General features: G+C 56.7%; 1 protein-coding gene across 1 annotated transcript; it reads right to left on the reverse strand.

The window, feature by feature from the left end:
• Positions 1 to 8,764: 8,764 nt before the first annotated feature.
• On the reverse strand, positions 8,765 to 56,181 carry LOC136605006 (autophagy-related protein 13-like). The gene is made up of 9 exons (XM_066588941.1): positions 56,105 to 56,181; positions 54,367 to 54,457; positions 19,573 to 19,683; positions 16,867 to 16,994; positions 16,666 to 16,783; positions 15,142 to 15,219; positions 14,909 to 15,016; positions 12,471 to 12,596; positions 8,765 to 9,862 (listed from the first exon to the last, which is right to left on the reverse strand). Exons 1-9 carry the CDS (start codon positions 56,179 to 56,181, stop codon positions 9,785 to 9,787), a joined length of 915 nt encoding a protein of 304 aa, XP_066445038.1. The 3' UTR covers positions 8,765 to 9,784.
• Between the last annotated feature and the right edge of the window lie 14,866 nt (positions 56,182 to 71,047).

The following is a 71,047-nucleotide window of genomic DNA, read 5'->3' on the forward strand; positions in this document are numbered from 1 at the left end:
GTGCCCTTTCGAAAAGGCGCCCGCAGACCCCAGTGCCGGGGCGGCTGCAGGCTGGCTCTGTGCCCTTTCGAAAAGGCGCCCGCAGACCCCAGTGCCGGGGCGGCTGCAGGCTGGCTCTGTGCCCTTTCGAAAAGGCGCCCGCAGACCCCAGTGCCGGGGCGGCTGCAGGCTGGCTCTGTGCCCTTTCGAAAAGGCGCCCGCAGACCCCAGTGCCGGGCGGCTGCAGGCTGGCTCTGTGCCCTTTCGAAAAGGCGCCCGCAGCCCCCAGTGCCGGGCGGCTGCAGGCTGGCTCTGTGCCCTTTCGAAAAGGCGCCCGCAGACCCCAGTGCCGGGGCGGCTGCAGGCTGGCTCTGTGCCCTTTCGAAAAGGCGCCCGCAGACCCCAGTGCCGGGCGGCTGCAGGCTGGCTCTGTGCCCTTTCGAAAAGGCGCCCGCAGACCCCAGTGCCGGGCGGCTGCAGGCTGGCTCTGTGCCCTTTCGAAAAGGCGCCCGCAGACCCCAGTGCCGGGCGGCTGCAGGCTGGCTCTGTGCCCTTTCGAAAAGGCGCCCGCAGACCCCAGTGCCGGGCGGCTGCAGGCTGGCTCTGTGCCCTTTCGAAAAGGCGCCCGCAGACCCCAGTGCCGGGCGGCTGCAGGCTGGCTCTGTGCCCTTTCGAAAAGGCGCCCGCAGACCCCAGTGCCGGGCGGCTGCAGGCTGGCTCTGTGCCCTTTCGAAAAGGCGCCCGCAGACCCCAGTGCCGGGCGGCTGCAGGCTGGCTCTGTGCCCTTTCGAAAAGGCGCCCGCAGACCCCAGTGCCGGGCGGCTGCAGGCTGGCTCTGTGCCCTTTCGAAAAGGCGCCCGCAGACCCCAGTGCCGGGCGGCTGCAGGCTGGCTCTGTGCCCTTTCGAAAAGGCGCCCGCAGACCCCAGTGCCGGGCGGCTGCAGGCTGGCTCTGTGCCCTTTCGAAAAGGCGCCCGCAGCCCCCAGTGCCGGGCGGCTGCAGGCTGGCTCTGTGCCCTTTCGAAAAGGCGCCCGCAGCCCCCAGTGCCGGGCGGCTGCAGGCTGGCTCTGTGCCCTTTCGAAAAGGCGCCCGCAGCCCCCAGTGCCGGGCGGCTGCAGGCTGGCTCTGTGCCCTTTCGAAAAGGCGCCCGCAGCCCCCAGTGCCGGGCGGCTGCAGGCTGGCTCTGTGCCCTTTCGAAAAGGCGCCCGCAGCCCCCAGTGCCGGGCGGCTGCAGGCTGGCTCTGTGCCCTTTCGAGAAGGCGCCCGCAGCCCCCAGTGCCGGGCGGCTGCAGGCTGGCTCTGGCCCTTTCGCGAAGGCGCCCGCAGCCCCCCGGCCGGGCGGCTGCAGGCTGGCTCTTGCCCTTTCGAGAAGGCGCCCGCAGCCCCCCGGCCGGGCAGCTGCAGGCTGGCTCTGCCCTTTGGAAAGGCGCCCACAGCCCCCAGTGCCGGGCGGCTGCAGGCTGGCTCTGCCCTTTCGAAAAGGCGCCCGCAGCCCCCCGGCCGGGCTGCTTCAGGCTGGCTCTGCCTTTTCGAAAGCCTTTTAAAAAGGCGCCCGCAGCACCCCGGCCAGGCTGCTGCAGGCTGGCTCTGCCTTTTCGAAAGCCTTTTAAAAAGGCTCCCGCAGCACCCCGGCCGGGCTGCTGCAGGCTGGCTCTGCCCTTTCGAAAAGGCGCCCGCAGCACCCCGGCCGGGCGCTGCAGGCTGGCTCTTCCCTTTCGAAAAGGCGCCCGCAGCCCCCTGGCGGGGCGGCTGCAGGCTGGCTCTTCCCTTTCGAAAAGGCGCCCGCAGCCCCCAGTGCCGGGCGGCTGCAGGCTGGCTCTGCCCTTTCGAAAAGGCACCCGCAGCACCCCGGCCGGGCTGCTGCAGGCTGGCTCTGCCTTTTCGAAAAGGCACCAGCAGCACCCCGGCCGGGCTGCTGCAGGCTGGCTCTGCCTTTTCGAAAAGGCGCCGGGCTGCTGCAGGCTCGCTCTGCCTTTTGGCACCCGCAGCCCGCAGCACCCCGGCCGGGCTGCTGCAGGCTGGCTCTGCCTTTTAAAAAGGCACCCGCAGCACCCCGGAAGGGCTGCTGCAGGCTGGCTCTGCCTTTTGGCACCCGCAGCACCCCACCGGCTGCTGCAGGCTACCTGTCTTTTGGCACCCGCAGTACCCCACCGGCTGCTGCAGGCTACCTGCCTTTTGGCACCCGCAGTACCCCACCGGCTGCTTTTGGCACCCGCACCCCCCTTACCTTCAGGCTATGCAGGCTGCCTGCCTTTTGGCACCCGCAGCACCCACCGGCTGCTGCAGGCTACCTGCCTTTTGGCACCCGCAGTACCCCACCGGCTGCTTTTGGCACCCGCACCCCCCTTACCTTCAGGCTATGAGCTACTTACCTGGAACCATCCTCGCCAGGCTGTCCTGCTGAACTGACACAAGATGCATCTGGTTTAGAATTTAAACATTCTGGGCCCATTATGAGGTCATGTAGTGTTTATGATGTCATAAGGCCTGTGACATCATTATGAGGTAATGTGTTTATGATGTCATAAGCCCTGTGACATCATGTGACTTGTGATGTCATCATACATTCTACTGCTGTTTTTTTTTTTCTCTACGAGTTGCTAACATAATATATATAAGGCCAGTAAAGGCTTTTTTAACCTACCATATGGTTCACTTCCTGGCCCTAATAGCTCACAATCTAATGTACAGTACATGTCCTGATCCTGAGAGCTCACAATCTAATATACAGTACATGTCCCGATCCTGAGAGCTCACAATCTAATATACGGTACATTTCCTGATCCTGAGAGCTTAGTATCTAATATACAGTACATGTGCCAATCCTGAGAGCCTACAATCTAAAACACTGTACGTGTCCTGATGCTAAGAGCGTACAATCTAATATACAGTACGTGTCTGCAGGCTACAGTCTACCTGCCCTGGCACCCACAGCACCCCGGTTGCAGGCTACCTACCTTGGCACCCACAGCACCCCGGTTGCAGGCTACCTGCCTTGGCACCCACAGCAGCCCGGTTGCAGGCTACCTGCCTTGGCACCCACAGCACCCCGGCTGCAGGCTACCTGCCTTGGCACCCACAGCACCACAGCTGCAGGCTACTTGCCCTGGCACCCACAGCACCCCGGCGGCAGGCTACTTGCCCTGGCACCCACAGCACCCCGGCTGCAGGCTACCTGCCCTGGCACCCACAGCACCTAGGCTGCAGGCCACCTGCCCTGGCACCCACAGCACCCCGGCTGAAGGCTACCTGCCCTGGCACCCACAGCACTCCGGGTGCAGGCTACGTGCACTGGCACCCACAGCACCTAGGCTGCAGGCCACCTGCCCTGGCACCCACAGCACTCCGGGTGCAGGCTACCTCCCTGTCTACTGTACCCTGTCTGTCTACTATAGCTTTATAGGAAACCCCTGTGAGTCCGGATTCACACAGGGCGCATTTTGTTCTTTTTGGAGAGACAGAACACATGGCGCCCAGATGCGCACATTCTCCATAAAATCCGGTCAAAGATCAGTTCTTTAAAATATTTCCTTTCAAAGTTTTTTTCCTGAAAATCGCAGCAAGTAACACGTCCTACAGGTGTCTGTGCTGAGATGTGGGGGGAGAAAATGGTGCAGTACTGAACTTCACCACTTGTCCCCCGGCTACACGATGTGTGAACACGGCCTCAGCGCTGAGTGAGGAGCTACTTACCTGGAACCGTCCTCGCCAGGCTGTCCTGCTGAGTTGACACAAGAAGCTTCTGCTTTAGAACTTTCACATTCTGGTCCATTATGATGTCATGTCCTATCTAAGATGTCATAAGCCCTGTAACATCATGTGACTCGTGATGTCATCATACATTCTACTGCTGTTTTTTTTTTCTCTACGAGTTGGTAACCTAATATATATATAAGGCCAGCAAAGGCTTTTTTAACCTACCATATGGTTCACTGCCTGGCCCTAATAGCTCACAATCTAATATACAGTACATGTCCCGATCCTGAGAGCCTACAATCTAATATACAGTACATGTCCCGATCCTGAGAGCTCACAATCTAATATACAGTATGTGTCCTGATCCTGAGAGCCTACAATCTAATATACAGTACGTGTCTGCAGGCTACAGGCTACCTGCCCTGGCACCCACAGCACCCCAGTTGCAGGCTACCTGCCCCGGCACCCACAGCACTACGGCTGCAGGCTACCTGCCTTGGCACCCACAGCACCCATAACTTAGTTTAAGGTGCTGTTCGGAGGTGACGGGTTCCCTTTAAAGTGGTTTTCCACTTGTGAAGGAAATATACAATACTTCCATATATAAAAGGGGTATGCGCCATTTTATGGGTATAAATCACGCAGCCGTTACTTTCTTATCATGTCCCCCATTTCTGATGTTTCCCCACCTCACTATTTTCCAAGATGGCTGCCGCATCCCTGCTGATATATAGCTTGAGACAACATCTATCCCAGTGAATCAGGCCGGTGGTAACGTTTGGTTTTGCTGGATGCGAGATGGTGCGACGGCGGCAGAGGCGGCACATCGTTACAAAAAATATGCTACAAGAAAGGGAATTACGTTTCTCTGTTTCAAACGAGGTTAATGCGGACGTGAACAAGCTCTTACTGAACAGACACGTTTCTAAAGTTTTGCGCACATCGTGGTTTAATGGCCAAAGCTTTTTGTTGGTCGATTACATTTTTTTTTCATAAATTTTTTTTTTATTATTAGTTTTTTTTTCTATTAGGGTTAAATTGTACAAAATTATTAAACTGGGTATGTTTACGAAGACTGGTTGTAATAATGTGCCTGCCGATGTTAGATGGGTAAAGTTTAGGTGGCATGCATCTTAATAAATTTCTCGCATGTCCAGCCGTCTTGTGCTGCAAGAGGCCACACTGCTGCGCCCTGCCCATTATTCAGAAAAGCTGTAGAGGCTGCACATACGGTAGCTGCAAAAAGTAATGTTTTGTGAAAAAACCTCACGTGCACCAAAATTTGACGTTTTTGACACCAGAGTACTAGCGTCAGTAAATCACCCCAGTATGTTTAAAAATGTCTAAATATACATAAATATTTTTGGTAATTTTACTAATTTTCATGGCAGAAGCCACGTGGCAGAGCTGTGGATTTCGGCAGAAGCTATGCACATGTATACCTGCAGATGGAGCCCTTTTAAATGGGTAAATCTGCTTCTGGAACTCCTGACGTGGATCTAGCGTGAAGTCTGGGTCAGGAAGTGACATTATTTTTTTTATTTAGCATGTGGCTTTATGCATGGAAAAGAAATCACACGTTTAGACTGAAAGTAACGGGACGTGGATCTGTTCTGTCCGCAAAATTGGACACAAACAAACATTGCACAGCCTATGGCCGTTGTCTGATTTTCACGGTTCTCTTAAAATTGAATGGAGTATTCTCAACTGTGTTTGTTGTACGCTAAGTCCTTGTCTGGTGTTCCTGCCTGTTACCATCCAGGGCGAGACAGGTTTCCCTAGGTTCCAGTGTGGAGCCGTCCTTATATACATAAATATCCAACATTTACAATAGGTGATGTCACAGCTCACCTCCTACCACCTCCCTGCACAGTCACAGAGCATGCCCACAGATCTCCCCCACAGACGTCAATAGGAGATGATCACAGCTCACCTCCTGCCTGCATAAGTCACAGAGCATATGTACAACACTCTCCCATAGAAGTCTATAAATTATGTCACAGCTCACCTCCTGGCACAGATCACAAAGCATGTCCACACAGCAAGTCTACAAGTGATGGTCACAGCTCACCTCTTCCCCGTATAGGTCACATGACACAGCTCAGTATAGGCAAGAACGTGTGTATCTGGGTAAAGAACTGGCTCAGAGATAGAAAGCAGAGGATGGTAATAAGCGGTTCATACTCTGATTGGACCACTGTTGCTAGTGGGGGGCCACAGGTTCAGTATTAGTCCCCACTCTGTTCAATATATTTATCAATGACCTGATAGAGGGGCTGCACAGTAAAATATCAATATTTGCAGATGACACAAAATTATACAATATAATCAATGCAATGTTTGTACGGCTACAAACAGACCTAGATAAGCTGGGGGCTTGGGTGGAAAAATGGCAAATTAAGTTCAATGTGGATAAATGTAAGGTTATGCACATGGGCAGGAGAAACGGATGTCACCAATATACACTAAATGGGGTACTGCTAGGGAAAAGGGATTTAATAATCTTTATATAGCACCAACATATTCCGCAGCGCTCACAATAACAGGAGGATACAGAATGACAAAAGTACAAAAACCATGGTTACGTGTAGTAATCAGTTGATGGAGACAGTAGGGGTGAGGGTCCTGCTCCAATGAGCTTACATGTTACAAATAAGGGGGTGATACAGAAGGTAAAGGGGCTGGAGATGTGCGCGGTATGGTGGAGTGGAGAGTGAGGGGTGCTATACACAGACAATGGTCAGACTCGAGCTGTGTGGTGGCAGAATCGGTGTGACTGCAGGGGGAGTTGATGGCAGATGGTAGGGATTGCAGTCAGTAGGACAGGCAGCATATAATCAGGTGGAGTACAGAGGGCTTTGGTTTAGGGGATGCGGTACGCCTCGCTGAAGAGGTACATTTTTAGAGCACGCCTGAAGTTTTGTGTCAGGAATTGCCCGGATAGTTTGGGGTAGCGCGTTGCAGAGAACAGGTGCTGCTCTGGAGAAGTCTTGGAAGCGAGAATGAGAGGTTCGAATTAAAGGGGCACTCAGTCTGATTTTATTAGCAGAGCGGAGAGCCCGGGCTGGGTGGTGGATTGAGATGAGGGAAGCAATGTATGGCAGCTCGGTGCTGTGGAGAGCTTTATGGGTGAGGATGGCAAGTTTAAACCAAGCCCTGGGGCATCCCAACAGTGAGGGGAAAAGTAAAGGAGGTAGAGTCAGCGGAGATGAAAAATAAATTTTTCTCACCTTTGCATCAGGTTGTGCTTGCTTTCATCTTATGTTTGTTTCATATCCTTTTTTCAGCAGGCAATCCTTTCTACCCTATGCCACTCCATCCCAGTAGCTCTTCGTTTCATAGACAGACGTAAAATAGGAGCTTGGGTTTATGAAAGTAAAAAATCCTCTGCTTCATTGAATAGTGCTCGTTACAAGAAGGCTACTACTCAGCAAAGGAGACACTAAAGAGGCGGTTAGACAGGTAGGAGGAGAACCAGGAGAGAGCAGTGTCCTTTAGGCCGATGGAGCAAAGCATACTGAGGAGGAGTTTGTGGTCAACAGTGTCAAACGCTGCGGAGAGATCGAGTAGGATCAGTAGGGAGTAGTCACCCTTCAATTCTATGGGAAAAGACCTGTGGGTATTAGTTGACTGTAGACTTGACTGGAGCAATCAATGCCAGTCAGCTGCTGGAAAAGCAAATAAAGTTTTGGGGTGCATCAAAAGAGGTAGAGGGGCGAGAACATTATTCTTCCACTATATAAGGCACTTGTCAGGCCCCACATGGAATACTGTGTACAGTTCTGGACACTGGTGCTCAGGAAAGATGTTGCAGTGCTTGAGGGGTAAGAAGGGCAACTAAATTAATAAACAGAATGGGAGGACTGGAATACCCAGAGAGGCTCAAAACTGGGATCATTCACACTGAAAAAAAAATTGGGCGGTTAAGGCCCAATGCACACGGACGGAGTTTTGCTATGGAATTCGCCGCCACACACCGCTCGCGAGTTCTGCAGCAATGTCCGTCCGTAGCATGCAACGTAAAATGATTCTTCCAAGCACACGAGCGCAAATTCCTTTTGATTTCCGCTCACGAGGAAGAATCGCAGCATACTCTATTTTTGTGTGAGACTTGCACTGACAGTTTCCATTGCAGTCAATGTAAGCAGTCCTTCCCATGGGGATTTCAGAATGTCAATTTCCAAATCGCTGTGGATCCGCGTAATTGACAGGGATTATTCTGACTGCCATTATGGAGTAGGGAAAGAATTTTTCCCCCAAATGGACTAAAATTGGCTTCTGCCTTATTGCATTTTTTTTGCCTTTCTCTGGATCAACAAGGCAGGGGTGGGGGTGGAAACAGGCTGAACTAGGTGGACGTTGTCTTCTTTCAGCTGATCATACTATGTTACTACGAGTCCTGGAGGACATACATGCTCGGTCCCTTTCCCCACAGCCAGGTCTCTGCATAGTGATTCTCCGTTCACTGCAGGGCAGCCAGTAGAAATAGTTTTCTGCCATGGCAGTAGAGATGAGAAGACTGATTTTGCAGTGAAGTAAAAAGTCAGCTGCCAGAAGGGTAAGGAGACTGATTGTGTCCAAACCACTCATCCCAAGTGGGTTCTTGCTCAGTGAAGCACGCATGTTTAGTGAATGTACAGCGAGGTGTACGTTGCTGTCAGAACCTAAGGCTTATCTTCCAAAAAAAAAAAAACATTAGACTGTTGAAATTTAACTGCTTGACCCTTATCTGTCCCGACATCTGCTGTGAGGGGGACAGTCAGGAGGCCCCATACATGCTATACATCTAATGTTTATGGCCACCTTAAAGGGCCGCTCCGGTGAAAAATACATTTTTCTATCTCTGTCCCCCACACTTTTATTGCCTATCACACTCTGGCGGTCTCTAATGTATATTGCAGTCACTTGCATGCAGTGCAGCCTCCTGTCTGATACTTATCAGGCACCATTTTGATGCTGAGATTTCTTCCTGTTCATGTTCTCTATGCGCTGCTGACATTCAAAGAAAGGTGATCTACTAAATATTAAATTTAATACACCACAAGTGCAACCGACATGAATGATGTACAGAACCAACAAACTGCACAGATCTTGGAAATACATATATTTATTTTATAATACATATAATTATGACATCTTTCATTATTACAGTGCTGGATTTCCTCCTTCTGGATGCAAAGGACGTATTGGGAGGGGATGGGGTAGCAGCATTAAACCCTTCGAAGATTTCTACTAACATTAAAACATCAAAATGTGTGTGTGACGAAGCCCACAGAGTAATGCATCTCCCGCAGACACACCTAATCTACGGAGTACCTGAGCGCCTCCTATTATGCTGATCTGAAGCGTTTTGCTTTGTGCCAACACTTATTAGTGTTATAATGTACAATGTCTTACATTTGCTGAGTGGCAGATAAATCAGAATGCGAAGGAGAGTGAGGAGAAAAAGTCGGAGGGGTCTGCAGATAGATGCCAGTGACCGTGCTGCTGTAATTACATTTTTCACCACTCGGGGCAGTGGTGAGTGAGTTAAAAAGCACAAGGGCTGGAGATGTTAAGAAACAATATGACTTCCATGAACATTTGTGATTGTATTACACAACGTCAGCCATAGCTGACCCTGTGTAAAATAAGGAAACCCCTTCATACTGACATACCTGAGACGGAGACAGGCAAGACGCGCTGGGGTTCCCATATAATGGTAGTGCTGATCTTACAAGCGCACTTTGCCCACATGGGGCATTTAAGGTGCAGTGCAGCCTGGCAGTCTCTGTCCTGGACCACAGCATTATATTTACAGTAATGCGAAGATACAAGTGTTGTAGAGTTATTCTCAACATCTCGCTTTCTCATCCTTCCTCTGGTCGTCTTGTTCATTTCTTAACAGTGACCCAGAAATGGTCAAGTCTCCCTGAAGAAACCAGTTCCCTGGTGGTAGGATTACCACATTCCTCAATCTGCGAGTCCTGTACAGTTATAGCAGCTGTGCTACAAGAATGCCTTACAGAAGTCCACAAAGTGCTTCCGGAAATAAGAATTACAAGTAGGGGCACAACAAAAAATGGCCTGAGTTTGAAGAGCAGGGCTGAGCAACTGGAGACACTCCAGCTTACTGCAGGGAATCCACAAAGGCATCAAACTCCTCCATGTTTTTTTCATGCATGGCCAACTTTTCCGGCAGCGAATCCTATGGAGAGGAGACAGAGGGTGAATTTAGTGCAGTAGGCAATGACCATATATTAAAGTTTGTGTTGTGCTGGTGACAGAATTCATCTACATTGATGGAAAATGCTGAAGAAAAAGTGCTCAGAAATGTGTGACCCTCTAGGCAAAAGCCAAATAAATTCAGCTTTTACCTGGAGTCAATGTAAAGTAAACGCAGAACGTCAGAAGAAGTAAGTAATGATTTTTATTCTTTGCTCCACTGTATTCCCGGCGTATAAGGTGACAGTTGTGGGGTCGTCTTATACGCCCCGTCGGCTTATACGCCGGTATATATTTTTAGTGTATCACATTTCTGGATGAATTGCAGGGAAGGGGTTATATATTTAACCCCTTCCCGACAATTCATCCTGCGATCGCCGGCAGCCCATTGCTTTCAGTGGAACCTGCTGTATTGCTGGCTCCATTGAATTCAATGGGCAAACATCGTTCTTCTCTGCTACAGCTGTTACAGCTGTGGCAGAGAAGAAGGATTTATCTTCTATATGTTCTCAATGGGGTCGGCGCTGCTGCCGCCGGCCCCATTGAGCGCATATAGAGAAGATTTATGGCCTTAAGAAGGACCGTTGGGGTTCTTGAAACCTAAAATACTCCTAACACTCTCCCTATAGCAGCTCCAACACGATAGCACTTTCCCTGAACTAATGTCAGAATGCATCCGTAGCGAGCCGCGGGAGGGGCAGATTTCAATACTCGGGTGACACCTAATCTCGCCAGCCACTCACTGCAGGGGGGTGGTATAGGGCTTAAACGTTGCAAGGGGAAGTTGTAATGCCTTCCCTGTCTTTCTATTGGCCAGAAAAGCGCGCAAATTTCTCAGGGAAGAAAGTGAAAGTAACTCGAACACCGCGTGGTACTCGTTATGAGTAACGAGCATCTCGAACACCCTAATACTCGAACGAGTATCAAGCTCGGACGAGTACGTTCGCTCATCTCTAATAGTTAAGGGAACACTTACCACAACCATAACTGCATCGGCAAACAGCGGCAAAAGCAAGCACTGTTTTCCCGCCGCAGTTTGTGGTGCGGTCTTTACAGTATCCAAACCGTACCTGTGTGAATACACCCATAAACATCACAGAATAACCTAAAGTCACTGAATCTTCAGGGTTGTCCATCTGTCCAGTTAGAAAGCAGAAGCGATGAAGCGATGGCGAATCCAGATCAAATGTGTGATTTACGTGTTTTGTTTTTTTTTTGTTTTTTTTTTTTAAGTAGTTTATTTTAAAGTGGATCATCCTTTTTAAGGGCAACTCCTTCCAAACAGGTTTCTCCTATTACTTCCATACTTGCCTTCCCATCGCAAAAAAAAAACAAAAAAGAAACATTCATTCAGTAATTTGATGGCCATAATGTGGCTGCATTTCTGCATCTTTCTTATGGCAGTAAAGCGATGTGCGGTTGGCTCACTATAAGGTTCTAGGATGATCTGAGGTTCTGTTCAGATTACGTTTGGAGCCACAAATTTCCACTTCTTTCACCTGAGCCCTTTTTGTCAGACCAGTATAAGCTGGCATACGTTTTGTGATAAAGAAACAGCGTAGATCTTTTCATTTAAAATACACACAATAGAAGACTATAGGTGATGTATCCCACTCTATGCCTATACAGTGGGATACGTCGCAGCCTTCCATCAGAGGTTTACATCAGAGACCCTCCTGACGTAGGATCTAGACACGATGTGAACTGAACTTGAACCATAGTGGGGTGTCCTGTAGGTGTAATATGGATGCCAAGATGCAACCACATAACAGCATTCTGAATGTGACCTAAAGGCATCATGTCCATGGCACACGCACCTGCCTGTCTTCTTTCTTCTGTACTGCAGATGTGTGCGGACGTGCCGACGCGCATGCGCAGTACAGATTATTTTTTTTTAATCTCCTGTGGAATCCGTGGCCCATCCACAATGTCAATTGCAGACAGGCTGCGGGTTGGACAGCTTCCATTGACTTTAATGGAAGCTGTCCGTGCAGGAACCGCAATAAAATGGAGTGTGCTGCGATTTTTCATCTGCGAGCGGAAACAGAGTGCGATTTCCGCTCATGTGCATGAAGAATTGTTTTTCCATAGCATGCTACGGAGGGTTATTGCTGCGGAATCCAGAGGCGGACACCCGCTCCGGATTACGCAACAGAAATCCGCCCGTGGACATGAGGCCAAAAGATATGAAAATGATCTGCCAAAAGCAAGTATATATCTGACATCTGCTGATGGATTAACACACATACTGTGTGTTCTACTTATTTGTTGTATTGAGTGGTTGCCTATACTTTTTAGTAACCTTGTTTAAAAAAAAACCTAAAAGTTTTTCAAGAAAAGACACAAGTTAGACATGTGTCTGTCCACTAGAAACCCACGGTGGCTGTGTATGCGAACAGGGCTTTACTTTTGCTGCAATTTTAAGCAGTTGCTGCTGAGGTCTGCCCTATAGTATGAGCAAAACCGTATATTTAATCATGATGGAAACTGTCAGAGAACCCTCCGTGTAAAACATACACCACTGAATATTTATACCTGCGGTTACAACTAATAAAGTCTAAGAAGCATAACCTTTAAAGAGAATTTCTCACCAGGTCTTCTGCCATTGACTGGACAGCAATGTCAATAGAAAGGCTGCTCAGCTGAGGCGGGTTCTGAAACTCCCGGTAGAAGGTTCCCACATCCATAGGAAGGTCATCCTTAGAAAAAGCCGGTCGCTAGAAAATGGAATAAAGTCTCACTTTTTGTTAAGGAAAAACGTTACTAAGTTTAAAAAGTATTTGCACTTTTTTAAAACTTTTGACATGTTAGAAGTTTTAATTAGCGTGGGTCCGAGTGCTCAAACTCCTACTGATCACTGAGATGAAGGAGCTGTAGCACTGTGCCCCTTCGGCTGTCTTCGTTACTTGCTGGCTCGCTCTTCTCAGCAGCAGAAGGCGCCTGACGCACAGACTTCAATAGACAGGTATGCATCAGTCTTCCACTGCAGAGAGGAGCTGACAGACAGTGAGATAGCTGAAGGGGCGCAGCACTCAGGTTAGCGCTGCAGCCTCTTTGTTTCAGCAATCAATGAGGGTCCCGGACCCACACTCATTAAAGCTTGCTCCGACATGTCAGAAGTTTTTTTAAAATGCAGTTCCTCTAAGTCATTTAGTTCTACTGCTCAGGATTCAGAGTAGCTTCACTGAAATAATAGGGTACCATATATACTTGAGTATTAGCCGACCCGAATATAAGCCAAGTCAATACATTTTAATACAAAAAAACTGGGAAAACTTATTGACTCAAGTATAAGCCGAGCTATACTTTAGTATATACTGGGTAAAAAAAAAACAAAAAAAAAACACAACAAACTCACCTCCCAGCCAGCGTCTGTGTCTGTGCGGCAAGCTGCTTGAATTCTCCCCGCTGTCAACTGTGCTCAGCTCTGTCATCGCTTTGTAAGTAAGCGTTGTGATTGGATTGAGCACCAGCCAATCACAGCTGGAACTCGATCCAATCACAGCGCTTACTTACACAGTAAGTGCGGCAAGCTGCTTTAGAATTCTCGCTGCTGTCATCTCCCTGCTCGGCTTTGAAATCCCTCGCTGTCAGCGCCGTGTAAGTAAGCACTTTGATTTGATCAAGCGCCAGCCAATAAGTGAATATCATTCACTGATTGGCTGTGAAAGATCGAGCGCTGGCTGTGATTGTCTGGCGCTCGATCACAGCGTTGACGGCAGGGGATGACAGAGCCGAGTAGAGAGGACAGCGGGAAGAATTCAAGCAGCTTGCCGCATCACCACCGGTAACACAGGAATTCAAGCAGCTTGGCACCACCGCTGGGGACACGGATGCCGGCTGGGAGGGGAGTATGGAGGGTTTTTTTTTTTAAACCCTTCCCTGACTCAAGTATAAGCCGAGGGGGGCTTTTTCGGCACAAAAAAATGTGCTGAAAAACTAGGCTTATACTCAAGTATATATGGTATATGAAAATAGGTTTTCCAAAAATTGTGCATTGTGTTTGGTATCACAGTTCAGCAGACCCTCATCACTAATCTCATACAACACAGTAAATAATTCATTAAATAAATATTTTAACGGTGTAACAGGTTAGATAGAGAGGAGCAGCACTAGGCGGTGAGGTTGACAATTGTGCCTATTTAAAGGAATCGATCAGTGGTAATAAGCAACATGGGGGTGACTTATAAATACACACATTTTATACAAAATTTGTACATTTATACATCCATACCTTGTTTTAAAAAAAATAAAATAAAATAAAATTATAATATATATATCTCCTCTCTTTGCTCTGCTTTACATTTTATACGATTGTGATTCCACCTATGATTGATTCTTTAAATGTGTTGTTCCTATTAAATGCTTATAATGTATTGTGTGTTTTGTATAATAAAAAATATATAGTATGTAGTTCTCACTACATTCTTTTGTGCTTAATATATGGTGGAGTGATACGGAATACTGATTTGTTTGGCATTTCTACCAAATACTGGCCTTAGTGTATAAGAATAACACAAGGTATCCATATAACAGTATTAAATATTATTGCTGTTGGTTGACGATACGCCTAAAACATGAAAAGGTGCATCCTTTTTTATATATTAGGCTGCCTGTCCACCGGTGATTGTTCATTGCGTTACCCGCAGCAATAATCCGGCGTTACTATGGAAAGCGCAGCTGTAGCATCCATGAGCGGAGAATCATAGCGATTCTCCGCTCGCAGGATCTAAATCGCAGCATGCCGCGATTCTCCGCGGTGAGTCTCTGTCAGATAGGCTCACTGCAGAGAGCTGACAGCAGCCCCCCTCCTCCCTCGCAGCGGAATATTGCCGCCAATATTCCGCAACGGCCGTGGACAGGGGGCCTTTGTCATATCTCGGATCCTCTGTGTGCACCAGCTATCAATAGACATCCCTGATCGTGTGCGCTGCCAGCATTATGCCATAAATAGCATATACACACTTTGGCGACTTCCAATCCCATATTGAAATGAGTATATTTAATTGGTAGAGTGGGCAGCACTTACAAAGTCCACCATAACAAAGTCATCCTGGGGTACTTCATTGCTTGAGCAGGAGCTTTGCAAACTGCGAGCATCTGGTGTCACCTCTTCCGGAGTCTCGGGACAAACCACCTAAAATAAAAGAAAAAAATTACTGTAAACCATGTATCATAAATCAGTGAAAAATCTGTAAGTCAATCCTTATGAGCTAGAACACTCATAGCACTAAAGTACTAGGATCAGGGGTGAGGACATACCATGTGGTCGGTGTCCTCCACATCAATCAGTCTGGGTGCAAACACAGCGAATGGTATATCTGTGCTGGCATAAGTGACCTGAGAATAGATCAGAAACAATTCATGCTTTTCACAGTGTGTATATAGCAATGGGCAGTGGTTTAACTCATTCTCTCCTAGGTCGTTGTGGCAGCTATGCATTTAATGTGAGCCACTGTGACAGGAGCTTTTACTACGGCACCCAGAACTTTGAAGGACACCACTGCACATGCGCTGGCGTCTCCAATGACACACACTGCTACATGCAGTACATGGCTGGTGAGTATTGGAAATCATGGCTGGCAGAAACTGTCATGAGAAGACAGACGAGTTGGCCCCATCAACGTCTCACATAGCACCAATAACCCACTTTGGGAATTTCATCCATTGACATTTTAGCAAAAAGGAGAGACTCACACATATGTACACTAAAGAGTGTGAAGGGCGCATACGCGTGGGAGGTGACCTACAACAATTGTGTGACTGCATTACCTTTCTACTGGAGGAACCATGAATACCAAGAGGACACAATCACTATAAATATGAGATCTTTGTCTGTAAGGCTGCCTTCACAAGTGGCGGATTTGCAACACATTCTTTACAGTAGAAATAAATCTGCACTATTTAGTGTAAATCCGCAGCAGATCTCACCCTATTGATTTGAATTAAAGCCTCTATCAAATGGTGCAGATTTTGACGTGGATATTTCTGCTCTGTAAAACCCGCAGGACATCCCCTGTGTGAACGCAGCCTTATGAGGAATTATACTCACAGTACAACACATTTGTATTACTAGCATTTTGGCTGCAAGGAGCCCATAACAGGTTGAAGTTCTGATGCTTGATGTATGGTTTTTATTTTTAATGTTTTTTACTAGTTTTTTTAAAACATTTTATTTTATACTTTTTGTTCATTAAACTATACTTTTCTAGAATCTAAGATCCAGGAAGCTTTGAGTTAGTTTTGTTTCTTGCTTTAAACAACCTTCCGGAAGAACAAAATTCTGTCTCAGAACCAGAAGGGGGCATATTACCTGCAGTTGTTTTTCTCTGTTGTCCCTCCCTCCACGGATTCCAGGTCCTGTTTTCAGTCATCCAAGATGGCTGACAATCTTTAGACTACCTAATTCCCACCGTGCATTGGTAGTGTTAGACTACCAATGCACTATACCAGCTCTGTGATTGGCCAGAACGGCTATCGTGATCAACATTAGGTAGACAGAAAGTTGATCCTGCCATCTTGGACAGACGAAAAGAGGGCCCAAAACTTGGGGATTGGAGTGCTGGCAGAGAAGAACAACTGTAGGCAATAAATCCCCTGTTCCGAAATTGCAGGGTTGCTTTAAGGTTACCATTTTCTATCTGGATAACATAGTATTAAGCCAGTGCACTTGGCTCCTGGCTTTTGCCTGATAGTCTAAGAACCAAATGAGGCCATATCCTTAAGGGGTTAATAGGATCAGCACAGATATCCACTTGGACATCCTCTAAAGCTGTGTTCACTCACCTGAGGGGAAGGTTTTTCCACAAAAGCCCCAACTTTACGGGTGAAAAGAATATGGGGAGACTTATTGGGAGAGCTCCTCCCCGCAGTGCTGCTCCCAGATGGGATGTCTGCTTCCTCACTGCACAGAAAAGCAAGGATAAATGTAAAAACTAAGTCACAGTAAGATTGGAAGGTCTATGGACTCATAGGCTGAGGACTTACCTGCTGGAGGTAGTGCCAGTTACATGTGATGGTGAAGTCAAAACCGCTCTGTCATGATCTGCTTGAGTACCATGTGCAGGTTGGGCAGTAATATTGGGCAACCCACCCTCCTTTCCTGGCACCATCATCTATTAATACAAAAAAAAATGGGTTAACGAACAATTAGGACCTTGGAGTTACACTCTTCACTATATATAAGGAAACTTGCTGCTGGAATTCATAATTCTGGCTGCTCACTATACCCCTGACTGACTACAGACCAGAATTTCACAGCGGCAGTGTGAGTCCAAGAATTGTGTATATCGAGAAGCTTACTTGGTTGGACCTTAAGGAATCCTAAAATATAACTTTTATTCTAATTAATTAAAAAGGTATAGAAGGACAAACATATACATGTATTTACAAAAAGAGAAAGGATTGTTGAAAAGAATCCGTTTAGAGCCACTAAAGCACTAAGATAACGACTGATTTGGTTAAGTTCCAATGGTGGGCGCTCAACCAACTAGTTCAATCAGTCCAGAACGTAACAGATATCTTGGTTGTTTACAGTGATTACAGCGCAGGTGTCTACCCGATAGCTGGGTGACTACTACAAGGAGACCTGGACGGTAAGTTTATCCCTACGCGTTTCCCCCATTAAAGGGTTCCTCAGGGGCAAGAAAAATTGGATGATTCTAGTCGTAATGAACCGGATAGTGGCTTAGAAGATTAATATATAGAGAGATTAGCTTTAGTCAGACCAGATAGTGGCTAAAAAAGTTGCATATCTGAGTAAGAGCATAATAGCAATCCAAAAGATGGATAGGCAATCAATCCCCCACGTTGATAAGGACTAGTATGATAGAATAACAAGTCCTAATCTCAGTCATGCCGTTATATTCTAATGCATGTGATCCAAACTGAACCCTCCACTAAGATATCTGGAGTAAGTATCATGCCAGCTGGTCACTGAAATAAAGCTCAGCCAGAAACTAGATATAACCCAAACTGGATAATAACTTCTAGTGCAGCTAAATAGCTAACGGCGCAAGCTAGATCCAAAATGAAAACTAAATAAATGAAAAAAACCGCGGCATGTCAGCCCTGGTGGTGGACTATCCGGTTCATTACGACTGGAATCATCCAACTTAGTGCTTTAGTGGCTCTAAACGGATTATTTTCAACAATCCTTTCTCTTTTTGTAAATACATGTATATGTTTGTCCTTCTATATCTTTTTAATTAATTAGAATAAAAGTTATATTTTAGGATTCTTTAAGGTCCAACCAAGTAAGCTTGACTGACTACAGACCATTTATGCCTGCTAATGGACAGGTCACCTTGGAAATTTTTAATTCCTGCAGTTGTTGGCCCGTTACATTCTGTTTAACCCGATACAGAAATTAAGGGAGATGTCAGGGAGTTTTTTTTCCTTTCTCTCTACACTATTGATGATCTGCCACTTGGGATACATACCGATCAGCTGTTCGCCGGGCCTGCTGACAGCACTGGAAGCAAGTAGCACTGTCAACATTGCAGCAACCCGGGTTGGTACTGCATTGAATCAATGCTGTACCTGCAGTACCATCACCGACCACTGCAATACGGACAGCACTATCTGCTTCCAAGGCTGTTCACACTGACAGCAGCCCAGAAAACAGCAGATGAGAGGGGATCCCGAGTGGCAGACCCCCACTGTTCAACTACTGATGACTTATCCTGAGGATAGATTATCAACAGTAAAAGTCCTGAACAACCCATTTAAGCAAATCTGCTAATACAAGTATATTCAGGAATGGTTAGGAATGCTGTTTCCTTATACGGAGTTGAGAACACAGCTCCAAGTTGTGGAAACACACTTTAAACCTTGGATTCAAGCAGGATTCTTTGCAAGGGCTCACACTTCAAAATAAGCTGGCGCATCTTTTGGCCGCCGATGATCCAGAAGAGCACATCTATGCCAGCTATGAGCCGGTGTAGATTTGTGTGTTATGATTTGAAATGATAGTAAATGTGTTGCTCCACAGGAGGCCCCACCCTCCCAATAAGCCCCTCCTACTTACCAGAATCAAATAGTCACAAATTACTGAACAAATTTGATGTGCGCCATAACCTGCAACTTACTTTTTTGATGCCACAAAATTGGCATAAAACCTTTAATAAATGACTCCCATCCCATTGTCTTAATACAGAGGCCACCACTGACCTTGGATTTCTCATGTAGCTACTCTGGCCAATCAGAGTGGGTGTAGTACACCAATAGTTGAACACTACCAATGCACGGTGGGTATTAGGTGCGTCTAGGGATACAATCATTATTGCAACATATTCCATGTGCTCTATTCTCTAGATAGGCCTTAGGATAAAAACCACCATAGAACTAATGAGACTTGAAGAAAACATTTCCAGAATAGCTAGCACAGCATGTTGGTTCTAATCTACCCCATGACCATAGTTTACTACAAAGTTATCAGCTTCAGAGCAGCCAGCTTTATCCATCAGCTCCCCGCAGCAGCACAAGATTAGGGGGAAAAGCAGAATCAATACATGATCCCCATCCAAATTTTCCTCCCATTGATCTGGGTGCACTAGAGCTTAGGACAGATAAACTCTCTGTGATGCCATTATTCACGTTACCAGAACCCACGAGATTCGCCACCTCCCCATAAACGTGTTTCATTAATCCTATTCTTGTGCATTAAGCCCGTCTCCTCTTCCCGAGGAGTACCTGGTATGGAAGGGTAGCGCTCACTCCAGCAGCCAAGGCCACAGGGTAGCCCAGCTCTGAGGATGCAGCTCCAAGGACAGTTGGCTGGTAAGAAAGGCGAGAGCTGTACAGCTAGAAAGCGATGAGAGAAAGGAAGAGATAAAGAGATGGAAGAAAGGAAACGCAAGATTAATAAGCACTTATCACACTCCCTTATGCTTTGCTCAATGTGAAGCTGTATGAAGAGATTGTGCATAGGACTTGTGATCCAACTCACGTTAAAGGAATATTAACCTTGTATTTAAATGGGTTTTCCGGTAGGTTGGTTTTTTTTTTGCTTTTAAGTCATGAAGTAGGAAAAGAAGAATGTTATCAATATAATTCATTCACTATTTCTGCTGCATCATACTATCCAGGGGAACATGTATACCGAATGTACTAAAAGTACCCCAAGAGCCGTGTCTGTACTCATTAGCCAATGCAGGAAAGACAATTCTAGGTCGTTTTGCACATTGTCTACTACAACAGAGTGGCAGATATAACAGACGTGCACATTGGCTGCTGCATTTTAACCCCTTAGTGACGAAGCCTGTTTGCGCCTTAGTGACGGAGCCAAATTTTGGAAATCTGACATGCGTTGTTCAACGTAGCATAACTCCGTAAAGGCTTTACATATCCAAGTGATTCTGACATTATTTTTTCGCCACATGTTGTACTTCATTTTCGTTGTAAAAAGAGACCTATATAATTTGTGTATATTTATTAAAAGCGCCTAAATTGGGAAAATTTTGAAAAAATTGTCATTTTTTCACATTTTCAACTGTAATATCTTAAATACTAATCACTGTGACAGTAGGGTTCTTTTTAAACTTAATTATTTACACTGGGAAGAGCCCACTAACTAATTTTAAATTGATCATTTAGATTGATATATATCTGTGTATGTTTGTCAGTGAGCTCAATTTTTAACAGAGTGAATAAAAGTTATATTTTATGTTTAAAATTAGTTAGTGGGCTCTTCCCAGTGTAAGTAATATCTTAAATATGTCCAAACATACTGTACACATTTTTGATAAGATATATATTTCCATCTGTTTACTTTATTCTGAATGCACATTTGAAAAACTTTTGTGTTTTTTTAACCATTTATAGGACATACAAATTTAACATTACTTTTCAGCATTTTGAGGAACACTTTGTTTTCCTGCACCAAGCCAAGTTTGCAAAGGCTCATTAGTGTCAGAATAATAGATACTCCCCCCCCAAATGACCCCATTTTAAAAACTACACCCCTTAATGTATCCACTGAGGGGTGTCATGAGTATTTTGACCCCACAGTTGTTTTCAGGAATTAATTAAATTTAGAGGAGAAAAAATAAAATGTCATATTTTTGCAAATATGTCATTTTAAAGACATATTTTTTCCTATAGTGCCCATGAAAATGAGGATTTACACCCCAAAATGGATACCCCCGTTTCTCCCGTGTTCAGAAATATAGCCATTGTGGCCCTAATCTTATGTCTGGATGCACAACGGGACCCAAAATGAAAGGAGTAGTCGGTGTCTTTCAGAACATAAATTTTGCTTGAAGGCGTTTTAGGCCCCATAGCACATTTGTAGGGCTCTTGAGCGGCCAAAACCAAAGAGAACCCCCACAAGTGACCCCATTTTGAAAACTACACCCCTTAACCAATTTATCTAGAGGTGAACTGCCCATTTTGACCCCACAGTTTTTGAATGAATTCAAGCAAAGCAAAAGGAAAAAAATGTGATTTTAGTTTTTTTGTCAATTCTGCAATTTCGGCACTCGCACTGCGGGCTACCTGCCTTTCGGCACCCGCAGCACCCCGCCGGGGCTGCTGCGGTCTACCTGCCTTTCGGCACCCCCAGTACCCCGGCGGGGCTGCTGCGGGCTGCCTGCCTTTCGGCAACCCCAGCACCCCGCCGGGGCTGCTGCGAGCTGCCTGCCTTTCGGCACCCCCAGCACCCAGCCGGGGCTGCTGCGGGCTACCTGCCTTTCGGCACCCCCAGTACCCCGCCAGGCCTGCTGCGGGCTACCTGCCTTTTGGCACCCGCAGCACCCCGCCGGGCCTGCTGCGGGCTGCCTGCCTTTCGGCACCCCTAGCACCCCGCCGGGGCTGCTGCGTGCTACCTGCCTTTCGGCACCCGCAGCACCCCGCTGGGGCTGCTGCGGTCTACCTGCCTTTCGGCACCCGCAGCACTGCGGGCTACCTGCCTTTCGGCACCCGCAGCACCCCGCCGGGCCTGCTGAGGGCTACCTGCCTTTCGGCACCCGCAGCACCCCGCCGGGCCTGCTGCGGGCTACCTGCCTTTCGGCACCCCCAGCACCCCGCCGGGGCTGCTGCGGGCTACCTGCCTTTCGGCACCCCCAGTACCCCGGCGGGGCTGCTGCAGGCTGCCTGCCTTTCGGCAACCCCAGCACCCCGCCGGGGCTGCTGCGAGCTGCCTGCCTTTCGGCACCCCCAGCACCCCGCCGGGGCTGCTGCGGGCTGCCTGCCTTTCGGCAACCCCAGCACCCCGCCGGGGCTGCTGCGGGCTACCTGCCTTTCGGCACCCCCAGTACCCCGCCAGGCCTGCTGCGGGCTACCTGCCTTTTGGCACCCGCACTGCGGGCTACCTGCCTTTCGGCACCCGCAGCACCCCGCCGGGCCTGCTGCGGGCTACCTGCCTTTCGGCACCCCTAGCACCCCGCCGGGGCTGCTGCGTGCTACCTGCCTTTCGGCACCCGCAGCACCCCGCTGGGGCTGCTGCGGTCTACCTGCCTTTCGGCACCCGCAGCACTGCGGGCTACCTGCCTTTCGGCACCCGCAGCACCCCGCCGGGCCTGCTGCGGGCTACCTGCCTTTCGGCACCCCTAGCACCCCGCCGGGGCTGCTGCGTGCTACCTGCCTTTCGGCACCCGCAGCACCCCGCTGGGGCTGCTGCGGTCTACCTGCCTTTCGGCACCCGCAGCACTGTGGGCTACCTGCTTTTCGGCACCCGCAGCACCCCGCCGGGCCTGCTGAGGGCTACCTGCCTTTCGGCACCCGCAGCACCCCGCCGGGCCTGCTGCGGGCTACCTGCCTTTCGGCACCCCCAGCACCCCGCCGGGGCTGCTGCGGGCTACCTGCCTTTCGGCACCAGCAGCACCCCGCCGGGGCTGCTGCGGGCTACCTGCGTTTCGGCACCCGCAGCACCCCGCCGGGGCTGCTGCGGGCTACCTGCCTTTCGGCACCCGCAGCAACACGCCGGGACTGCTGCGGGCTACCTGCCTTTCGGCACCCGCAGCAACCCGCCGGGGCTGCTGCGGGCTACCTGCCTTTCGGTACCCGCAGCAACCCGCCGGGGCTGCTGCGGGCTACCTTAGCCTTTCTCGGCACCCGCAGCAACCCCCGCCGGGGAATGCTGCGGGCTACCTTAGCCTTTCTCGGCACCCGCAGCAACCCCCGCCGGGGAATGCTGCGGGCTACCTTAGCCTTTCTCGGCACCCGCAGCAACCCCCGCCGGGGAATGCTGCGGGCTACCTTAGCTTTTCTCGGCACCCGCAGCAACCCCCGCCGGGGAATGCTGCGGGCTACCTTAGCCTTTCTCGGCACCCGCAGCAACCCCCGCCGGGGAATGCTGCGGGCTACCTTAGCCTTTCTCGGCACCCGCAGCAACCCCCGCCGGGGAATGCAGCGGGCTACCTTAGCCTTTCTCGGCACCCGCAGCAACCCCCGCCGGGGAATGCTGCGGGCTACCTTAGCCTTTCTCGGCACCCGCAGCAACCCCCGCCGGGGAATGCTGCGGGCTACCTTAGCCTTTCTCGGCACCCGCAGCAACCCCCGCCGGGGAATGCTGCGGGCTACCTTAGCCTTTCTCGGCACCCGCAGCAACCCCCGCCGGGGAATGCTGCGGGCTACCTTAGCCTTTCTCGGCACCCGCAGCAACCCCCGCCGGGGAATGCTGCGGGCTACTTTAGCCTTTCTCGGCACCCGCAGCAACCCCGCCGGGGAATACTGCGGCCTACCTTAGCCTTTTTCGGCATGCGCAGTTTTCGGCACCCGCAGCACCCCCGCCGGGGAATACTGCGGGCTACCTTAGCCTTTTTCGGCACCCGCAGCACCCCCGCCGGGGAATGCTGCGGGCTACCTTAGCCTTTTTCGGCACCTGCAGCACCCCCGCCGGGGAATGCTGCGGGCTACCTTAGCCTTTTTCGGCACCCGCAGCAACCCCGCCGGGGAATGCTGCGGGCTACCTTAGCCTTTTTCGGCACCCGCAGCACCCCCGCCGGGGAATGCTGCGGCCTACCTTAGCCTTTTTCGGCACCTGCAGCACCCCCCCCCCCCCCGGGGAATGCTGCGGCCTACCTTAGCCTTTTTCGGCACCCGCAGCACCCCCGCCGGGGAATGCTGCGGGCTACCTTAGCCTTTTTCGGCACCCGCAGCAACCCCGCCGGGGAATGCTGCGGGCTACCTTAGCCTTTTTCGGCACCCGCAGCACCCCCGCCGGGGAATGCTGCGGCCTACCTTAGCCTTTTTCGGCACCTGCAGCACCCCCCCCCCCCCCCCCCGGGGAATGCTGCGGCCTACCTTAGCCTTTTTCGGCACCCGCAGCACCCCCGCCGGGGAATGCTGCGGGCTACCTTAGCCTTTTTCGCCACCAGCAGCAACCCCGCCGGGGAATGCTGCGGGCTACCTTAGCCTTTTTCGGCACCTGCAGCACCCCCCCCCCCCCCCCCCCGGGGAATGCTGCGGCCTACCTTAGCCTTTTTCGGCACGCGCAGTTTTCGGCACCCGCAACACCCCCGCCGGGGAATGCTGCGGCCTACCTTAGCCTTTTTCGGCACGCGCAGTTTTCGGCACCCGCAACACCCCCGCCGGGGAATGCTGCGGGCTACCTTAGCCTTTTTCGGCACCCGCAGCAAGCCCGCCGGGGAATGCTGCGGGCTACCTTAGCCTTTTTCGGCACCCGCAGCGACCCCGCCGGGGAATGCTGCGGGCTACCTTAGCCTTTTTCGGCACCCGCAGCGACCCCGCAGGGGAATGCTGCGGGCTACCTTAGCCTTTTTCGGCACCCACAGCGACCCCGCCGGGGAATGCTGCGGGCTACCTTAGCCTTTTTCGGCACCCGCAGCGACCCCGCCGGGGAATGCTGCGGGCTACCTTAGCCTTTTTCGGCACCCGCAGCGACCCCGCCGGGGAATGCTGCGGGCTACCTTAGCCTTTTTCGGCACCCGCAGCGACCCCGCCGGGGAATGCTGCGGGCTACCTTAGCCTTTTTCGGCACCCGCAGCGCCCCCGCGCGGGGAATGCTGCGGGCTACCTTAGCCTTTTTCGGCACCCGCAGCGACCCCGCCGGGGAATGCTGCGGGCTACCTTAGCCTTTTTCGGCACCCGCAGCGACCCCGCCGGGGAATGCTGCGGGCTACCTTAGCCTTTTTCGGCACCCGCAGCCACCCCGCCGGAAAATGCTGCGGGCTACCTTAGCCTTTTTCGGCACCCGCAGCAACCCCGCCGGGGAATGCTGCGGGCTACCTTAGCCTTTTTCGGCACCCGCAGCAACCCCGCCGGGGAATGCTGCGGGCTACCTTAGCCTTTTTCGGCACCCGCAGCAACCCCGCGGAGGAATGCTGCGGGCTACCTTAGCTTTTTTCGGCACCCGCAGCAACCCCGCGGAGGAATGCTGCGGGCTACCTTAGCCTTTTTCGGCACCCGCAGTTTTCGGCACGCGCAGCACCCCCGCCGGGGCTGCTGCGGGCTACCTTAGCCTTTTTCGGCACCCGCTACACCCACTGCCGGGGAATGCTGCGGGCTACCTTAGCCTTTTTCGGCACCCGCAGCACCCCCGCCGGGGAATGCTGCGGGCTACCTTAGCCTTTTTCGGCACCCGCAGCACCCCCGCCGGGGAATGCTGCGGGCTACCTTAGCCTTTTTCGGCACCCGCAGCACCCCCGCCGGGGAATGCTGCGGGCTACCTTAGCCTTTTTCGGCACCCGCAGCAACCCCGCGGAGGAATGCTGCGGGCTACCTTAGCCTTTTTCGGCACCCGCAGCAACCCCGCGGAGGAATGCTGCGGGCTACCTTAGCCTTTTTCGGCACCCGCAGTTTTCGGCACGCGCAGCACCCCCGCCGGGGAATGCTGCAGGCTACCTTAGCTTTTTTGGGCACCCGCAGCACCCCCGCCGGGGAATGCTGCAGGCTACCTTAGCTTTTTTGGGCACCCGCAGCACCCCCGCCGGGGAATGCTGCGGCCTACCTTAGCCTTTTTCGGCACCCGCAGCACCCCCGCCGGGGTATGCTGCGGGCTACCTTAGCCTTTTTCGGCACCCGCAGCACCCCCGCCGGGGTATGCTGCGGGCTACCTTAGCCTTTTTCGGCACCCGCAGCACCCACCGCCGGGGAATGCTGCGGGCTACCTTAGCCGCCCCCGCCGGGGAATGCTGCGGGCTACCTTAGCCTTTTTCGGCACCCGCAGCGCCCCCGCGCGGGGAATGCTGCGGGCTACCTTAGCCTTTTTCGGCACCCGCAGCGCCCCCGCGCGGGGAATGCTGCGGGCTACCTTAGCCTTTTTCGGCACCCGCAGCGCCCCCGCGCGGGAAATGCTGCGGGCTACCTTAGCCTTTTTCGGCACCCGCAGCGCCCCCGCGCGGGGAATGCTGCGGGCTACCTTAGCCTTTTTCGGCACCCGCAGCGCCCCCGCGCGGGGAATGCTGCGGGCTACCTTAGCCTTTTTCGGCACCCGCAGCACCCCCGCGCGGGGAATGCTGCGGGCTACCTTAGCCTTTTTCGGCACCCGCAGCACCCCCGCGCGGGGAATGCTGCGGGCTACCTTAGCCTTTTTCGGCACACGCAGCATTCCCCGCGCGGGGGTGCTGCGGGCTACCTTAGCCTTTTTCGGCACCCGCAGCACCCCCGCGCGGGGAATGCTGCGGGCTACCTTAGCCTTTTTCGGCACACGCAGCATTCCCCGCGCGGGGGTGCTGCGGGCTACCTTAGCCTTTTTCGGCACCCGCAGCACCCCCGCGCGGGGAATGCTGCGGGCTACCTTAGCCTTTTTCGGCACCCGCAGCACCCCCGCGCGGGGAATGCTGCGGGCTACCTTAGCCTTTTTCGGCACCCGCAGCACCCCCGCGCGGGGAATGCTGCGGGCTACCTTAGCCTTTTTCGGCACCCGCAGCACCCCCGCGCGGGGAATGCTGCGGGCTACCTTAGCCTTTTTCGGCACCCGCAGCACCCCCGCGCGGGGAATGCTGCGGGCTACCTTAGCCTTTTTCGGCACCCGCAGCACCCCCGCGCGGGGAATGCTGCGGGCTACCTTAGCCTTTTTCGGCACCCGCAGCACCCCCGCGCGGGGAATGCTGCGGGCTACCTTAGCCTTTTTCGGCACCCGCAGCACCCCCGCGCGGGGAATGCTGCGGGCTACCTTAGCCTTTTTCGGCACCCGCAGCACCCCCGCCGGTGAATGCTGCGGGCTACCTTAGCCTTTTTCGGCACCCGCAGCGACCCCGCCGGGGAATGCTGCGGGCTACCTTAGCCTTTTTCGGCACCCGCAGCGACCCCGCCGGGGAATGCTGCGGGCTACCTTAGCCTTTTTCGGCACCCGCGGCGACCCCGCCGGGGAATGCTGCGGGCTACCTTAGCCTTTTTCGGCACCCGCAGCACCCCAGCGCGGGGAATGCTGCGGGCTACCTTAGCCTTTTTCGGCACCCGCAGCACCCCCGCGCGGGGAATGCTGCGGGCTACCTTAGCCTTTTTCGGCACCCGCAGCACCCCCGCCGGGGAATGCTGCGGGCTACCTTAGCCTTTTTCGGCACCCGCAGCACCCCCGCGCGGGGAATGCTGCGGGCTACCTTAGCCTTTTTCGGCACCCGCAGCACCCCCGCGCGGGGAATGCTGCGGGCTACCTTAGCCTTTTTCGGCACCCGCAGCACCCCCGCGCGGGGAATGCTGCGGGCTACCTTAGCCTTTTTCGGCACCCGCAGCACCCCCGAGCGGGGAATGCTGCGGGCTACCTTAGCCTTTTTCGGCACCCGCAGCGACCCCGCCGGGGAATGCTGCGGGCTACCTTAGCCTTTTTCGGCACCCGCAGCGACCCCGCCGGGGAATGCTGCGGGCTACCTTAGCCTTTTTCGGCACCCGCAGCGACCCCCGCCGGGGAATGCTGCGGGCTACCTTGGCCTTTTTCGGCACCCGCAGCGACCCCGCCGGGGAATGCTGCGGGCTACCTTAGCCTTTTTCGGCACCCGCAGCGACCCCGCCGGGGAATGCTGCGGGCTACCTTAGCCTTTTTCGGCACCCGCAGCGACCCCGCCGGGGAATGCTGCGGGCTACCTTAGCCTTTTTCGGCACCCGCAGCGACCCCGCCGGGGAATGCTGCGGGCTACCTTAGCCTTTTTCGGCACCCGCAGCGACCCCGCCGGGGAATGCTGCGGGCTACCTTAGCCTTTTTCGGCACCCGCAGCACCCCCGCGCGGGGAATGCTGCGGGCTACCTTAGCCTTTTTCGGCACCCGCAGCACCCCCGCGCGGGGAATGCTGCGGGCTACCTTAGCCTTTTTCGGCACCCGCAGCACCCCCGCACGGGGAATGCTGCGGGCTACCTTAGCCTTTTTCGGCACCCGCAGCGACCCCCGCCGGGGAATGCTGCGGGCTACCTTAGCCTTTTTTGGCACCCGCAGCGACCCCGCCGGGGAATGCTGCGGGCTACCTTAGCCTTTTTCGGCACCCGCAGCGACCCCGCCGGGGAATGCTGCGGGCTACCTTGGCCTTTTTCGGCACCCGCAGCGACCCCGCCGGGGAATGCTGCGGGCTACCTTGGCCTTTTTCGGCACCCGCAGCGACCCCGCCGGGGAATGCTGCGGGCTACCTTAGCCTTTTTCGGCACCCGCAGCGACCCCGCCGGGGAATGCTGCGGGCTACCTTAGCCTTTTTCGGCACCCGCAGCGACCCCGCCGGGGAATGCTGCGGGCTACCTTAGCCTTTTTCGGCACCCGCAGCGACCCCGCCGGGGAATGCTGCGGGCTACCTTAGCCTCTTTCGGCACCCGCAGCAACCCCGCCGGAAAATGCTGCGGGCTACTTTAGCCTTTTTCGGTACCCGCAGTAACCCCGCCGGGGAATGCTGCGGGCTACCTTAGCCTTTTTCGGCACCCGCAGCAACCCCGCGGGGGAATGCTGCGTCCTACCTTAGCCTTTTTCGGCACCCGCAGCAACCCCGCGGAGGAATGCTGCGGCCTACTTTAGCCTTTTTCGGCACCCGCAGTTTTCGGCACGCGCAGCACCCCCGCCGGGGAATGCTGCGGGCTACCTTACCCTTTTTCGGCACCCGCAGTAACCCCGCCGGGGAATGCTGCGGGCTACCTTAGCCTTTTTCGGCACCCGCAGCAACCCCGCGGGGGAATGCTGCGTCCTACCTTAGCCTTTTTCGGCACCCGCAGCAACCCCGCGGAGGAATGCTGCGGCCTACCTTAGCCTTTTTCGGCACCCGCAGTTTTCGGCACGCGCAGCACCCCCGCCGGGGAATGCTGCGGGCTACCTTAGCTTTTTTGGGCACCCGCAGCACCCCCGCCGGGGAATGCTGCGGGCTACCTTAGCCTTTTTCGGCACCCGCAGCACCCCCGCCGGGGAATGCTGCGGGCTACCTTAGCCTTTTTCGGCACCCACAGCGACCCCGCCGGGGAATGCTGCGGGCTACCTTAGCCTTTTTCGGCACCCGCAGCACCCCCGCGCGGGGAATGCTGCGGGCTACCTTAGCCTTTTTCGGCACCCGCAGCACCCCCGCGCGGGGAATGCTGCGGGCTACCTTAGCCTTTTTCGGCACCCGCAGCACCCCCGCCGGGGAATGCTGCGGGCTACCTTAGCCTTTTTCGGCACCCGCAGCACCCCCGCCGGGGAATGCTGCGGGCTACCTTAGCCTTTTTCGGCACCCGCGCGCGGGGAATGCTGCGGGCTACCTTAGCCTTTTTTGGCACCCGCAGCACCCCCGCGCGGGGAATGCTGCGGGCTACCTCAGCCTTTTTCGGCACCCGCAGCGACCCCGCCGGGGAATGCTGCGGGCTACCTTAGCCTTTTTTGGCACCCGCAGCACCCCCGCGCGGGGAATGCTGCGGGCTACCTCAGCCTTTTTCGGCACCCGCAGCGACCCCGCCGGGGAATGCTGCGGGCTACCTTAGCCTTTTTCGGCACCCGCAGCGACCCCGCCGGGGAATGCTGCGGGCTACCTCAGCCTTATTCGGCACCCGCAGCGACCCCGCCGGGGAATGCTGCGGGCTACCTTGGGCTTTTTCGGCACCCGCAGCGACCCCGCCGGGGAATGCTGCGGGCTACCTTAGCCTCTTTCGGCACCCGCAGCAACCCCGCCGGAAAATGCTGCGGGCTACCTTAGCCTTTTTCGGCACCCGCAGCAACCCCGCGGGGGAATGCTGCGTCCCACCTTAGCCTTTTTCGGCACCCGCAGCAACCCCGCGGAGGAATGCTGCGGCCTACCTTAGCCTTTTTCGGCACCCGCAGTTTTCGGCACCCGCAGCACCCCCGCCGGGGAATGCTGCGGGCTACCTTAGCCTTTTTCGGCACCCGCAGCACCCCCGCCGGGGAACGCTGCGGGCTACCTTAGCCTTTTTCGGCACCCGCAGCACCCCCGCCGGGGAACGCTGCGGGCTACCTTAGCCTTTTTCGGCACCCGCAGCACCCCCGCCGGGGTACGCTGCGGGTTACCTTAGCCTTTTTCGGCACCCGCAGCACCCCCGCCGGGGAACGCTGCGGGCTGCCTTAGCCTTTTTCGGCACCCGCAGTTTTCGGCACCCGCAGCACCCCCGCCGGGGAACGCTGCTGGCTGCCTTAGCCTTTTTCGGCACCCGCAGCGCCCCCGCGCGGGGAATGCTGCGGCCTGCCTTAGCCTTTTTCGGCACCCGCAGCGCCCCCGCGCGGGGAATGCTGCGGGCTGCCTTAGCCTTTTTCGGCACCCGCAGCGCCCCCGCGCGGGGAATGCTGCGGGCTGCCTTAGCCTTTTTCGGCACCCGCAGCGCCCCCGCGCGGGGAATGCTGCGGGCTGCCTTAGCCTTTTTCGGCACCCGCAGCGCCCCCGCGCGGGGAATGCTGCGGGCTGCCTTAGCCTTTTTCGGCACCCGCAGCGCCCCCGCGCGGGGAATGCTGCGGGCTGCCTAAGCCTTTTTCGGCACCCGCAGCGCCCCCGCGCGGGGAATGCTGCGGGCTGCCTAAGCCTTTTTCGGCACCCGCAGCGCCCCCGCGCGGGGAATGCTGCGGGCTGCCTAAGCCTTTTTCGGCACCCGCAGCGCCCCCGCGCGGGGAATGCTGCGGGCTGCCTTAGCCTTTTTCGGCACCCGCAGCGCCCCCGCGCGGGGAATGCTGCGGGCTGCCTTAGCCTTTTTCGGCACCCGCAGCGCCCCCGCGCGGGGAATGCTGCGGGCTGCCTAAGCCTTTTTCGGCACCCGCAGCGCCCCCGCGCGGGGAATGCTGCGGGCTGCCTAAGCCTTTTTCGGCACCCGCAGCGCCCCCGCGCGGGGAATGCTGCGGGCTGCCTTAGCCTTTTTCGGCACCCGCAGCGCCCCCGCGCGGGGAATGCTGCGGGCTGCCTTAGCCTTTTTCGGCACCCGCAGCGCCCCCGCGCGGGGAATGCTGCGGGCTGCCTTAGCCTTTTTCGGCACCCGCAGCGCCCCCGCGCGGGGAATGCTGCGGGCTGCCTTAGCCTTTTTCGGCACCCGCAGCGCCCCCGCGCGGGGAATGCTGCGGGCTGCCTTAGCCTTTTTCGGCACCCGCAGCGCCCCCGCGCGGGGAATGCTGCGGGCTGCCTTAGCCTTTTTCGGCACCCGCAGCGCCCCCGCGCGGGGAATGCTGCGGGCTGCCTTAGCCTTTTTCGGCACCCGCAGCGCCCCCGCGCGGGGAATGCTGCGGGCTGCCTTAGCCTTTTTCGGCACCCGCAGCGCCCCCGCGCGGGGAATGCTGCGGGCTGCCTTAGCCTTTTTCGGCACCCGCAGCGCCCCCGCGCGGGGAATGCTGCGGGCTGCCTTAGCCTTTTTCGGCACCCGCAGCGCCCCCGCGCGGGGAATGCTGCGGGCTGCCTTAGCCTTTTTCGGCACCCGCAGCGCCCCCGCGCGGGGAATGCTGCGGGCTGCCTTAGCCTTTTTCGGCACCCGCAGCGCCCCCGCGCGGGGAATGCTGCGGGCTGCCTTAGCCTTTTTCGGCACCCGCAGCGCCCCCGCGCGGGGAATGCTGCGGGCTGCCTTAGCCTTTTTCGGCACCCGCAGCGACCCCGCCGGGGAATGCTGCGGGCTACCTCAGCCTTATTCGGCACCCGCAGCGACCCCGCCGGGGAATGCTGCGGGCTACCTTGGGCTTTTTCGGCACCCGCAGCGACCCCGCCGGGGAATGCTGCGGGCTACCTTAGCCTTTTTCGGCACCCGCAGCGACCCCGCCGGGGAATGCTGCGGGCTACCTTAGCCTTTTTCGGCACCCGCAGCGACCCCGCCGGGGAATGCTGCGGGCTACCTTAGCCTTTTTCGGCACCCGCAGCGACCCCGCCGGGGAATGCTGCGGGCTACCTTAGCCTCTTTCGGCACCCGCAGCAACCCCGCCGGAAAATGCTGCGGGCTACCTTAGCCTTTTTCGGCACCCGCAGCAACCCCGCGGGGGAATGCTGCGTCCCACCTTAGCCTTTTTCGGCACCCGCAGCAACCCCGCGGAGGAATGCTGCGGCCTACCTTAGCCTTTTTCGGCACCCGCAGTTTTCGGCACCCGCAGCACCCCCGCCGGGGAATGCTGCGGGCTACCTTAGCCTTTTTCGGCACCCGCAGCACCCCCGCCGGGGAACGCTGCGGGCTACCTTAGCCTTTTTCGGCACCCGCAGCACCCCCGCCGGGGAACGCTGCGGGCTACCTTAGCCTTTTTCGGCACCCGCAGCACCCCCGCCGGGGTACGCTGCGGGTTACCTTAGCCTTTTTCGGCACCCGCAGCACCCCCGCCGGGGAACGCTGCGGGCTGCCTTAGCCTTTTTCGGCACCCGCAGTTTTCGGCACCCGCAGCGCCCCCGCCGGGGAACGCTGCTGGCTGCCTTAGCCTTTTTCGGCACCCGCAGCGCCCCCGCGCGGGGAATGCTGCGGCCTGCCTTAGCCTTTTTCGGCACCCGCAGCGCCCCCGCGCGGGGAATGCTGCGGGCTGCCTTAGCCTTTTTCGGCACCCGCAGCGCCCCCGCGCGGGGAATGCTGCGGGCTGCCTTAGCCTTTTTCGGCACCCGCAGCGCCCCCGCGCGGGGAATGCTGCGGGCTGCCTTAGCCTTTTTCGGCACCCGCAGCGCCCCCGCGCGGGGAATGCTGCGGGCTGCCTTAGCCTTTTTCGGCACCCGCAGCGCCCCCGCGCGGGGAATGCTGCGGGCTGCCTAAGCCTTTTTCGGCACCCGCAGCGCCCCCGCGCGGGGAATGCTGCGGGCTGCCTTAGCCTTTTTCGGCACCCGCAGCGCCCCCGCGCGGGGAATGCTGCGGGCTGCCTTAGCCTTTTTCGGCACCCGCAGCGCCCCCGCGCGGGGAATGCTGCGGGCTGCCTTAGCCTTTTTCGGCACCCGCAGCGCCCCCGCGCGGGGAATGCTGCGGGCTGCCTAAGCCTTTTTCGGCACCCGCAGCGCCCCCGCGCGGGGAATGCTGCGGGCTGCCTAAGCCTTTTTCGGCACCCGCAGCGCCCCCGCGCGGGGAATGCTGCGGGCTGCCTTAGCCTTTTTCGGCACCCGCAGCGCCCCCGCGCGGGGAATGCTGCGGGCTGCCTTAGCCTTTTTCGGCACCCGCAGCGCCCCCGCGCGGGGAATGCTGCGGGCTGCCTTAGCCTTTTTCGGCACCCGCAGCGCCCCCGCGCGGGGAATGCTGCGGGCTGCCTTAGCCTTTTTCGGCACCCGCAGCGCCCCCGCGCGGGGAATGCTGCGGGCTGCCTTAGCCTTTTTCGGCACCCGCAGCGCCCCCGCGCGGGGAATGCTGCGGGCTGCCTTAGCCTTTTTCGGCACCCGCAGCGCCCCCGCGCGGGGAATGCTGCGGGCTGCCTTAGCCTTTTTCGGCACCCGCAGCGCCCCCGCGCGGGGAATGCTGCGGGCTGCCTTAGCCTTTTTCGGCACCCGCAGCGCCCCCGCGCGGGGAATGCTGCGGGCTGCCTTAGCCTTTTTCGGCACCCGCAGCGCCCCCGCGCGGGGAATGCTGCGGGCTGCCTTAGCCTTTTTCGGCACCCGCAGCGCCCCCGCGCGGGGAATGCTGCGGGCTGCCTTAGCCTTTTTCGGCACCCGCAGCGCCCCCGCGCGGGGAATGCTGCGGGCTGCCTTAGCCTTTTTCGGCCCCCGCGCGGGGAATGCTGCGGGCTACCTTAGCCTTTTTCGGCACCCGCAGCGCCCCCGCGCGGGGAATGCTGCGGGCTACCTTAGCCTTTTTCGGCACCCGCAGCGCCCCCGCGCGGGGAATGCTGCGGGCTACCTTAGCCTTTTTCGGCACCCGCAGCGCCCCCGCGCGGGGAATGCTGCGGGCTACCTTAGCCTTTTTCGGCACCCGCAGCGCCCCCGCGCGGGGAATGCTGCGGGCTACCTTAGCCTTTTTCGGCACCCGCAGCGCCCCCGCGCGGGGAATGCTGCGGGCTACCTTAGCCTTTTTCGGCACCCGCAGCGCCCCCGCGCGGGGAATGCTGCGGGCTACCTTAGCCTTTTTCGGCACCCGCAGCGCCCCCGCGCGGGGAATGCTGCGGGCTACCTTAGCCTTTTTCGGCACCCGCAGCGCCCCCGCGCGGGGAATGCTGCGGGCTACCTTAGCCTTTTTCGGCACCCGCAGCGCCCCCGCGCGGGGAATGCTGCGGGCTACCTTAGCCTTTTTCGGCACCCGCAGCGCCCCCGCGCGGGGAATGCTGCGGGCTACCATAGCCTTTTTCGGCACCCGCAGCGCCCCCGCGGGGGGAATGCTGCGGGCTACCTTAGCCTTTTTCGGCACCCGCAGCGCCCCCGCGCAGGGAATGCTGCGGGCTACCTTAGCCTTTTTCGGCACCCGCAGCGCCTCCGCCGGCGAATGCTGCGGGCTACCTTAGCCTTTTTCGGCACCCGCAGCACCCCCGCCGGCGAATGCTGCGGGCTACCTTAGCCTTTTTCGGCACCCGCAGCACCCCCGCCGGCGAATGCTGCGGGCTACCTTAGCCTTTTTCGGCACCCGCAGCACCCCCGCCGGCGAATGCTGCGGGCTACCTTAGCCTTTTTCGGCACCCGCAGCACCCCCGCCGGCGAATGCTGCGGGCTACCTTAGCCTTTTTCGGCACCCGCAGCACCCCCGCCGGCGAATGCTGCGGGCTACCTTAGCCTTTTTCGGCACCCGCAGCACCCCCGCCGGCGAATGCTGCGGGCTACCTTAGCCTTTTTCGGCACCCGCAGCACCCCCGCCGGCGAATGCTGCGGGCTACCTTAGCCTTTTTCGGCACCCGCAGCACCCCCGACGGGGGAATGCTGCGGGCTACCTTAGCCTTTTTCGGCACCCGCAGCAACCCCCCCGGGGAATGCTGCGGCCTACCTTAGCCTTTTTCGGCACACGCAGCAACCCCGCCGGGGAATGCTGCGGCCAACCTTAGCCTTTTTCGGCACCCGCAGCACCCCCGCCGGGGAATGCTGCGGCCAACCTTAGCCTTTTTCGGCACCCGCAGCACCCCCGCCGGGGAATGCTGCGGGCTGCCTTAGCCTTTTTCGGCACCCGCAGCACCCCCGACGGGGGAATGCTGCGGCCTACCTTAGCCTTTTTCGGCACCCGCAGCACCCCCGACGGGGGAATGCTGCGGCCTACCTTAGCCTTTTTCGGCACCCGCAGCAACCCCGCCGGGGAATGCTGCGGCCTACCTTAGCCTTTTTCGGCACCCGCAGCAACCCCGCCGGGGAATGCTGCGGCCAACCTTAGCCTTTTTCGGCACCCGCAGCAACCCCGCCGGGGAATGCTGCGGCCAACCTTAGCCTTTTTCGGCACCCGCAGCACCCCCGCCGGGGAATGCTGCGGCCAACCTTAGCCTTTTTCGGCACCCGTAGCACCCCCGCTGGGGAATGCTGCGGGCTGTCTTAGCCTTTTTCGGCACCCGCAGCACCCCCGACGGGGGAATGCTGCGGGCTACCTTAGCCTTTTTCGGCACCCGCAGCACCCCCGACGGGGGAATGCTGCGGGCTACCTTAGCCTTTTTCGGCACCCGCAGCACCCCCGCCGGGGAATGCAGCGGGCTACCTTAGCCTTTTTCGGCACCCGCAGCACCCCCGCCGGGGAATGCTGCGGGCTACCTTAGCCTTTTTCGGCACCAGCAGCACCCCCGCCGGGGAATGCAGCGGGCTACCTTAGCCTTTTTCGGCACCCGCAGCACCCCCGCCGGGGAATGCAGCGGGCTACCTTAGCCTTTTTCGGCACCAGCAGCAACCCCGCCGGGGAATGCTGCGGCCTACCTTAGCCTTTTTCGGCACCCGCAGCAACCCCGCCGGGGAATGCTGCGGCCTACCTTAGCCTTTTTCGGCACCCGCAGCAACCCCGCGGGGGAATGCTGCGGCCTACCTTAGCCTTTTTCGGCACCCGCAGCAACCCCGCCGGGGAATGCTGCGGCCTACCTTAGCCTTTTTCGGCACCCGCAGCAACCCCGCCGGGGAATGCTGCGGCCTACCTTAGCCTTTTTCGGCACCCGCAGCAACCCCGCCGGGGAATGCTGCGGCCTACCTTAGCCTTTTTCGGCACCCGCAGCAACCCCGCCGGGGAATGCTGCGGCCAACCTTAGCCTTTTTCGGCACCCGCAGCACCCCCGCCGGGGAATGCTGCGGCCAACCTTAGCCTTTTTCGGCACCCGCAGCACCCCCGCCGGGGAATGCTGCGGCCAACCTTAGCCTTTTTCGGCACCCGCAGCACCCCCGCCGGGGAATGCTGCGGCCAACCTTAGCCTTTTTCGGCAAGCGCAGTTTTCGGCACCCGCAGCACCCCCGCCGGGGAATACTACGGGCTACCTTAGCCTTTTTCGGCACCTGCAGCTCCCCCGCCGGGGAATGCTGCGGGCTACCTTAGCCTTTTTCGGCTCCCGCAGCACCCCCGCCGGGGAATGCTGCGGGCTACCTTAGCCTTTTTCGGCACACGCAGCACCCCCGCCGGGGAATGCTGCGGGCTGCCTTAGCCTTTTTCGGCACACGCAGCACCCCCGCCGGGGAATGCTGCGGGCTGCCTTAGCCTTTTTCGGCACACGCAGCACCCCCGCCGGGGAATGCTGCGGGGTGCCTTAGCCTTTTTCGGCACACGCAGCACCCCCGCCGGGGAATGCTGCGGGGTACCTTTGTCTTTTTCGGCACCCGCAGCACCCCCGCCGGGGAATGCTGCGGGCTACCTTAGCCTTTTTCGGCACCCGCAGCACCCCCGCCGGGGAATGCTGCGGGCTACCTTAGCCTTTTTCGGCACCCGCAGCACCCCCGCCGGGGAATGCTGCGGGCTACCTTAGCCTTTTTCGGCACCCGCAGCACCCCCGCCGGGGAATGCTGCGGCCAACCTTAGCCTTTTTCGGCACCCGCAGCACCCCCGCCGGGGAATGCTGCGGCCAACCTTAGCCTTTTTCGGCACCCGTAGCACCCCCGCTGGGGAATGCTGCGGGCTGTCTTAGCCTTTTTCGGCACCCGCAGCACCCCCGACGGGGGAATGCTGCGGGCTACCTTAGCCTTTTTCGGCACCCGCAGCACCCCCGACGGGGGAATGCTGCGGGCTACCTTAGCCTTTTTCGGCACCCGCAGCACCCCCGCCGGGGAATGCAGCGGGCTACCTTAGCCTTTTTCGGCACCCGCAGCACCCCCGCCGGGGAATGCTGCGGGCTACCTTAGCCTTTTTCGGCACCAGCAGCACCCCCGCCGGGGAATGCAGCGGGCTACCTTAGCCTTTTTCGGCACCCGCAGCACCCCCGCCGGGGAATGCAGCGGGCTACCTTAGCCTTTTTCGGCACCAGCAGCAACCCCGCCGGGGAATGCTGCGGCCTACCTTAGCCTTTTTCGGCACCCGCAGCAACCCCGCCGGGGAATGCTGCGGCCTACCTTAGCCTTTTTCGGCACCCGCAGCAACCCCGCGGGGGAATGCTGCGGCCTACCTTAGCCTTTTTCGGCACCCGCAGCAACCCCGCCGGGGAATGCTGCGGCCTACCTTAGCCTTTTTCGGCACCCGCAGCAACCCCGCCGGGGAATGCTGCGGCCTACCTTAGCCTTTTTCGGCACCCGCAGCAACCCCGCCGGGGAATGCTGCGGCCTACCTTAGCCTTTTTCGGCACCCGCAGCAACCCCGCCGGGGAATGCTGCGGCCTACCTTAGCCTTTTTCGGCACCCGCAGCAACCCCGCCGGGGAATGCTGCGGCCAACCTTAGCCTTTTTCGGCACCCGCAGCACCCCCGCCGGGGAATGCTGCGGCCAACCTTAGCCTTTTTCGGCACCCGCAGCACCCCCGCCGGGGAATGCTGCGGCCAACCTTAGCCTTTTTCGGCACCCGCAGCACCCCCGCCGGGGAATGCTGCGGCCAACCTTAGCCTTTTTCGGCAAGCGCAGTTTTCGGCACCCGCAGCACCCCCGCCGGGGAATACTACGGGCTACCTTAGCCTTTTTCGGCACCTGCAGCTCCCCCGCCGGGGAATGCTGCGGGCTACCTTAGCCTTTTTCGGCTCCCGCAGCACCCCCGCCGGGGAATGCTGCAGGCTACCTTAGCCTTTTTCGGCACACGCAGCACCCCCGCCGGGGAATGCTGCGGGCTGCCTTAGCCTTTTTCGGCACACGCAGCACCCCCGCCGGGGAATGCTGCGGGCTGCCTTAGCCTTTTTCGGCACACGCAGCACCCCCGCCGGGGAATGCTGCGGGGTGCCTTAGCCTTTTTCGGCACACGCAGCACCCCCGCCGGGGAATGCTGCGGGGTACCTTTGTCTTTTTCGGCACCCGCAGCACCCCCGCCGGGGAATGCTGCGGGCTACCTTAGCCTTTTTCGGCACCCGCAGCACCCCCGCCGGGGAATGCTGCGGGCTACCTTAGCCTTTTTCGGCACCCGCAGCACCCCCGCCGGGGAATGCTGCGGGCTACCTTAGCCTTTTTCGGCACCCGCAGCACCCCCGCCGGGGAATGCTGCGGCTACCTTAGCCTTTTACGGCAAGCGCAGTTTTCGGCGCCCGCAGCACCCCCGCGGGGGAATACTACGGGCTACCTTAGCCTTTTTCGGCACCCGCAGCACCCCCGCCGGGAAATGCTGCGGGCTACCTTAGCCTTTTTCGGCACCTGCAGCTCCCCCGCCGGGGAATGCTGCGGGCTACCTTTGCCTTTTTCGGCTCCCGCAGCACCCCCGCCGGGGAATGCTGCGGGCTACCTTAGCCTTTTTCGGCACCCGCAGCACCCCCGCCGGGGAATGCTGCGGGCTACCTTAGCCTTTTTCGGCACCCGCAGCACCCCCGCCGGGGAATGCTGCAGCTACCTTAGCCTTTTTCGGCACCCGCAGCACCCCCGCCGGGGAATGCTGCGGGCTGCCTTAGCCTTTTTCGGCACACGCAGCACCCCCGCCGGGGAATGCTGCGGGCTGCCTTAGCCTTTTTCGGCACACGCAGCACCCCCGCCGGGGAATGCTGCGGGCTGCCTTAGCCTTTTTCGGCACACGCAGCACCCCCGCCGGGGAATGCTGCGGGGTGCATTAGCCTTTTTCGGCACACGCAGCACCCCCGCCGGGGAATGCTGCGGGCTACCTTTGCCTTTATCGGCACCCGCAGCACCCCTGCCGGGGAATGCTGCGGGCTACCTTAGCCTTTTTCGGCACCCGCAGCACCCCCGCCGGGGAATGCTGCGGGCTACCTTAGCCTTTTTCGGCACCCGCAGCACCCCCGCCGGGGAATGCTGCGGCTACCTTAGCCTTTTACGGCACGCGCAGTTTTCGGCACCAGCAGCACCCCCGCCGGGGAATGCTGCTGGCTACCTTAGCCTTTTTCGGCACCCGCAGCACCCCCGCCGGGGAATGCTGCGGGCTACCTTAGCCTTTTTCGGCACCCGCAGCACCCCCGCCGGGGAATGCTGCGGGCTACCTTAGCCTTTTTTGGCACCCGCAGCACCCCCGCCGGGGAATGCTTCGGGCTACCTTAGCCTTTTTCGGCACCCACAGTTTTCGGCACCCGCAGCACCCTTGCCGGGGAATGCTGCGGGCTACCTTAGCCTTTTTCGGCACCCGCAGCACCCTTGCCGGGGAATGCTGCGGGCTACCTTAGCCTTTTTCGGCACCCGCAGCACCCCCGCCGGGGCATGCTGCGGGCTACCTTAGCCTTTTTCGGCACCCGCAGCACCCCCGCCGGGGAATGCTGCGGGCTACCTTAGCCTTTTTCGGCACCCGCAGCACCCCCGCCGGGGAATGCTGCGGGCTACCTTAGCCTTTTTCGGCACACGCAGCACCCCCGCCGGGGAATGCTGCGGGCTGCCTTAGCCTTTTTCGGCACACGCAGCACCCCCGCCGGGGAATGCTGCGGGGTACCTTTGCCTTTTTCGGCACACGCAGCACCCCCGCCGGGGAATGCTGCGGGGTACCTTTGCCTTTTTCGGCACACGCAGCACCCCCGCCGGGGAATGCTGCGGGCTACCTTTGCCTTTTTCGGCACCCGCAGCACCCCCGCCGGGGAATAATGCGGGCTACCTTTGCCTTTTTCGGCACCCGCAGCACCCCCGCCGGGGAATAATGCGGGCTACCTTAGCCTCTTTCGGCACCCGCAGCACCCCCGCCGGGGAATGCTGCGGCCAACCTTAGCCTTTTTCGGCACCCGCAGCACCCCCGCCGGGGAATGCTGCGGTCAACCTTAGCCTTTTTCGGCACCCGCAGCACCCCCGCCGGGGAATGCTGCGGCCAATCTTAGCCTTTTTCGACACCCGCAGCACCCTTGCCGAGGAATGCTGCGGCCAACCTTAGCCTTTTTCGGCACCCGCAGCACCCCCGCCGGGGAATGCTGCGGCCAACCTTAGCCTTTTTCGGCAAGCGCAGTTTTCGGCGCCCGCAGCACCCCCGCCGGGGAATACTACGGGCTACCTTAGCCTTTTTCGGCACCCGCAGCTCCCCCGCCGGGGAATGCTGCGGGCTACCTTAGCCTTTTTCGGCTCCCGCAGCACCCCCGCCGGGGAATGCTGCGGGCTACCTTAGCCTTTTTCGGCTCCCGCAGCACCCCCGCCGGGGAATGCTGCGGGCTACCTTAGCCTTTTTCGGCACCCGCAGCACCCCCGCCGGGGAATGCTGCGGGCTACCTTAGCCTTTTTCGGCACCCGCAGCACCCCCGCCGGGGAATGCTGCGGGCTACCTTAGCCTTTTTCGGCACACGCAGCACCCCCGCCGGGGAATGCTGCGGGCTGCCTTAGCCTTTTTCGGCACACGCAGCACCCCCGCCGGGGAATGCTGCGGGCTACCTTAGCCTTTTTCGGCACACGCAGCACCCCCGCCGGGGAATGCTGCGGGCTGCCTTAGCCTTTTTCGGCACACGCAGCACCCCCGCCGGGGAATGCTGCGGGGTACCTTTGCCTTTTTCGGCACACGCAGCACCCCCGCCGGGGAATGCTGCGGGGTACCTTTGCCTTTTTCAGCACACGCAGCACCCCCGCCGGGGAATGCTGCGGGCTACCTTTGCCTTTTTCGGCACCCGCAGCACCCCCGCCGGGGAATAATGCGGGCTACCTTTGCCTTTTTCGGCACCCGCAGCACCCCCGCCGGGGAATAATGCGGGCTACCTTTGCCTTTTTCGGCACCCGCAGCACCCCCGCCGGGGAATAATGCGGGCTACCTTAGCCTCTTTCGGCACCCGCAGCACCCCCGCCGGGGAATGCTGCGGCCAACCTTAGCCTTTTTCGGCACCTGCAGCACCCCCGCCGGGGAATGCTGCGGTCAACCTTAGCCTTTTTCGGCACCCGCAGCACCCCCGCCGGGGAATGCTGCGGCCAATCTTAGCCTTTTTCGGCACCCGCAGCACCCCCGCCGGGGAATGCTGCGGCCTACCTTAGCCTTTTTCGGCACCCGCAGCACCCCCGCCGGGGAATGCTGCGGCCAACCTTAGCCTTTTTCGGCAAGCGCAGTTTTCGGCGCCCGCAGCACCCCCGCCGGGGAATACTACGGGCTACCTTAGCCTTTTTCGGCACCCGCAGCACCCCCGCCGGGAAATGCTGCGGGCTACCTTAGCCTTTTTCGGCACCCGCAGCACCCCCGCCGGGGAATGCTGCGGGCTACCTTAGCCTTTTTCGGCACCCGCAGCACCCCCGCCGGGGAATGCTGCGGGCTACCTTAGCCTTTTTCGGCACCCGCAGCACCCCCGCCGGGGAATGCTGCGGGCTACCTTAGCCTTTTTCGGCACCCGCAGCACCCCCGCCGGGGAATGCTGCGGGCTACCTTAGCCTTTTTCGGCACACGCAGCACCCCCGCCGGGGAATGCTGCGGGCTGCCTTAGCCTTTTTCGTCACACGCAGCACCCCCGCCGGGGAATGCTGCGGGCTGCCTTAGCCTTTTTCGGCACACGCAGCACCCCCGCCGGGGAATGCTGCGGGGTGCCTTAGCCTTTTTCGGCACACGCAGCACCCCCGCCGGGGAATGCTGCGGGGTACCTTTGCCTTTTTCGGCACCCGCAGCACCCCCGCCGGGGAATGCTGCGGGCTACCTTAGCCTTTTTCGGCACCCGCAGCACCCCCGCCGGGGAATGCTGCGCGCTACCTTAGCCTTTTTCGGCACCCGCAGCACCCCCGCCGGGGAATGCTGCGGCTACCTTAGCCTTTTACGGCACGCGCAGTTTTCGGCACCAGCAGCACCCCCGCCGGGGAATGCTGCTGGCTACCTTAGCCTTTTTCGGCACCCGCAGCACCCCCGCCGGGGAATGCTGCGGGCTACCTTAGCCTTTTTCGGCACCCGCAGCACCCCCGCCGGGGAATGCTGCGGGCTACCTTAGCCTTTTTCGGCACCCGCAGCACCCCCGCCGGGGAATGCTTCGGGCTACCTTAGCCTTTTTCGGCACCCGCAGTTTTCGGCACCCGCAGCACCCTTGCCGGGGAATGCTGCGGGCTACCTTAGCCTTTTTCGGCACCCGCAGCACCCTTGCCGGGGAATGCTGCGGGCTACCTTAGCCTTTTTCGGCACCCGCAGCACCCCCGCCGGGGAATGCTGCGGGCTACCTTAGCCTTTTTCGGCACCCGCAGCACCCCCGCCGGGGAATGCTGCGGGCTACCTTAGCCTTTTTCGGCACCCGCAGCACTCCCGCCGGGGATGCTGCGTGCTACTTGCTTTTTGGCATCCGCAGCACCGCACCGGCTGCTGCAGGCTTCCTGCCTTGGCACCCACAGCACCCCGGCCCGCAGGCTACGTGCCTTGGCACCCATAGCACCCCGGCTGCAGGCTACCTGCCATGGCACCCAGAGCATCCCGGTGGCAGGCTACCTGCCTTGGCACCCACAGCTCCCAGGCTGCAGGTACCTGCCCTGGCACCAACAGCACCCCGGCAGCAGGCTACCTGCCCTGGCACCCACAGCACCCCGGCAGCAGGCTAAGAGCTATTTACCTGGAACCTCTCCTGCTGAACTGACAAAAGATGCTTCTGGTTTAGAATTTAAACTTTCTGGCCCATTATGAGGTCATTTACTGTTTATGATGTCATAAGCCCTGTGACATCATTATGAGGTCATGTACTGTTTATGATGTCATAAGCCCTGTGACATCATGTGACTTGTGATGTCATCATACATTCTACGGCTGTTTTTTTCCCCTCTACGAGTTGGTAACCTAATATATATAAGGCCAGCAAAGGCTCTTTTAACCTACCATATGGTTCACTTCCTGGCCCTAATAGCTCTCAATCTAATATACAGCACATGTCCTGATCCTGAGAGCTCACAATCTAATATACGGTACATTTCCTGATCCTGAGAGCTTACAATCTAATATACAGTACATGTCCTGATCCTGAGAGCTCACAATCTAATATACAGTACATGTCCTGATCCTGAGAGCTTACAATCTAATATACGGTACATTTCCTGATCCTGAGAGCTTACAATCTAATATACAGTACATGTCCTGATCCTGAGAGCTCACAATCTAATATACGGTACATTTCCTGATCCTGAGAGCTTACAATCTAATATACAGTACATGTCCTGATCCTGAGAGCTTACAATCTAATATACAGTACATGTGCCAATCCTGAGAGCCTACAATCTAAAACACAGTATGTGTCCTGATGCTAAGAACGTACAATCTAATATACAGTACGTGTCTGCAGGCTACAGGCTACCTGCCCTGGCACCCACAGCACCCCGATTGCAGGCTACCTACCTTGGCACCCACAGCACCCCGGCTGCAGGCTACCTGCCTTGGCACCCACAGCACCCCGTTTGCAGGCTACCTGCCTTGGCACCCACAGCACCCCAGCTGCAGGCTACTTGCCCTGACACCCACAGCACCCCGGCTGCAGGCTACCTGCCCTGACACCCACAGCACTCCGGGTGCAGGCTACCTCCCTGTCTACTGTACCGTCTGTCTACTCTAGCTTTATAGGAAACCCCTGTGAGTCCTGGTTCACACAGTACGTGTCTGCAGGCTACAGGCTACCTGCCCTGGCACCCACAGCACCCCGGTTGCAGGCTACCTGCCTTGGCACCCACAGCACCCCGGTTGCAGGCTACCTGCCCTGGCACCCACAGCACCCTGGATGCAGGCTATGTGCCCTGGCACCCACAGCACCCCGGCTGCAGGCTACCTGCCCTGGCACCCACAGCACCCCAGTTGCAGGCTACCTACCTTGGCACCCATAGCACCCCGGCTGCAGGCTACCTGCCCTGGCACCCACAGCACCCCGGCTGCAGGCCACCTGCCCTGGCACCCACAGCACCTAGGCTGCAGGCCACCTGCCCTGGCACCCACAGCACTCCGGGTGCAGGCTACCTCCCTGTCTACTGTACCGTCTGTCTACTCTAGCTTTATAGGAAACCCCTGTGAGTCCGGATTCACACAGGGCGCATTTTGTTCTTTTTGGAGAGACAGAACACATGGTGCCCAGATGCGCACATTCTCCATAAAATCAGGTCAAAGATCAGTTCTTTAAAATATTTCCTTTCAAAGTTTTTTTCCTGAAAATCGCAGCAAGTAACACGTCCTACAGGTATCTGTGCTGAGATGTGGGGGGAGAAAATGGTGCAGTACTGAACTTCACCACTTGTCCCTGGCTACACGATGTGTGAACACGGCCTCAGCGCTGAGTGAGGAGCTACTTACCTGGAACCGTCCTCGCCAGGCTGGACTGGGGGGACTCCCCACTCTTCCCGCTCCCTTCCAATAAAACACGTGACCACTTCTTAGTAACAAAATTTCTTTATTAACAAAACTTCTTTATTATACAACTATATCACTCTATGCTGGCATAAATTATGTGGGAAGGCCACAGCTTATTTATTATTAATATAGAACATCAACTTATTTTCTTCTTTCCATGCCTATCGCCTATTCTTAACTTATAATGCTCTAAACCTTTTTTAGAAATTGTCTTTCCTGCATTGGCTAATGAGTACAGACACGGCTCTTGGGGTACTTTTAGTACATTCGGTATACATGTTCCCCTGGATAGTGTGATGCAGCAGAAATAGTGAATGAATTATATTGATAACATTCTTCTTTTCCTACTTGATGACTTAAAAGCAAAAAAAAAACCAACCTACCGGAAAACCCATTTAAATACAAGGTTAATATTCCTTTAACGTGAGTTGGATCACAAGTCCTACCCACAATCTCTTCATACAGCTTCACATTGAGCAAAGCATAAGGGAGTGTGATAATTGCTTATTAATCTTGCGTTTCCTTTCTTCCATCTCTTTATTTCTTCCTTTCTCTCATCGCTTTCTAGCTGTACAGCTCTCGCCTTTCTTACCAGCCAACTGTCCTTGGAGCTGCATCCTCAGAGCTGGGCTACCCTGTGGCCTTGGCTGCTGGAGTGAGCGCTACCCTTCCATACCAGGTACTCCTCGGGAAGAGGAGACGGGCTTAATGCACAAGAATAGGATTAATGAAACACGTTTATGGGGAGGTGGCGAATCTCATGGGTTCTGGTAACGTGAATAATGGCATCACAGAGAGTTTATCTGTCCTAAGCTCTAGTGCACCCAGATCAATGGGAGGAAAATTTGGATGGGGATCATGTATTGATTCTGCTTTTCCCCCTAAGCTTGTGCTGCTGCGGGGAGCTGATGGATAAAGCCGGCTGCTCTGAGACTGGGGGGACTCCCCACACTTCCCGCTCCCTTCCAATAAAACACGTGACCACTTCTTAGTAACAAAACTTCTTTATTAACCAAAATTCTTTATTAAACATGTATCTCACTCTATGCTGGCATAAATTATGTGAGAAGGCCACAGCTTATTTATTATTAGTATATAACATCAACTTATTTCCTTCTTTCCATGCCTATCGCCTGTTCTTAACATCTAATGCTCTAAACCTTTCGAGGCGTGAAAAAGCCCGTTACGGCCTGTACGCACCCTCAATCTTCCAGCTGGCATGGAAATACCGCTAAACCGCCACGAAGGATGCAGCCTGCCTACGCTGCCATCCGCCCCCCACATGCCAGCGTCATAGCCGCCTCAACCCCGTCCTGCAACCCCGATAAGATTGTGTCCATGCCTATGTCGCTTAAATGGACACCATCCTTCCTCCACATCCCTGGCACCTTCTTCTCCAACTCCCAATGCCTAATGGCTACCCCTCCTATAGCCTTAACAAATTTTGAAATTTTAAAATTCACATTTTTTCTGACCCTGTCAATCGCCTCCACGTCCCTTGCTTCCTTCCACACTCTCCTAGCGATTATGTCGGACCATACTATAACAGTCTCCTCAAAAAATTTTTTAAACCTCAGCATATCCTCCTTCATGAGGGCGAGTAACTCCGCTACCTTCGCCCTCCCCAGATCATTACCGCCTGCATGAATTACTAGGATTACTTTACTTGAGACCATCTGCTGATACACAATACCTCGTGCAGCAGCCTGGCCCATTGTAAACCTCTTATCCAGTGCCATTTCACCTGGACCTCTTTCAGGCCCAGGTTCCTGCCAATGGGCCGGGTCCCCGCTCTTTTCTCTGCCCAATGAATGAAAGAGTGGCCCACCACCCAAACTGTCCACTCCGAACCTGCAAAATAAACACATAAACGGCACACCACAATGTAACTTTAACTATATAACTCTCAAGTTTGGTCGGACGTACGACTTGTACGCCTCCGACCTCCAGCGTCCAACCCGCTTCACCTCGTCTCCTCTTAATCCGCAAGTGAACGCCGACGTTGCTGCGCCAATCCTGAACGAATGCGTGCCAAACTCGCTGGGCTCGAAACCTAATCTCTTCAAGCATGTGCGCATGACCGCCCCAAATTGGAACTTGGTTAGTGGGGCGCCTGAAGCATGCGCCAACAGTTTTCCTTTTCCGCTGTGTTGCGACAAAAACTGTTTCAGCAACGCCACAGGACACGCAGCTGTCCCCAACGCCGTCAAGCGCAGCCACTCGCCTGCGCCATACACATCAGTCTTGGACTTTTTGATGCATAACTTTATATCATCTGCACTGCACAGCACATCCTTGAAACGCAACCCCCCCAGCTTCTTACAGCTGGGAGCCACTATTTCGCTCAGTCTCAATGCTGCAAAGAACGCTAACGAAAACGCAACCCGAAAGAGCAGCACCTCGCTTTCGTCTTTGCACACTGCTCCCAAAATGTTCAGCATTACATTTAGCAATTCGAATGTTATCGGCCGCCTGTCGTCTCTTGACGACCTTTTTTTTTTCCAGCCTTTAAGTATCTGTCCGAAGACAAAATCCTTTGTCACATCGCGCCGTCCGTGCAGGCGCAACAAAAACGCAATGGCCGATAAATGCTTGCGCGCCGAGCTCGCCGATGCGCCCCGACGCCGCAGCTCCGCCATAATGTCTAACGTCACCGCTCTCGCCCGCGCTCCATCAGGGAATTGTCCCCCTGCTGCCATCAACCATGTTTTCCATATTGCATTATATCGCTTCCACGTCGATTCCGCAACGGAGTTGTGAATCAGAGTCGTGAGCTCTCTTCTACTATCTCCCATAAGATCACCGGGCAACATACCCCTTTGACATCCGCTGTCGGGTGGAGTTCCCTGAATCTCTCCATCTGGAAACGAGAAAGAGCGTCGGCCGTGTTATTGTTTACTCCGGGTACGTGTCTCGCCTTCAGCTTAATATTATTCTGCAGGCATCTCAAGACCAAATGGCGTAAAACTGCCAAAACCAAGGGAGATCTGGATGTCTGCTTGTTCACCGCTGTCACTACTGCCTGGTTGTCCGACCAGAAGCAGATATTCCTGTTTTCCAAAACCGGCCCCCAGATCTCCACCGCCACCATTAGCGGAAAAATCTCCAGCAGTGTTATGTTCTTCACCCACCGTCTTTCGAACCATTCTCTGGGCCATGGTGCACTGCACCAACTGTCCTCCAAAATTACACCAAAACCGCAGGAGCCCGATGCATCCGACATCAGTCCCAGCTCCTCGTTTGCAACCTCCGCAGTTTGACAAATCACCTGACCATTGAACGTTTGAAGAAAGACTTGCCATGTGTGCAAGTCCTCCTTCATACCCTTTGTCACTCTGACGAAGTGGTGTTTCTCTTTTATCCCGACTGTCGCCAATGACAGCCGCCTTGCAAACGGGCGGCCCATCAGAATGACCCGACACGCAAAATTTAACAAGCCTATAATTACTTGGAGCTGGTGCAGTGTAACTTTTTTAGAACTGCCAACCAACTTAACTTCTTGCCGCAACCGCGCTACTTTCTCGTCCGGTAAACGAAATACCATTGCCATGGTATCGATTTCAATACCTAAAAATGTAAGACATGTTACCGGACCGACCGTTTTCTCGCGTGACAGCGGTACTCCCGCTTTGCCCATCAGATCCTGAAATGATGCCAATAACAACCCGCATACCTCTGAATCTGATGGCCCGACGAAAAGGAAATCATCCAGATAATGTAACACCGATCGGATGCCCGTCTCGTATCGAAGCATCCAGTCCAGAAATGAACTGAACACTTCAAAGTAATAACAAGAGATGGAACACCCGATCGGTAAGCACATATCCACAAAATATAAGCTGTCCAAGCGGCAGCCCAACAAGTGAAAGCAATCTGGATGCACCGGTAATAGTCGAAAAGCGGACTCGATATCAGCTTTTGCCAACAGAGCCCCCTTTCCGGCCTGCCGTATCAGGCAGACAGCCCTATCGAAGGAAGTATACGATACGGCTGTTTGCTCCTTGGAAATCCCGTCGTTGACTGACTCACCCGTCGGGTAGGATAAGTGATGGATAAGCCGGAACTTACCCGGTTCCTTTTTTGGTACCAAGCCCAAAGGTGAAACGCGTAAGTTCTCGAATGGCGGTTCCTAAAAAGGCCCCGCCATCCGACCCAGCTCAACCTCCTTTAGTAGCTTCTCCATCACCATCTCTTTATTGTCGTACGCCGATTTTAAATTACGACTAAGCGTTAACGCCGAACCCGGTTGATGCGGAATCACGCAACCCGTGTTAAAACCTTCTTTAAGAAGGTTTGCTTCCCGTCTCCTGTGGTACTTGCCTAACCACTCCTCCAGGAACAGCGCGTTCACTGGCGTTGCCCCCGGGCGACGCCGTGGCCACGGGCAAGTTTTGCTTTTGTCTCCGAAAACAACGTACCGCTGCGTGCGCACCGCCGCAAAAGGAGCACTCGTGCCGGAACTTACATGCTGCAAGAAACCGACAGTTACCCTCATTGAATGCCCAGCAAGAACCCGAGGGCTTATGTGCCACGGGTGCCTGCTGTCCACCAGTTACCGTGTTATTGCTCTGAAAAAGGGGCTTCGCCGGCTTTTGCGCCAGGATCAACTGGATCCAAGCATCCGTCGCTTTTGTCGCCCAGCTCACGTTACTCATTCCCGAAATCCGTCGACGAAAATCTTCGTCATAGCGCCACCATGCCGCACCGCCGTGCAGCTTGTAAGCGCTATGAATAGTGTTAATATATACCAGCAGCTCCGGGCCTTTTCCCGGCTGGTGCTGGCATATAACGTGAGCCAGGGTCAACATGGCTTGTAGCCAATTGCTAAATGTTTTAGCTATTTTGGGCTTCTTGTCCCGTTCTGCGAAGCGCTCCTTATCAACCGACACATGCTCCACCGATAGGAGCGACCAGATGTCCACGTATATTCCACTTTTAATTTTCTCAATTGTGTCCTCCGCGAGGCCCACCCCCAGCGGGGCCACGCCACAAAATAGAGAGTCTGAAAAACGTAAACCATCTTTCACCGACTCCTCGCTTTTTCCGGTCGCCACCGCTGGCGAGCACCCGGTAGCGTGAGCCACATCACCAACCACGGGCGAGTCTCGTCTCCCCGTATTACCACACAACACCGTTCCTTTACCTTTATCAAACTCATCCACCAGCGCTCTCAGCGCTACCATAAAGTTATTCACGTTATTGGGCGACGAAGCACCCCAAACTCTATCGCATGGTAACTCACCCTCCAATTCATCCTCCGGCCCTGCCGAGGGGAAAGACGGGTGACTCGGTCCCGGTCGGCTCCTTTCCGGACTCGCCACCGCGTGTCGTACCCTGTCCCTATTACGGGAGACACCACGGGGTAGCATGCTATAGCCATAGGACGCCCTGGAGGCTGCGGCCCGTTCGCCCTGCCTTTCGGTACGTGAGGCCTGCCTCTCATCTGTGGAGGAAGCCGGTGAACATGGTAAAGCCTGATGCGAAGCGCAAACCAAAGTCCCATGGCCGCTGCGCCTACCACTCCTGTCCACCGCTTCCGAACGCCTGTACCCTCTGGCGAAATGGGGCGCCTCCCGACGTGTACAAGGCTCACCAGACTCCGAAGACGAGCCATCTATCCTTGCTTCACTGCGCCAGCTTCCTCGCACCATGCCGCCAACCCCCCGCCTGCCGCCTAACCCCCCCTCTGTCCCGCTACCGGCCCCTTGACTACCGGGCACGTAGCTTCCCCCTCCCCTCTTACCCTTACTCTGTCTCACCTGTCCGCTTTGCTCCACCCCGTAAGCCCCTTGCCGGCCTGAAGTGCCTTCGATTGCTTGAGCTCGACTGTCCTCCCCAAAAGGGAAAGAACCCCGTGGCGACATGTGACCGCTGCTCGCTGCCCCTCCTCCCCCTCCCTCCTTCCTTCGTACCCCGTAAGCCCCTTGACGGCCTGAGGCGTCTTTATAGTAAATTCCGCTGCCCCTCATATTAGGGCATGAGCCCTGGGGTGACAAGGGGGCCATACTGCCTAATTGTACTCCCCCCCCCCTTCCCCCCCTCTGTTCCCCCTCCCCACCCCCCCCTCCCCTTGTACTGCGCTCGCGCTGCTGCGGCCGCTTGCGCTGTTGCCGGCCTCGCTGCTGCCGCTGGCGCTCGTCTCCCTCCGCACGGGAGTCCTAGCGCCGGAACTTCTTTCGGCCAGCGGATCCATCCGCCCGCTGCCGGCACGGCGCGCAGGCCATCCCCCTTCTCTCTCTGCCTGACGCTGGACAGCCGCGGGGCAACCCCTTCCCGCGCTGGACTTACCCGCTCCTGATGCCGCTGCTGAAGTCCCGGTAAGTACCTCGGGGGTTTCTTCTATTCTTCCGGCGCTTCTTCCGGTCGCACCCATGTTGCTTCCCGCCGCGGCTCGCTGCGGCCGCGCTCCGCCACCGATACTTGAACGCGCAGGTCTCGGGCTTGCGTTCTGGCCCCCCTTCTTCACGGCTGGGCTCGGGCTCAGCCTGGTAGGGGGAATCCTCCTTCTCTGGGGTCTTCCGCGGGGCGCACTGGAAACCATCTGCGCCGGCTGTTCTTCTCCTGCCCCGGCTTCTCCCGACGGCGTGGCTCCGAACTCCGCGGCCATCCTCATCAGCCAGTCAGGTCCCTGGCTGGCAACAGCTTCCTTGATCTGCAGAACGAGCTGGTCCATGTTTCTTCTCTTTTAATCTTCTGCCTTCCTTCACACGTCTTCCTTCTTCTCTTACTCCACATGGAATGGCACACTTCTCCTTCTCCCTCTCTCTTCTTCCTGTATTAACTCCTCCCACCTCCTCTGGTCGCTTAACCCTTTCCTGTCCTAATCTCCCGCCCCCCAGTCCCTCGCTCCTACGCTACCTGCTTTGTAGCTATCTAATATGGCTGCAGATACCAGGCTTCACTTTACTGAACCCTTGAACTGAATCTCCACCTGTTTAACAACGTGTCAATATTAGATCCAAAAATTCTGTGTAGATTGGATTTCTTAATGTGTCGGCGCTCCATTTATTTGACACAGAGCACAAAATCACCTGCGTGTACTTAGATTACATGTGTACCTATGTGCTATGGAAAGCGCAGTTACATGTCAAGTTTGGATTGCAGAGACCCCCAATGATCACTAGAACAAACCAGCTGAAGTAGTCATCGGAGCGCTGCCACCATTCTCTAGCTGAAGATGGGCTCATAGACCTTCCATTGAGCCAGTCGTCAGCCAGCAGTGACAGCACTCGGATGAGGGTTTCAGCTGTTTTGTTCTGGCGATTGTTTCTCATCATGATCAAAACGTTTGACATGTTTCTGTGACATCTCAAAAGCTTTTGGAAGTTGCAGTTAGGCGGTATTCACACAGGCGAAGCGTTTTTGCGCAAAAAACACAATCTGATTTATATTAAACGTTTCGCGTGTGGAGAAAACAAAAAAAACCCAATCGCATCTGGTTCCAATATAAAAAAACAGATCGCACTCAAATGTTCTGCAATTTTTTTTCCTCCACGCTTTCATATTGGGAAAAAATGGCAAAGAAACAGAACATGCAGCGATTTTTCAAACTCGGACAATTGGTCAAAGAGAAAATTAAACCCATTGAAATACATAGTAACATAGTATGTTAGGCTGAAGGGAGACAGTGTCCATCTAGCTCAGCATGTTTCCACCTCCTCCTTGTTGATCCAGAGGAAGGCAAAAAACCCCGAATGAGGCAGAAGACAATTAGCCCGTCTGGGGGAAAACATTCCTTCCCGACTCCATAATGGCAGTCAGAATATTCCCTGGATCAATGAAGAAAAAGGGAGTAGAGATGAGCGAACGTACTCGTCCGAGCTTGATGCTCGTTCGAGTATTAGCGTGTTCGGGATGCTCGTTATTCGTAACGAGTACCACGCGATGTTCGGGTTACTTTCACTTTCATCTCTGAGATATTAGCGCGCTTTTCTGGCCAATAGAAAGACAGGGAAGGCATTACAACTTCCCCCTGCGACGTTCAAGCCCTATACCACCCCCCTGCAGTGAGTGGCTGGCGAGATCAGGTGTCACCCGAGTATATAAATCGGCCCCTTCCGCGGCTCGCCACAGATGCGTTCTGCCGTAGCTCAGGGAAAGTGCTGCTGATGCCGGAGCTGCTATAGGGAGAGTGTTAGGAGTATTTTAGGCTTCAAGAACCCCAACGGTCCTTCTTAGGGCCACATCTAACCGTGTGCAGTAGTGTGGAGGCTGCTTTTTGCAGTGTTGCACTTTTTTTTTTTTTTTGCATATCGGCCGTGCAGAGCATTGCGCCCTGCAGTAATTATTATACATCGTCCAGGACCAGTAGTGCTGGTGAGGCAGGGACAGAAGACATATTAATAGAATATAGGCAGTGTGCCTTTCCAAAAACATTTGTGAAAAAACATCTATTTGGGCTGCCTGTGACAGTCCTCTGTGTACTGGGTCTGTGCTGGGGCTAGTTGTCCTCCTAATTCATATGCAGCCAGCTAAGTGTTACAGCAGGCTTGCACAAAATTATTTCCTGGCTCTGTGTTGGCAGTTACATCACCGCTGTATTGCAGTCCACAGTGCTACAGTTTGCAGTTAGTTGACATACTCCAGGGCCAGTAGTGGTGAGGCAGGGACAGAAGACATATTAATAGAAAATAGGCAGTGTGCAAAAGGCAAAAATAGGCAGTGTGTAAAAATTGTTGGGAGGGGGGGGGGCACTCTTGCCGCTATTGTGGCTTAATGGTGGGACCTGGTAACTTGAGATGCAGCCCAACATGTAGCCCCTTGCCTGCCCTATCCGTTGCTGTGTCGTTCCCATCACTTTCTTGAATTGCCCAGATTTTCACAAATGAAAACCTTAGCGAGCATCGGCGATATACAAAAATGCTCGGGTCGTCCATTGACTTCAATGGGGTTCGTTATTCGAAACGAACCCTCGAGCATCGCGATAATTTCGTCCCGAGTAACGAGCACCCGAGCATTTTGGTGCTCGCTCATCTCTAAAAGGAGTTCTTTTTCCATCTTGAAATCTGGCAGAACTTGAACGGGGAAAAAATATTGCCTGCGTGAATACACCCACAATCTTTAAAAATAATGATGATGTTTTGGCTTCTGCAGCCACCACTAAAATGAGCTGACTACATATTGTGTTATCATTGGGTCTAGTCTGTAATACTATGCAGTCAGCTCCCTCTAGTGGTGGCTGCAGGTAGCTTTTAAATCTATGTCTGCAGCAAATATGCAGCTGTGTCAGAAAAACTGAGCCCCTCCTATAATCAAGATATAAAGAATATAATCTTCAGCGGTTTTTGAACGCTTTCTTTTCTTTAACTCTAACAAAGGTAGTCAAGGGTTGACATTCGCTTAAAAACCTCACGCTGCTAAAATACTTTTTTAAATAAACCATGAAGGAACCAACTTTATAAATTGAAATGATACCATCACAACCATCTGAAAGGCTTCAGTTTTCTTAAGAGATGTGGTTAATGAAATCTGCTACAGTGAGTATCTGCACATGGCAGGATGATGGGTTATGCTGTAAATGCAGCGCAAACTTACCTGTGATGGAGGGGATGTAGAAAAGGATGTGGCACAGACATCCTGGGAATCCTCCACAGATGGGTATGCAGCTCCTGGCTCCTCGAGTGCCCTGTTGGGATACATTAAAACAAAGCCCATGCAAAAGAATGATCCCAGACTATTATAGAAGTGCAAATACCATACTTATTCAGTGTGTGATAAACCCAGCACTGCTATAGGACGGACACAAAAGATCTGCTTATCTGGCCGAACTGACCAGATTGGTGGCTTCAGTAGCCACAAAGACACCTATTAAGGTCTTTTACCACAAACTAAAACAAAGCACATACCCGAGGTACAAAGTCTGCACTGAAAGGGGTAATTTGGCTTCTTAGCTAAGGCTACATGGCGACATTGGTTGCAATGCACGTTGTTCAGGCATAAATTGCATCCAGATGTTAGTGAATTAGGTAAACGATTGCTTACCCGATGCTTTAATGCAGAATTAACCCTTTGCAGTCCAATTTTGAATTCAGGGTTTTTTAGGGAATTTTCTCTTTCTGCCATTACACAATGACACCCCCTGCTGGCTAGAGCCAGTACTGCGGTATTCTGGAGAGGCCCCCTGACAACAGAGCGGCCAGTAATATACAGTAAGAATACCCTGCCGTACGTCTTCCGATATCAGAAGCTGTACAGCCTTCATTCAGAATGTCTTTAGACGTCATATAGTGGATTGGAAAGGGTTAATAGCTATGGTCCAGGCTGCAGTTAGGGTTGTTTTACCTCAAAATATTTTTATTGAATGAAATTTTTCCTTTTAACAATTATGCAAAATTTTCCCCTCGCATACCCAGTCATATCCACTGCGGTATGAGTTATGTTCCGGGGGGGTGGGGGTTCATGTCAGATGACCTTTCATCGATTCTATGGAATTTTGGAACTCTTGCCATATTTTTCAGCCTGTCTTGCATGAAAGGGAAGAGTAAGGGGGGCATAGAAATGGGTGAAGGGAAGGGGGAGAAATGGAAAGGGAGGGAAAACTGGAGTGGAGGGGGGCACAAACTTTGGGTCTGATCGTTTGATCCTTTACAACTGTACAAATAACAATAAACTAAGTTGACACCCTACTTATTACTAGTTCCATTTCTTGCTTCTCTCCTCTCGCATATATTCATAGAATCATAGAATGGTAAAGTTGGAAGGATCCCTGGGGTCATCGCGTCCAACCCCCTGCTCAGTGCAGGAATCACTAAATCATCCCAGACAGATATTTGTCCAGCCTTTGTTTGAACACTTCTATGGAAGAAGAACTCACCACCTCCCGTGGTAACCTGTTCAACTCAGTGATCACTCTCACTATTCTCAGGTAAGCCCGAGCTATTGCTTTCAATAACGCGCCTCTAGCCAACACATGGGTCCTCCCCACATCCTCTAGGTCACGTTATACCCCCTAGATAGGGGGGTCCCGGGACATGGACCTCTCTATATACCATGTGGACATTTTAAAACCTAAATCCCATAGTTCCTGCTGTTTAGCTTAGAAGTCAGTCTTTTCTATTCAAACTTTGGAGATCCACATCAAGGCTCTCATAGATGTGCAGTGAGACTGAATGCTAGTCCACACAGTACGCGCTGTGCAAACTGGGTTGTCAGCGCGTCTGTAGGTGCGATTGTGGAGGTTTGGCATTGTCACATAGTCAACAGCGACCAAGATGAGAGCTAATAATTCTGCGATAAAGCACTGGGTAAGACAATTCCCAGAACTACCTTTTACCTAAAGTTTACAAATGGGAGTACAAACAGGATAACTTCTGAGTGCTTCTTTAACTTGTCATCACGTTTGAGCCCCATAAACTATGTTATGGGGCTCAGACATGAAGGAATGCGGAGTGGAGTTTGATACCGGATGCCACACTCCTGCGCTGTCTCTGCCAGCAACACAGCTTACCTCTTTTCTGCTCACAGTGTGCACGCTCTACTACATATAAATTGGAGAGTGCATGCAAACAGCAAGCTGAAAAAAGTATCACTACGCATGTGCCAACTTCAGGGGGGCACAGCGAAGGAATTGGGTGCCTGGTGAGCATCAAACACCACCACTCCTTCCATCATGTTTGAGCGCCATAACGTAGTTATCGTTAACAGATAAGACATCATGGCCATAACTAGACATCTACCTGAATAGACTGTTACAGTAATAATATATATTCTATATTATATATATTTTCTATGCTTCTCACATCAGCCTATGCAGACGCACATTATATATATATATATATATATATATATATATATATCTTCCTTCCATCTAAATGGTTAACGTTTTGTATGCTGGAATGTACAAGATGCTTCTGTGACTCCCACACTTCTTTCCCAGGACAAAAGTTGTTGAGAGCACTCTGAGGCCCCCACCATCGCATTTTAAAGGATAATGAACACAGGATAAGTTTATTTTCTTAGGAATCACGTATTTTAGTAGTAACACACACCTTAAGGCGTTAACATATGTTAGTCATTGCAAACTAAGCCAATCATGAGTTGTTATGACTTTAGGGGCATGTATCTCTATTGCTATGTCATTTGAGATAGTGATGCTATTAATAGATCAGAAGCTTACTGATGTTGACAAACATTGTGTCAGTGTCAATTACTCTGCATGCATGCACTTCTCATTGTAACCAATTTGGAGCAGTACAGTGAAGTCAGAGGGATATGATGTATTTCCCATAACAAGACCTATGGTTTTACTGTATTTTCTTTTACAAGTCAAGTAATTAGGGGAGATCCATAGATCCTGATTTTAAAGAAAATGACAATTTCCACGAACTGTGAATCTACATGTACCAGCAGAGATAGTGTCTTGACTTCCACAAGAGATCAGAAAGGTTAAAACGAGCTACAACATATGTCCTATCAGTTGTTATACATTTACAAGATGTGTGTAATCTGAGTAGATTCTGAGCTGATGTCCTCTGTGGCTCTAGACGGTATGTGTGCATGCTGCCTGTGTCCTCACCCGTAGTTGCAGGGATGCATGTGTGAGGTACTGGGGAAAGGTCGGTCAACAAAATGATCAATAATAATCCCCATGATGGGCTGGGTCCTTTCATACTGCCTGAAATGCAACAAACACATTGATGTTATTGAGCTGCTGGGCCTAGTTGTCCTGTATACGCTTACTGCCATCTATCTTGTAGCTAAATTTATCCTTGGGTGTAGGGGTATTGGCATACAAATCTAGTATAATGGAAGTGTATGATAAGGCACTGAACTAGTCTAGAAGTGTGCATTGTGAATAATGACGTACACGTTATTTTATCGGGAGTCTACCGTATAACTGCATACCTGTGGCGACTTGGCTTACCGAGTAGACATGAAAGCCAGATTGGTTCTATAGGCGCAGGTCAATGTTAGGGTTCCAATGGGGGTCCCTACGGTCCCGACACATACTGCTTGGAAACCTGCAAAAAAGAAACAGCAATGAGGACTGATAGTGACAACTACACCAAGGACTAGAGTGATCTGTAGATACACTGACAATTACAGTTCAGTCACATGAAATAGCAATAGAATTAAAATCTGTGCTGCCCTAGGGCTTTAGGTCACGGACTGGCAACCATGTGCAGCGAGCTTTGCACAGCAGATTACTATAGGAGTAAAAAGGAGCTTGTATGTAAGAGCATTTTTTAAGGGTCTATCCAGAATAGTTTCATAAGATGCTCATTACTTAGAACGCTACACGAATAAACTGCACATAATCCACCACAGTTCACTTCAATAATGCAGTTTTTGTGACATCAAACTGCAGCATGCCTTATTGGCTTTTAGGACAATTTCCCTCCACCGACTTAAAAACGGGTTTTCGGTATTTTGGCTTTATGTACTTCCAGATTTAGCATTCCTTTAGGCTACATCTACATGGAGCAGATTTTCCATCCAAATTTTCCACACGGAAAATCCGCAACATTTGGCACCCGCAGCACCCCACCGGCTGCTGCAGGCTACCTGCCTTTTGGAACCTCCAGAACTCCACCAGCAGCTGCACGCAACCTGCCTTTTGCCACCAGCAGCACCCCACCGGCTGCTGCAGGCTACCTGCCTTTTGGCACATCCAGCACCCCTTAGGCTGCTGCAGCCTACCTGCCTTTTGGCACCCGCAGCATCCCACCAGCAGCTGCAAGCTACCTGCCTTTTGGCACCGGCAGCACCCCATCGGCTGCTGCAGGCTACCTGCCTTTTGGCACCCGTAGCACCCCACCGGCTGCTGCAGGCTACCTGCCTTTTGGCAAGTCCAGCACCCCACCGGTTGCTGCAGGCTACCTGCCTTTTGGCAACCGCAGCACCCCTTCGGCTGCTGCAGGCTAACTGCCTTTTGGCACCCGCAGCACTCCACCGGCTGCTGCAGGCTACCTGCCTTTTGGCACCCGCAGCAACCCACCGGCTGCTGCAGGCTCCCTGCTTTTTGGCCCCCCTTTCAGTTCCCTGGCTGCAGGCTACCTGCCCTTTGGCACCCGCAGCACCCCACTGGCTGCTGGAGGTTACCTGTCTTTTGGCACCCACAGAATCCCACCGGCTGCTGCAGGCTACCTGCCTTTTGGCACCTCCAGCACCCCACCGGCTGCTGCAGGCTACCTGCCTTTTCGCACCTCCAGCACCCCACCGGCTGCTGCAGACTACCTGCCTTTTGGCACCTCCAGCACCCTATCGGCTGCTACAGACTACCTACTTTTGGCACTGGCAGCACCCCACCGGCTGCTGCAGGCTACCTGCCTTTTGGCACACGCAGCACCTCACCGGCTGCTGCAGGCTACCTGCCTTTTGCCACCCACAGCACCCCACCGGTTGCTGCAGGCTACCTGCCTTTTGCCACCTGCAGCACCCCTCCGGCTGCTGCAGCCTACCTGCTTTTTGGCATTCGCAGCACCCCGGCTGCAGGCTACCTGCCTTTTGGCACCCGCAGCACCCCACTGGCTGCGGCAGGCTACCTGCTTTTTGGCAACCACAGCACCCCAGCTGCTGCAGACTACCTGCATTGGCACCCGCAGCACCCCCGCTGCAGGCTACCTGCCCTTTGGCATATCCAGCACCCCACCGGTTGCTGCAGACTACCTGCCTTTTGGCACTTACAGCATCCCACCGGCTGCTGGAGGCTACCTGCGTTTTGTTACCTGCAGCACCCCTTCGGCTGCTGCAGGCTAACTGCCTTTTGGCACCCGCAGCACTCCACTGGCTGCTGCAGGCTACCTGCCTTTTGGCCCCCCTTTCAGCACCCTGGCTGCAGGCTACCTGCCTTTTGGCACCCGCAGCACCCCACTGGCTGCTGGAGGTTACCTGTCTTTTGGCACCCACAGAATCCCACCGGCTGCTGGAGGTTACCTGCCTTTTGGCATACGCAGCACCCCACCGGCTGCTACAGGCTACCTGCCTTTTGGCACCCGCAACACCCCACCGGCTGCTGCAGGCTACCTGCCTTCTGGCACCCGCAGCACTCCACCGGCTGCTGCAGGCTACCTGCGTTTTTGCACCCGCAGCATCCCACCGGCTGCTGCAGGCTACCTGCCTTTTGGCACCTCCAGCACCCCACCGGCTGCTGCAGACTACCTGCAGTGGCACCTGCAGCACCCCGTCTGCAGGCTACCTGCCTTTTGGCACATCCAGCACCCCACCAGCTGCTACAGACTACCTACTTTTGGCACTGGCAGCACCCCACCGGCTGCTGCAGGCTACCTGCCTTTTGGCACACGCAGCACCTCACCGGCTGCTGCAGGCTACCTGCCTTTTGCCACCCGCAGCACCCCACCGGCTGCTGCAGGCTACCTGCCTTTTGCCACCTGCAGAACCCCTCCGGCTGCTGCAGCCTACCTGCCTTTTGGCACCCGCAGCACCCGGGCTATAGACTACCTGCCTTTTGCCACCCGCAGCACCCCACCGGCTGCTGCAGGCTACCTGCCTTTTGCCACCCGCAGCACCCCACCGGCTGCTGCAGACTCCCTGCTTTTTGGTATTCGCAGTACCCCGGCTGCAGGCTACCTGCCTTTTGGCACCCGCAGCACCCCACTGGCTGCGGCAGGCTACCTGCTTTTTGGCAACCACAGCACCCCAGCTGCTGCAGACTACCTGCATTGGCACCCGCAGCACCCCCGCTGCAAGCTACCTGCCCTTTGGCACCCGCAGCATCCCAAGGATGCTGCAGGCTACCTGCCTTTTGGCATATCCAGCACCCCACCGGTTGCTGCAGACTACCTGCCTTTTGGCACTTACAGCATCCCACCGGCTGCTGGAGGCTACCTGCGTTTTGTTACCTGCAGCACCCCTTCGGCTGCTGCAGGCTAACTGCCTTTTGGCACCCGCAGCACTCCACTGGCTGCTGCAGGCTCCCTGCTTTTTGGCCCCCCTTTCAGCACCCTGGCTGCAGGCTACCTGCCTTTTGGCACCCGCAGCACCCCACTGGCTGCTGGAGGTTACCTGTCTTTTGGCACCCACAGAATCCCACCGGCTGCTGGAGGTTACCTGCCTTTTGGCATACGCAGCACCCCACCGGCTGCTACAGGCTACCTGCCTTTTGGCACCCGCAACACCCCACCGGCTGCTGCAGGCTACCTGCCTTCTGGCACCTGCAGCACCCCACCGGCTGCTGCAGGCTAACTGCCTTTTGTCACCCGCAGCACCCCACCGGCTGCTGCAGGCTACCTGCCTTTTGGCACCCGCAGCACCCCAGCTGCAGGCTCCCTGCTTTTTCGCACCCGCAGCACCCCACCATCTGCTGCAGGCTACCTGCCTTGTGGCACCCGCTGCACCCCACCGGCTGCTGCAGGCTACCTGCCTTTAGGCACCCGCAGCACCCCACCGCCTGCTGCAGGCTACCTGCCTTTTACCACCGGCAGCACCCCACCGGCTGCTGCAGGCTACCTGCTTTTTGGCACCTGCAGCACCCCACCGGATGCTGCAGGCTAACTGCCTTTTGGCACCCGCAGCACTCCACCGGCTGCTGCAGGCTACCTGCGTTTTTGCACCCGCAGCATCCCACCGGCTGCTGCAGGCTACCTGCCTTTTGGCACCTCCAGCACCCCACCGGCTGCTACAGACTACCTACTTTTGGCACTGGCAGCACCCCACCGGCTGCTGCAGGCTACCTGCCTTTTGGCACACGCAGCACCTCACCGGCTGCTGCAGGCTACCTGCCTTTTGCCACCCGCAGCACCCCACCGGCTGCTGCAGGCTACCTGCCTTTTGCCACCTGCAGCACCCCTCCGGCTGCTGCAGCCTACCTGCCTTTTGGCACCCGCAGCACCCCGGCTATACACTACCTGCCTTTTGCCACCCGCAGCACCCCACCGGCTGCTGCAGGCTACCTGCCTTTTGCCACCCGCAGCACCCCACCGGCTGCTGCAGACTCCCTGCTTTTTGGCATTCGCAGCACCCCGGCTGCAGGCTACCTGCCTTTTGGCACCCGCAGCACCCCACTGGCTGCGGCAGGCTACCTGCTTTTTGGCAACCACAGCACCCCAGCTGCTGCAGACTACCTGCATTGGCACCCGCAGCACCCCCGCTGCAGGCTACCTGCCCTTTGGCACCCGCAGCATCCCAAGGATGCTGCAGGCTACCTGCCTTTTGGCATATCCTGCACCCCACCGGTTGCTGCAGACTACCTGCCTTTTGGCACTTACAGCATCCCACCGGCTGCTGGAGGCTACCTGCGTTTTGTTACCTGCAGCACCCCTTTGGCTGCTGCAGGCTAACTGCCTTTTGGCACCCGCAGCACTCCACTGGCTGCTGCAGGCTACCTGCCTTTTGGCACCCGCAGCAACCCACCGGCTGCTGCAGGCTCCCTGCTTTTTGGCCCCCCTTTCAGCACCCTGGCTGCAGGCTACCTGCCTTTTGGCACCCGCAGCACCCCACTGGCTGCTGGAGGTTACCTGTCTTTTGGCACCCACAGAATCCCACCGGCTGCTGGAGGTTACCTGCCTTTTGGCATACGCAGCACCCCACCAGCTGCTACAGGCTACCTGCCTTTTGGCACCCGCAACACCCCACCGGCTGCTGCAGGCTACCTGCCTTCTGGCACCTGCAGCACCCCACCGGCTGCTGCAGGCTACCTGCCTTTTGTCACCCGCAGCACCCCACCGGCTGCTGCAGGCTACCTGCCTTTTGGCACCCGCAGCACCCCAGCTGCAGGCTCCCTGCTTTTTTGCACCCGCAGCACCCCACCATCTGCTGCAGGCTACCTGCCTTGTGGCACCCGCTGCACCCCACCGGCTGCTGCAGGCTACCTGCCTTTAGGCACCCGCAGCACCCCACCGGCTGCTGCAGGCTACCTGCCTTTAGGCACCCGCAGCACCCCACCGGCTGCTGCAGGCTACCTGCCTTTTGCCACCGGCAGCACCCCACCAGCTGCTGCAGGCTACCTGCTTTTTGGCACCTGCAGCACCCCACCGGATGCTGCAGGCTAACTGCCTTTTGGCACCCGCAGCACCCCACCGGATGCTGCAGGCTAACTGCCTTTTGGCACCCGCAGCACCCCACCGGATGCTGCAGGCTACCTGCCTTTTGGCAGCCACAGCACCCCGGCTGCAGGCTACCTGCCTTTTGGCACATCCAGCACCCCACCGGCTGCTACAGACTACCTACTTTTCGCACATCCAGCACCCCACCGGCTGCTGCAGGCTACCTGCCTTTTGGCACACGCAGCACCTCACCGGCTGCTGCAGGCTACCTGCCTTTTGCCACCCGCAGCACCCCACCGGCTGCTGCAGGCTACCTGCCTTTTGCCACCTGCAGCACCCCTCCGGCTGCTGCAGCCTACCTGCCTTTTGGCACCCGCAGCACCCCGGCTATAGACTACCTGCCTTTTGCCACCCGCAGCACCCCACCGGCTGCTGCAGGCTACCTGCCTTTTGCCACCCGCAGCACCCCACCGGCTGCCGCAGACTCCCTGCTTTTTGGCATTCGCAGCACCCCAGCTGCAGGCTACCTGCCTTTTGGCACCCGCAGCACCCCACTGGCTGCGGCAGGCTACCTGCTTTTTGGCAACCACAGCACCCCAGCTGCTGCAGACTACCTGCAGTGGCACCCGCAGCACCCCGGCTGCAGGCTACCTGCCTTTTGGCACATCCAGCACCCCACCGGCTGCTACAGACTACCTACTTTTGGCACTGGCAGCACCCCACCGGCTGCTGCAGGCTACCTGCCTTTTGGCACACGCAGCACCTCACCGGCTGCTGCAGGCTACCTGCCTTTTGCCACCCGCAGCACCCCACCGGCTGCTGCAGGCTACCTGCCTTTTGCCACCTGCAGCACCCCTCCGGCTGCTGCAGCCTACCTGCCTTTTGGCACCCGCAGCACCCCGGCTATACACTACCTGCCTTTTGCCACCCGCAGCACCCCACCGGCTGCTGCAGGCTACCTGCCTTTTGCCACCCGCAGCACCCCACCGGCTGCTGCAGACTCCCTGCTTTTTGGCATTCGCAGCACCCCGGCTGCAGGCTACCTGCCTTTTGGCACCCGCAGCACCCCACTGGCTGCGGCAGGCTACCTGCTTTTTGGCAACCACAGCACCCCAGCTGCTGCAGACTACCTGCATTGGCACCCGCAGCACCCCCGCTGCAGGCTACCTGCCCTTTGGCACCCGCAGCATCCCAAGGATGCTGCAGGCTACCTGCCTTTTGGCATATCCTGCACCCCACCGGTTGCTGCAGACTACCTGCCTTTTGGCACTTACAGCATCCCACCGGCTGCTGGAGGCTACCTGCGTTTTGTTACCTGCAGCACCCCTTTGGCTGCTGCAGGCTAACTGCCTTTTGGCACCCGCAGCACTCCACTGGCTGCTGCAGGCTACCTGCCTTTTGGCACCCGCAGCAACCCACCGGCTGCTGCAGGCTCCCTGCTTTTTGGCCCCCCTTTCAGCACCCTGGCTGCAGGCTACCTGCCTTTTGGCACCCGCAGCACCCCACTGGCTGCTGGAGGTTACCTGTCTTTTGGCACCCACAGAATCCCACCGGCTGCTGGAGGTTACCTGCCTTTTGGCATACGCAGCACCCCACCAGCTGCTACAGGCTACCTGCCTTTTGGCACCCGCAACACCCCACCGGCTGCTGCAGGCTACCTGCCTTCTGGCACCTGCAGCACCCCACCGGCTGCTGCAGGCTACCTGCCTTTTGTCACCCGCAGCACCCCACCGGCTGCTGCAGGCTACCTGCCTTTTGGCACCCGCAGCACCCCAGCTGCAGGCTCCCTGCTTTTTCGCACCCGCAGCACCCCACCATCTGCTGCAGGCTACCTGCCTTGTGGCACCCGCTGCACCCCACCGGCTGTTGCAGGCTACCTGCCTTTAGGCACCCGCAGCACCCCACCGGCTGCTGCAGGCTACCTGCCTTTAGGCACCCGCAGCACCCCACCGGCTGCTGCAGGCTACCTGCCTTTTGCCACCGGCAGCACCCCACAGCTGCTGCAGGCTACCTGCTTTTTGGCACCTGCAGCACCCCACCGGATGCTGCAGGCTAACTGCCTTTTGGCACCCGCAGCACCCCACCGGATGCTGCAGGCTAACTGCCTTTTGGCACCCGCAGCACCCCACCGGATGCTGCAGGCTACCTGCCTTTTGGCAGCCACAGCACCCCGGCTGCAGGCTACCTGCCTTTTGGCACATCCAGCACCCCACCGGCTGCTACAGACTACCTACTTTTCGCACATCCAGCACCCCACCGGCTGCTGCAGGCTACCTGCCTTTTGGCACACGCAGCACCTCACCGGCTGCTGCAGGCTACCTGCCTTTTGCCACCCGCAGCACCCCACCGGCTGCTGCAGGCTACCTGCCTTTTGCCACCTGCAGCACCCCTCCGGCTGCTGCAGCCTACCTGCCTTTTGGCACCCGCAGCACCCCGGCTATAGACTACCTGCCTTTTGCCACCCGCAGCACCCCACCGGCTGCTGCAGGCTACCTGCCTTTTGCCACCCGCAGCACCCCACCGGCTGCGGCAGGCTACCTGCTTTTTGGCAACCACAGCACCCCAGCTGCTGCAGACTACCTGCAGTGGCACCCGCAGCACCCCGGCTGCAGGCTACCTGCCTTTTGGCACATCCAGCACCCCACCGGCTGCTACAGACTACCTACTTTTGGCACTGGCAGCACCCCACCGGCTGCTGCAGGCTACCTGCCTTTTGGCACACGCAGCACCTCACCGGCTGCTGCAGGCTACCTGCCTTTTGCCACCCGCAGCACCCCACCGGCTGCTGCAGGCTACCTGCCTTTTGCCACCTGCAGCACCCCTCCGGCTGCTGCAGCCTACCTGCCTTTTGGCACCCGCAGCACCCCGGCTATACACTACCTGCCTTTTGCCACCCGCAGCACCCCACCGGCTGCTGCAGGCTACCTGCCTTTTGCCACCCGCAGCACCCCACCGGCTGCTGCAGACTCCCTGCTTTTTGGCATTTGCAGCACCCCGGCTGCAGGCTACCTGCCTTTTGGCACCCGCAGCACCCCACTGGCTGCGGCAGGCTACCTGCTTTTTGGCAACCACAGCACCCCAGCTGCTGCAGACTACCTGCATTGGCACCCGCAGCACCCCCGCTGCAGGCTACCTGCCCTTTGGCACCCGCAGCATCCCAAGGATGCTGCAGGCTACCTGCCTTTTGGCATATCCTGCACCCCACCGGTTGCTGCAGACTACCTGCCTTTTGGCACTTACAGCATCCCACCGGCTGCTGGAGGCTACCTGCGTTTTGTTACCTGCAGCACCCCTTTGGCTGCTGCAGGCTAACTGCCTTTTGGCACCCGCAGCACTCCACTGGCTGCTGCAGGCTACCTGCCTTTTGGCACCCGCAGCAACCCACCGGCTGCTGCGGGCTCCCTGCTTTTTGGCCCCCCTTTCAGCACCCTGGCTGCAGGCTACCTGCCTTTTGGCACCCGCAGCACCCCACTGGCTGCTGGAGGTTACCTGTCTTTTGGCACCCACAGAATCCCACCGGCTGCTGGAGGTTACCTGCCTTTTGGCATACGCAGCACCCCACCAGCTGCTACAGGCTACCTGCCTTTTGGCACCCGCAACACCCCACCGGCTGCTGCAGGCTACCTGCCTTCTGGCACCTGCAGCACCCCACCGGCTGCTGCAGGCTACCTGCCTTTTGTCACCCGCAGCACCCCACCGGCTGCTGCAGGCTACCTGCCTTTTGGCACCCGCAGCACCCCAGCTGCAGGCTCCCTGCTTTTTCGCACCCGCAGCACCCCACCATCTGCTGCAGGCTACCTGCCTTGTGGCACCCGCTGCACCCCACCGGCTGCTGCAGGCTACCTGCCTTTAGGCACCCGCAGCACCCCACCGGCTGCTGCAGGCTACCTGCCTTTAGGCACCCGCAGCACCCCACCGGCTGCTGCAGGCTACCTGCCTTTTGCCACCGGCAGCACCCCACAGCTGCTGCAGGCTACCTGCTTTTTGGCACCTGCAGCACCCCACCGGATGCTGCAGGCTAACTGCCTTTTGGCACCCGCAGCACCCCACCGGATGCTGCAGGCTAACTGCCTTTTGGCACCCGCAGCACCCCACCGGATGCTGCAGGCTACCTGCCTTTTGGCAGCCACAGCACCCCGGCTGCAGGCTACCTGCCTTTTGGCACATCCAGCACCCCACCGGCTGCTACAGACTACCTACTTTTCGCACATCCAGCACCCCACCGGCTGCTGCAGGCTACCTGCCTTTTGGCACACGCAGCACCTCACCGGCTGCTGCAGGCTACCTGCCTTTTGCCACCCGCAGCACCCCACCGGCTGCTGCAGGCTACCTGCCTTTTGCCACCTGCAGCACCCCTCCGGCTGCTGCAGCCTACCTGCCTTTTGGCACCCGCAGCACCCCGGCTATAGACTACCTGCCTTTTGCCACCCGCAGCACCCCACCGGCTGCTGCAGGCTACCTGCCTTTTGCCACCCGCAGCACCCCACCGGCTGCCGCAGACTCCCTGCTTTTTGGCATTCGCAGCACCCCAGCTGCAGGCTACCTGCCTTTTGGCACCCGCAGCACCCCACTGGCTGCGGCAGGCTACCTGCTTTTTGGCAACCACAGCACCCCAGCTGCTGCAGACTACCTGCATTGGCACCCGCAGCACCCCCGCTGCAGGCTACCTGCCCTTTGGCACCCGCAGCATCCCAAGGATGCTGCAGGCTACCTGCCTTTTGGCATATCCTGCACCCCACCGGTTGCTGCAGACTACCTGCCTTTTGGCACTTACAGCACCGGCTGCTGGACGCTACCTGCGTTTTGTTACCTGCAGCACCCCTTTGGCTGCTGCAGGCTAACTGCCTTTTGGCACCCGCAGCACTCCACTGGCTGCTGCAGGCTACCTGCCTTTTGGCACCCGCAGCAACCCACCGGCTGCTGCAGGCTCCCTGCTTTTTGGCCCCCCTTTCAGCACCCTGGCTGCAGGCTACCGGCCTTTTGGCACCCGCAGCACCCCACCGGCTGCTGCAGGCTCCCTGCTTTTTGGCCCCCCTTTCAGCACCCTGGCTGCAGGCTACCTGCATTTTGGCACGTGCAGCACCCCACCGGATGCTGCAGGCTACCTGCCCTTTGGCACGTCCAGCACCCCACCGGCTGCTGCAGGCTACCTGTCTTTTGGCACATCGAGCACCCCACCGGCTGCTGCAGGCTACCTGCCTTTTGGCACCCACAGCTGCAGGCTACCTGCCTTTTGGCACCCGCTGCACCCCACCGGCTGCTGCAGGCTACCTGCCTTTTTGCACCCGCAGTACCCCACCGGCTGCTGCAGGCTACCTGCTTTTTGGCACCTGCAGCAACCCAGCTGCAGACGACCTGCCTTTTGGCACCAGCAGCACCCCACCAGCTGCTGCAGGCGACCTGCTTTATGGCTACCGCAGTACCCCGCCGGCTGCTGCAGGCTACCTGCCTTTTGGCAACCGCAACACCCCACCGGCTACTGCAGGCTACCTTCCTTTTTGCACCCGCAGCACCCCACCGGCTGCTGCAGCCTACCTGCCTTTTGGAACCCGCAGCACTCCACTGGCTGCGGCAGCCTACCTGCCTTTTGGCACGTCCAGCACCCCACCGGCTGCTGCAGGCTACCTGCCCTATGGCACGTCCAGCACCCCACCGGCTGCTGCAGGCTACCTGTCTTTTGGCGCCAGCAGCACTACACCAACAGCTGCAGGCTACCTGCCTTTTGCCACCCGCAGCACCCCACCGGCTACTGCAGGCTACCTTCCTTTTGGCACCCGCAGCACCCCACCGGCTGCTGCAGGCTACCTGCCTTTTGGCACCCGCAGCACCCCACCGGCTGCTGCAGGCTACCTGCCTTTTGGCACCCGCAGTACTCCACCGGCTGCTGCAGGCTACCTGCCTTTTGGCACCCGCAGCAACCCACCGGTTGCTGCAGGCTCCCTGCTTTTTGGCACCCGCAGCCCCCAACTGGCTGCTGCAGGTTACCTGTCTTTTGGCACCCGCAGCATCCCACCGGTTGCTGGATTCGAGCTGCGTTTTGTCACCCGCAGCACCTCACTGGCTGCGGCAGGCTACCTGCCATTTGGCAACCACAGCACCCCACCAGCTGCTGCAGGCTACCTGCTTTTTGGCACCCACAGCACACCACCGGCTGCTGAAGGCTACCTGCCTTTTGCACCCGCAGCACCCCACCGGCTGCTGCAGGCTACCTGCCATTTGGCACCCGCAGCACCCCACCGGCTGCAGGCTACCTGCCTTTTGGCACCAGCAGCACCCCACCAGCTGCTGCAGGCGACCTGCTTTATGGCTACCGCAGTACCCCGCCGGCTGCTGCAGGCTACCTGCCTTTTGGCAACCGCAACACCCCACCGGCTACTGCAGGCTACCTTCCTTTTTGCACCCGCAGCACCCCACCGGCTGCTGCAGCCTACCTGCCTTTTGGAACCCGCAGCACTCCACTGGCTGCGGCAGCCTACCTGCCTTTTGGCACGTCCAGCACCCCACCGGCTGCTGCAGGCTACCTGCCCTATGGCACGTCCAGCACCCCACCGGCTGCTGCAGGCTACCTGTCTTTTGGCGCCAGCAGCACTACACCAACAGCTGCAGGCTACCTGCCTTTTGCCACCCGCAGCACCCCACCGGCTACTGCAGGCTACCTTCCTTTTGGCACCCGCAGCACCCCACCGGCTGCTGCAGGCTACCTGCCTTTTGGCACCCGCAGCACCCCACCGGCTGCTGCAGGCTACCTGCCTTTTGGCACCCGCAGTACTCCACCGGCTGCTGCAGGCTACCTGCCTTTTGGCACCCGCAGCAACCCACCGGTTGCTGCAGGCTCCCTGCTTTTTGGCACCCGCAGCCCCCAACTGGCTGCTGCAGGTTACCTGTCTTTTGGCACCCGCAGCATCCCACCGGTTGCTGGATTCGAGCTGCGTTTTGTCACCCGCAGCACCTCACTGGCTGCGGCAGGCTACCTGCCATTTGGCAACCACAGCACCCCACCAGCTGCTGCAGGCTACCTGCTTTTTGGCACCCACAGCACACCACCGGCTGCTGAAGGCTACCTGCCTTTTGCACCCGCAGCACCCCACCGGCTGCTGCAGGCTACCTGCCATTTGGCACCCGCAGCACCCCACCGGCTGCAGGCTACCTGCCTTTTGGCACCCGCGGCAACCCACCGGCTGCTGCAGGCTACCTGCCTTTTGGCACCCACAGCACCCCAATGGCTGCTACAGGCTACCTGCATTTTGGCACCCACAGCACCCCACCAGCTGCTGCAGGCTACCTGCTTTTGGCGCCAGCAGCACTCCACCGACAGCTGCAGGCTACCTGCCTTTTGGCACCCGCAGCACCCCACTGGCTTCTGCAGGCTACCTTCCTTTTGGCACCCGCAGCACCCCACCGGCTGCTGCAGGCTACCTGCCTTTTGGCACCCGCAGCACCCCTCCAGCTGCTGCAGGCTACCTGCCATTTGGCACCCGCAGCACCCCTCCAGCTGCTGCAGGCTACCTGCCTTTTGGCACCCGCAGCACACCACCGGCTGCTGCAGGCTACCTGCTTTAGGCGCCAGCAGTACTCCACCGACAGCTGCAGGCTACCTGCCTTTTGGCACCCGCAGCACCCCACCGGCTGCTGCAGGCTACCTGCATTTTGCCACCCACAGCACCCCACCAGCTGCTGCAGGCTACCTGCTTTAGGCGCCAGCAGCACTCCACCGGCTGCTGCAGGCTCCCTGCTTTTTGGCACCCGCAGCACCCCGGCTGCAGGCTACCTGCCTTTTGGCACCCGCAGCACCCCACTGGCTGCTGCAGGTTACCTGTCTCTTGGCACCCGCAGCATCCCACCGGCTGCTGCAGGCTACCTGCCTTTTGGCACTCACAGCAGCAGGCTACCTGCCTTTTGGCACCCGCTGCACCCCACCGGCTGCAGCAGGCTACCTGCCTTTTTGCACCCGCAGTACCCCACCGGCTGCTGCAGGCTACCTGCTTTTTGGCACCTGCAGCAACCCAGCTGCAGACGACCTGCCTTTTGGCACCCGCAGCACCCCACCAGCTGCTGCAGGCGACCTGCTTTATGGCTACCGCAGCACCCCGCCGGCTGCTGCAGTCTACCTGCCTTTTGGCAACCGCAACACCCCACCGGCTGCTGCAGGCTACCTGTCTTTTGGCACCCGCAGCACCCCACCAGCTGCTGCAGGCTACCTGTTTTGGCGCCAGCAGCACTCCACCGACAGCTGCAGGCTACCTGCCTTTGGGCACCCGCAGCACCCCACCGGC

This window comes from Eleutherodactylus coqui, unplaced genomic scaffold (genome assembly GCF_035609145.1).
Source record: "Eleutherodactylus coqui strain aEleCoq1 unplaced genomic scaffold, aEleCoq1.hap1 HAP1_SCAFFOLD_167, whole genome shotgun sequence".
In the NCBI taxonomy this organism is placed as follows: domain Eukaryota; kingdom Metazoa; phylum Chordata; class Amphibia; order Anura; family Eleutherodactylidae; genus Eleutherodactylus; species Eleutherodactylus coqui.

Excerpts from the sequence above, each read along its gene's own strand:
- LOC136605006 (XM_066588941.1), bottom strand. The coding sequence starts at position 56,181 with ATGGGGCTCAAACGTGATGACAAGTTAAAGAAGCACTCAGAAGTTATC. Across the intron at positions 16,995-19,572 it reads GCGCTACCCTTCCATACCAG|ATGATGGTGCCAGGAAAGGA; the intron begins GTACTCCTCGGG and ends TTGTATTAATAG. Across the intron at positions 9,863-12,470 it reads AGTCAATGGCAGAAGACCTG|GATTCGCTGCCGGAAAAGTT; the intron begins GTGAGAAATTCT and ends TCCTCTCCATAG.